Source organism: Melospiza georgiana, chromosome 2, assembly GCF_028018845.1.
Source record: "Melospiza georgiana isolate bMelGeo1 chromosome 2, bMelGeo1.pri, whole genome shotgun sequence".
In the NCBI taxonomy this organism is placed as follows: Eukaryota; Metazoa; Chordata; class Aves; order Passeriformes; family Passerellidae; genus Melospiza; species Melospiza georgiana.
This window is the reverse complement of record NC_080431.1, coordinates 60,376,321-60,445,768: the sequence shown is the minus strand read 5'-3', so window position 1 is coordinate 60,445,768 and position 69,448 is coordinate 60,376,321. Positions and strand designations below refer to the sequence as shown.

General features: G+C 39.8%; 1 protein-coding gene across 1 annotated transcript; it reads right to left on the bottom strand.

Moving 5' to 3' along the window:
- Positions 1–9,775: 9,775 nt before the first annotated feature.
- UBL3 (ubiquitin like 3) lies at positions 9,776–65,917 on the bottom strand. Its single transcript, XM_058044995.1, has 5 exons — positions 65,162–65,917; positions 19,842–19,950; positions 16,212–16,298; positions 11,943–12,020; positions 9,776–11,534 (listed from the first exon to the last, which is right to left on the bottom strand). The coding sequence occupies exons 1-5, from the start codon at positions 65,186–65,188 to the stop codon at positions 11,482–11,484; spliced, it is 354 nt and encodes a 117-aa protein (XP_057900978.1). The 5' UTR covers positions 65,189–65,917; the 3' UTR covers positions 9,776–11,481.
- Positions 65,918–69,448: the final 3,531 nt, after the last annotated feature.

Sequence of the window (69,448 nt, the reverse complement as noted above, 5' to 3'; positions counted from 1 at the left end):
GTGTAATCCAGGTTCAATGGGGTGTGAGCCCTTTGCATTGCTGTTGACACAAAGGCACCGAAGGCTCCATCCACATGCAAATTTCCCATCTGTTAATGCTGAAACCTCCCTCATGGCACATGCAGTCCTTCATGTAAATGAGCATCAGCCTTTCTGATTTCCAAAATGTTTTCAGCAGAACAGGTGCCTGCTGAGAGAACAACACACCATTGCCAAACCAAACGGCTCCCAAGAGCTGACCAAGGAGCCTTTGAAGGGAAGGAAAGGAAACTGTGCAGCAATTTTCAGTTTGCTGATAAATCCCAGGGTAGTCTGGGATTTATCAGAGGAAGACTGAACAAGATCTATCTGACAGCCATAGCTCTCCAACAGTCTGGTTAGGCTTGACAGTTTAACGGGCCAGTTTGCACAGCAGCATCATGTAGCACACAAGCTTCAAGCACTCAGATAAGGTGGAGCCTCAGGTTTTCAGACATGTGCAAAAAAGCGCTGAGGGACCAACACAGCAGTGAAGCTAAATAGGGCAAAGTCAGCGCAAGGTCCTTTATTGTCTGCCCTTTCCCTAACAGGGATATTATGTCAGCTTAGGGCTGCATTAACTTGCTCAGAGAAAAATCTCTCTTCCCTCCTTCTAAACACATGGTGAGTGCAATCCTGCAGCTTGGCATAAGACAAATGCAAAAAGCCCAAAAGAGAGGATGTGCTGGAAGGGGAATCTAAGAGCATGGCTGAGAAACAGCAGCTGGTGAGAGCAGACAGCCCTCTGGTTTGGTCCCCAGTGTTCCCATTTGTTCCTTTACACCAGCCCAAAGTCAGGCATCACGTGAGGCACCTGCACACCAGCCCCCCTTCCCATCCATAGACTAAAGCCTTTTCTATTTGGTCTTGGAGTACAGCAGCCTTGTTTCCTCCTTCCCTGTGTGATGTGTGGGATGCAGCTCTCAGCTGTTTTTGCTGAGCCTTCCCTGTGATTGCTTAGTAATGACTGCACTAGCAGAGCAGCTTTTGCTCTGCACAGGACTGCATCATAAAGATGCCTACCTCATAGGAGGAAAGGAGATTGATTCCTGCTGCTGCAGCAAATCCTGTAGTTGGCACATAAAAAAAAAATTCTATAAGTACACAGACCACTGGTACAGGATCTGTGCAAAGACACAAATTGGGGAATTATTATAGGGTTTTTCTAAAGAAGTTCAGAGGCTTGCCCATTCAGAGTTTCTTGAAAGCACCAGAAAACCTGGCAGCCTCATCCAAGGTGTGATTGAGAGCTGGAGGGGGGACCTCTGCCTCTGTCCATGCTCCTGCCAGCAGTCCCAAGAGGGAGCAGTGATGGAGTAGCCATAAGGAGGAAATACTTCTTCTCACTACAGCAGGACTGATGGTCCAGCATTGCCAAGATGTCACATCACCCAGAAAGGCAATTTTTCATGTTGATCAAGTGAATTCAGTGCTCAAAAGAGGTGTAAAGAAGGGACAGGAAAAGAAGACATTTTGTTGAATCAGATGCCAACATCCTGGCTGGATTTTCAGTCTAGAAATGAATAATAGCCCCTATTTTAGGCTTCTGCACATTTAGTCTTTTACAATCCTTTTTTTCAAGTTTTCAGTAGAAAAATACTGTTTTCATTACAAAACTAGGACCAAAAGTCAAGCTACTTTTACAGCACTGTAAAGGTGACCAAAAGGGCCTGCTCCGGAAATTATCCTTTGGTGAGACCTTATTTTCACCCTTAAGAGAACATCAGTAAGCACAAATACCCTGATGCAGGAATGGCAGCAGGTACAGGAGGGAAAGTCCTGACCTGCAGGTGCTGTGAGTGCCTTGTCAGGACCTGACACAAATGTCAGATGAAAAGCCACGGCCTCCGCTCCCCTCACCAGTCCCCTCACTTCTGTGCTTCCTGACAAAACCAGCTCATCTCCCTTGGAGCATTTCTTAACACAAAGCTCTTTTCAGCAGTAGAAACTGCACTTCTGTAAAGAAGCAAGCTGGAGAACTGCAGCTGTAATGAGCTATCAGATGTCGGAATTCAGCACCTGTATCCAGGGATCGATAACAGCCTCAGTATGACAGTCTGCAAAATCCCAAAGTGCTGGAAGCAGCGTTATTTACAAGTAGCCCATGGTTGCTGATGCCAGACACTGCAGTAGCCCGCTTGCTTCCCCAGCTGAATGGCACTCAGCCTTTTCCCTCCTCTTCCATTACCGCGCCGCCTTTCACCTTGGAAACAGGCGTCTCCGACAGCAACGCTGCTTCAGGGGAGTTGAACCTATGATCCCTTTCCCGTTCCACAAATACTTTGTTTCGGCTTTGGCTCGCAGCCCTTTTGCCCGATTCGGCCTGCCGGTGCAGTTAGGGATGCCCACATTGCCGATTTACGGCTCCTCACGCTGGTGAGCGGGGCTGGGGCAGCTCCGCCCGCAGCTGCCGGCCCTGCTCTCCTCCCGCAGCGGTGCCAGGGCGGCTGGGCTGCCCCAGACCCTCCGGCCCCACACCCGGCCGGCAGCTCCGGAGGGCTATCGAGTTCCCCCGGCTTCTCGCTCAGCAGATAATGAGCTTCAGCCTGGGACTCTGCAAATCCCACTGGCTGTCTTCAAAGAAACATCTGGCGAGTCAGGGAGTATTCATCCCAGGGCGTAGGAACTGAACCGCTCACATTTAAATTGCTCGCCGTGTCTGAAAAGGTGAGTTGTTGAACGCCAATTATGTCAGCTCTCAGAAGCTTCGTTATCTCCAGGCTCTCCTGTTTGCCCTAATCCACCAACACAGAAATGTCTCATTTCCATTTTTCATTTTTTCACCTGAGAAAGGAGAGGTGTCTCTCCAGGTTTTGGAATCAGCCTACCGGGACCAGAGGAACCAGTCGGGTTTTTCCTGGCAGCGGCAATATTTCACTCTAAGGAGCATGCAAGGAATCTCCGTGTTTGCTGCCTGTGGCCAACTCTTCCCTCTTGGAGCACCGGGGAATACCTACACCTGCCCTCCAGGCAGCTGTTTCCAGCAGAACTCTTACCAGAGCTGACTAACTTCTGCACACTGGTTCCCCTTTCCAGGAAACAGGACACAAGTTCTTTACTGAATCAAAGGGGAGCTGAGTTGGAGAATTAGATACCACAACACCAACCCAACATCTTTAAGGCCCACAGGCTCCCTCAAGCAGCCTGTGAACCTGTGCATGCAAGCCTTGCCACAGATGGATCCTCCCACCCATGTACAGCCCTGCATCACTGCTGGCCCAGCCCTCCTCAAAGGCAGGGTGGGCGTTTGGCACCTTCACAGGCAACAAGCCGCCACACCTTCAAGCTGCCTTAATTTCCAGAGGTAAGGGGAGGCTTCTAAGTGCCTGGCTGCAGTCTCCAGGGCTTAACTATTAACTGGCAGGTGAGAAAGGACAGCCAGGCACACATATGATCTAACAGGAGCAAAAGCCTCCTCAGGCTTTTACCAGCAGGCAGAAGAAACTGTGTCCTTGAAGATGAAACCCCCACAGCCCTGAAGCCCTGGGGAAGCTGCCAGGCCAATGGGGCAAAAGGAAAGCAACAGGCTTAGGCCTGGCACCCTGCAAGACCTTCTGGAAGCTCAGGTGCCCCCATGCCACTGGTGGCAGCACACCTCCAGGGAGCTCGTGGGAGCATTTGATTCCTGAGGGGTTACCAGCTCGGGTGTGGGTGCTGGATCTGGGAATGAGGGGGGCAGTGAGGCTGCTCCCTGCCAGTCAGGCTGAGCCATGCAAGGTCAATGTGGTAATCGAGGTCACTTCTCACAAGGGGCTGGGGCACAGATGAGCAGTTGTGCAGCCACGGGGAGCTGGCAGAAGTGATCTGCACTGACTGCACCTCTCCAGAGGCTCTCCAAGGACAGGGCTGCCTTGGGCTGTCCCTGCCCTGCAGTTACATCCCAGCCTCCCAACCGGGAGCTCAGGGTTATTCTGATCATGGCAGACCTTGAGATGGTAAAAGGCACTGGCAGCTGAGCAGCCCCCAGGCGAGCTCCTCCCAGGGCAGCTCAGGGTGCTGAAGCCAGGCTCTGTGATCCCAGCTCTGGTCCACTGTGACAGGGAGCTCCAGCAGCAGAGAAGAATGGGGCCAGGTCCCAAGCCATCCCCCCTGAGCACTCTTCCCCTGCCTGTTCCCCATGGTCCCCAGAGCAGCCAGCACAGCACTCACCTCTGCAGTAGGGTCAGAGCTTAGGCACATCTGCTCTCCTGCTCAGACCTGGAGAAGCAGCCCAGGAGTTACAGCCTCCCTGCTGCAGGAGGCCCACTAGCTCTCGCTGCTTTGGTCGCCAGTGAGGTTCTCTGCTGCAACACAGACTTACCCAAAGGAAAGAGGCAAATGCAGCTGGAGCTGGAGGCTGGCCAGTGTTGGGAATGGTGGGTCTGCACTTTGCTTGGAAGCTCAAAGCATGTTCCTCTCCTCTAGGCAGTTCAGACCACCCATCAACAACCAGAGCCACGGAGGAGTCCTGTCTGCAGGCAGGAGAATGATGTGGTGCTCAAAGACCTTGGTGAGGAAGCCAGAGACGCTCATTGCTCAGGGCAAAGAAAAATAGGTCCTGAGGTAGCCTTCATATCTGTTCCTTGGGATGCTGTCAGTCATGGTGACAGGAACCAAAAGGTTTGGCTGGCATCGCTTCATTAATGCAAGAGTGCAAGAGCAGACTCTTGCCTCTTTGCTTTGCAGAGCGCCCATCGCATTCACTGACAGACAGCTGAGCTGGACAGTCCCGTGGATTTGGTGGAGTGCCCCAGTCTGGACACCTGCTGAGTTGCCACACTGACATTTTATGCCACTCAAGAGCTTTGTGCTTCTCCTGTCACACAGTGGGCACAGTTGCAGTGACTTTTCACCTGGTGAGGCTGCAGGGCACCCCAGAGCTCCCTGCCAGCTCCACTGCCAGCTCCAGCAGAGCCATAACCTTGGGACCACTGGGGATTAATGAACCTTATTTAGGGACACAGGAGCTGCACAAGTTAAAGAACTGAAAACCAATCTTTCTTTAAATTAGCCAGCACAGGTAACAGACAGATCAAGGTAAGATATACACCAGAATGTATTGCCATCATTCTGGAAGTCCAATATCATCCATCCAACAGAGAATTGGCTTCCAGTATAATGGATTTTTTAAAACTTTAATTTTCCAACCTAACATCTACAGGCAGTTCCCCTCCGTTATTCTGCTCCCTAATGACTGGTGCAAGATCCTATTCCACTTTTTTGCCAGGCAACAGCTGAAAGTCCCAAAGTGACAACTTTCCAACCGCTTTTCCCTCTCATTCTCAGCCTGAGCCATTTTGCCCTTGCAATCACTTGCTGACTATGGACAGTGATCACCTCTTTCCTACAGTTGCTCTTTCTTGCATGGGTAGCTGCTGGCCATTATTTTTTCGCCAGACATTTAATGGTTGATCCTATGGTAGGTACCTAAAACTTCTCCCATTGTTTCTTCCTGATTTTTAGTTCAAGGAAAGTAAAAGGAAAATTGTTGTTTCATCCCACTGCTTTGCCTCTATCCAAACAAACAAAATAGTAGTTGAAGAGAATTTTCTGTTAGAAGTGTCAGAACACTTACTACCTATAAATTCAGCATCCTTGGAATTGATAAAAGCAGGGTGCTTACATGTGGCACCACTCAAGAGGCAGCAGCTTCTGCCCTAAGGAACTGTAGTTCACACTCTACCAGCTAAAACACAGTAAATTATTCCCTCAAGCCTGCTCCAGCACAAACATCTCCTTGACTCTGACCAAAATTTCTTCTCAGGAAGCAGAGGATTTGTAGAGATAAACTCCTGCTGGAGTAGGTGATGTGCTGGCCCTGGGGCTCACATTATGCACTTGCTTGTACATAATGAAGGTGGTAACACGCCAGAAATATTTTTCCCCTCAAAGGTGGGCTCTTCACTGAAAGGTAACACAATGTCTAGAGGATAAAAATACTACCTAGTTGGGAGTTTGGCATCCCTAATGTTGCTAATTCTGGAAATTCTATCAATTTTCATTGATAAAATAATCCATTTTACTTTTATATCTAGTTCAGCTGTTCTCCTCAAATTACTTCTTGTGGCAGTGAGTGCCATTCATTTAATGAAAAAATGTTTCTATTAAATCTGAATTTGTCACCTCTGCTTTACAAATGTAAAAACCAGGCCTATAAAGCTACAAGACAGAAATAGAAGTTCTCCATCCATTTTGTCTGTGTTAATCATCACTGTAGCTATTTTAACCTCCCATTCTCTTCAATCTCTCTGTAATATTTCTGCTGTCTCACTATTTTTGTTAGCATTTTCAAAATCCTAAGGAAATTGAAATACAAATCATCTGCCCATGATGGTCAGAATTCAGATTTGGACTGATCCAGGTAATTTCAAAAATAAGAGTTAGAATACTTTGCTCTCTCTGCCTATGCTGTCCTTCATATTGCAAACTGCAACTTCCTTTGTCACTGTGATCCACTCCCTGAGCTTGATAATGTATCATTACAGTCCCTTTTTATTTTTTTGTGAGCTTGACTTTCATAACCTTCATTATTTTCTATCTCACTAGTTCTTTTCCAGATTAATTTAAAAATCCCAAACCAAATCCTTATCAACAACAACAACAAAAAGCCAAGTAGGAGTCAATAATAAACCACTGGAAAAACCCAGAGCATGACAAGGGCTTTGTAATTATACAGTCTAGTGTAATAAATTGGTAAGCAAATTACCTCACACATTTTAAATCTCTTCACAGGTATGTACATGTGGCACAGAAGGACAAATATGCCTTTATTATCCTATTTTATGAGGATTCTTTCAGTTTATTATCAAGAACCATATATCACCATCAGCCTCTTGAGTAACAACAAATCTTTTCTTGTGCTCTGAAAATAAGCTTGAAACTCAAAGCTACGGCCAAGACAGGCTGTCTATGAAGAGCCTCAGTACTGCAGCAGAAATAAAGGGGGAAGGAACTCTCCTTAAGTCTTAACAGATCTTGGCATTTACTCTGATTTAGGCACAGAATTCCTCCCGGTTTCAATAGTGTAATGGCTGTTAATTGTCTAAATGCCAATTTACACAGGACATATATCTCAAAATCTGCTTAAGCTTAACCACCTGACATAAAGTTAGCAAGAGAGTTTTAGGTGAAGTATATCCATCCGTCTGTTTGCTTCTTGAAGCAAGATTTGTGTAAGAAATCTAATCAGAGCACACACAGAACTACAAAATACACAAGCTTTACTCTCCTGGAAAGCAGCAGCAGCCACCCCTGATTTCTAGCTAGCCCAGAAACACCTGCCTGCCTTCTTACCTGTGAGAGAGGAAGGAAGTTTTTACAAAGTGCTTATGTTTCTCTTCTCTGTAAGTTAAATCATTGTTCCTTCTGTTGCAAATGTGCTAAGGAATGGTATCCAGAAACTGCAGAGATCAGCATTAAATTAATCTTGATGCAGCACCTTAGCAAAGCCTCTAATATTACAGTGGCCACGCTTTCTTCCTCCAGCAGCTGAGCTAATCCCCAGAACTGTTTCCAGAGCCATAATTTTGCTATCCTTTAAGAAAAGTTAGAAGTAGAGCACTTTCATTGCTACCAGACACTAGAGAATCACAGAATGGGCCAGGTTGGAAGGCTCCCCAGTAGGTCATCTGGTCCAACCTCCCTGCTCAGGGAGGGCCATCCTAGAGCAAATGGCACAATATTGTGTCCAGACAGTTCTGGAATGTCTCCAGTGAGGGACACTCCACACCCCCTCTGGGCAATCTGCTCCAGTGTGCAATCACTGCACAGTAAGGAAGTCCTTCCTCATGTTCAGGTGGAACTTCCTGTGCATCACTTTCTGCCTGTTGCCTCTTGTCCTGTAGCTCAGCATTGCAGAGCAGAGCCTGGATCCATTTTCTTGGCACTCTTCTTTAGATACTTAAAGACACTGATGAGGTCCCACCTCAGTCATCTCTTCTCATGGCTGAACAGGCCCAGCTCCCTCAGCCTTTCCTTGTAAGAGGGATGCTCCAGTCCCTCGCTCATCCTTGCTCTTCTCCACTGCACCGGGAGCTCCATGTCTCTCTTGTCCTGAGGAGCCAGAACTGGTCACAGCACTCCAGATGTGCCTCACCAGGGCAGAGTAGAGGGACAGGATCAGCTCCCCTGACCTGCTGGCACTGCTCTTCCATCCTAATCCACCCCAGGACACCAACGCCCTTCTTGGCCACAAGGGCTCTGCTGGCTCAGGGGCACCTTGTTGTCCATTAGGACCCCCAGGTCCTTCTCCACAGAGCTCCTTCCCTCAGCCTGTGCTGGTGCAAGGGGAAGAGCCCTGCATTTGCCTTTGTTGAGTTTCAGACAGTTCCTCTCTGCCCATCTCTCCCCCCTGTCGGGGTCCTTCTGAAGGGCTGTCCAGCACTCTGGGCTATCAGCCACAATATCACTCCTCTCATGTGTGATGGTTCATAACACACACACAAAATGGTAGAGGAGACAGAGGCAGTCCCTTTGTGGTATTTCAGAATAAGAAGGGCTCCAGATCATCCCATCCTCTTCCTTCATGACATCTATTAACTAATGCATAGGGAAAAGATCATTTCCATCTAGCAGTGCAAATCAAATGTCAAACTCTTCAGTGTATTATCAGTCCATCCAAAAGCCTGACCCTGCAAAGACTTAGCTTTAATCTTTTTGGGCTGCTAGTATCCACTTTACTCCCATCAAAGAAGAAGAGAAGCATATGCATGAGCTTTCACAAGGCTGGGAAATGTGGGACTAAGAGCTACAGCTTTTGTTTCAGCAAATGCACAAACCACAACACAAAGCACACAAAGAAAAAAGCACACATCTTTTAGCAATCCCCCGGCCCCAATTTTCCACCCTCCTCACACCACAACAGAAATGCTCTTCCAAGAGCAGAACTCTGACAATTGGTGGGAAAATTCAGGCAAACTGTTCTATCCACTTTCTGCAGGAGTCATTTTGGCATGCTTTAAATTCCAGGCAGTATTTAAGGATTTGCTTGGACATGTGCATATATGCATCTTATTCACCTTAACAAAAGGGAACTCCACATACTTTGCTACAGAACCTCACCAAATACTTTAAATGGAAGCTTTTGGATTTTCATGTATTTATTCTGTATTAAGTACTTGGCAACTTTTTCAAACTAGGATTACATCTCATGCATTTATTTTTCAAAATCAATGCATTTGAAAGACTTGTTTAACTAACTGAACATGTCCTGTCTCAGACCATTTCTTTTTCTTGTGCTATCATAGCCATTTCCCATCTAATTCTGTGTTACTTGGGTGGTCAGCATTTTGGACAATGGAAGTCTATCACACTTTTGTCTTTTTAAAGAAGGATTGTGTCCCTACAGTTTCTTATTTAGCAACCACACTGCAGAGCAGAAGGAAAAGCCCCCTCCCAAGGTTCATTTTGGTAATGAGCACCTCAGTTCCCAGCACCTCAGGGGAATGTCCGTGCTTTCTACGATCAGTAAGTGAAAAATGCAAAACCCACAGTCCGAGCACACGGCTCCTGGGAGGCACACAAGGGTCTGACACAGCTGCACTTGTGCAACTGCTCAGGCTCACATTCCTCTTCTACAGAAGAAAGACTTCCAGGCCACTTATGGAGTGAAAGGAAAACAAATATGGAAGTGATAAATCCCATTAGCATTTCCAGCAAGCTTTGTGCCCCTCCTTTTTAAAAAATAAATAAAACGGAGTCCTTACTTAATTTCTAGATTAAGAAGTACTATTAAAAGCAGTTCAGGCCCAATTACAATCCTTGAAACACCACTGAAATGCACTACAATATTCTTTTATTTAGTTTACAGAAGAGTCTATCAGTACAGGTTGCAGAAAGAAAATGTTTAGTGCTATTTACAATTTGTTTTAAAACTCTGCTCTATACAAATTTAATTCTGATCAGTATGAACAATATTTTTGTAAATCTACTGCATATAAAGCATTTCATCAAAGCAGTAACAATGAATAAAATAACCTGTTTACATTTGAATGATGCCAATCATTCGGAAAAACGATTACACAGAACATCTGTAAGAGTTGTGGACACTTAAGTACAGAACACAATGTCAACCTGTGACTCAGTTTTTTAAAGGCTAAAGCTATTTATATGGAATATTGTTCTATTATACTACACGCCAATCTATATTTAACTTCTATAGTTATGTATTTTATAAGATTTTTATTAAATATATTCTACACATATTTGTAATTTCACCCAGGAAGAATTCCTCCCCAGTGAAAAAATATAAAATCTTTTATATTTTTTAATTTTTATTTATTTTTATTTTTACAGGTTTAGATGAAACTAGCTCATGCTTTAGTGCTGTGCAAATTTCTTTAGCATATCAACATTTAAATTATTGATATGAAATAAAAGAATGGCATCCTTTTCAATTATGTATGCCTTCAAAAATCAGCTTCTGATTTTAATACCATTGCAAGCACTAATTCCAAATGCAGATTATGTAAAGAAACAAAACTAGTACTATGGCAGAAGTTTTTCTTTTTGCTTTTTAAATTTTAATAATTCTTTTGAAATCTCTAATGAGTAAGCATGACACTGAAGTCTAAGGTACAGATGAGAAAAATGACTGAAAAACACCAATTGCCAATATTCAAATACATAAAACTGATTAGTAAATGATGTTTTCTAACATTTATGCACAATAATAAAAGCCTATGAACTACAGGAAACTACCCCTCCCATATTAAGGCTAGGAAATGCACTCTCTGCACTTGTTTGTGCTGTCTGAATAAGCACTCAACTAATACACGATCGGAGTGCACACAGTAACAAAAAATCAGTTTCATCAGCCCTCTACAGAGTGCTTTTAAATTACAGGCACATAGTATTTTTTCTTTGTTGCAGTGAAAAGATATATAGTTAGACTTGGTTTAGTTAGTATCTGTGCCAGTTTGGCCACCAAGGTTGACTTAGGTAGAATTGACTTAACAGTTTTTCCTTTGATTTGGCCATAAGTGAGATTTGTTTTACTTATAAATATACTATTTTCCAGTGTTGCATTATACATTGTGGGTTATTACTAGATGTCTCAAATATTGTTAGAGATTGTTGAGGAGAAATATACTGTCAACCATATTTAGTGCAAATTGCATCTAGAAAGCTTGACTGGTTAGATCCGGTTAATGCAGATTTTTGTGGTAGCAAAAAGATTCCTGCTATGGAAAAAAACCACAAACTTTTCTGGAGACTGAATTTTTTCAAAAAGCGATGTACTGTAAGATTATTCAACAAACAAAAAGGAGGAATTGAAAAAAATAAACAACTAAAGTGTTCATAGATTTTTCACTTTTTTTTTTTAAAAGACTAATGAGACAGTGTTCGTGTATTATTTCAGTTCCATGGATTTACAGACAGGCTCTTCCTACAGGTGGTTGAAGCAAGGTAGGGCCTCTTCTATTCCAGCAGCATGAAAGACAAAGACTATATTACATCACACTTAGCAGGTAAAGCTAACAGGGTTTACAGGATTACACAGCAATTGCTTTCTCCAGTTTTTTCACGGTTCCTTTGACCTGCAAAGAAGAGGGAAGTTTTACTTACATTACATTTCTAAAGCAATGAGGCTGTTCTGTGTGAGAGTATGCTTAATACAAGTCTGTTCTCAATTATTTCCAGTAAAAAAAATTATTTATTGCTGTACACATGCATACATAACTGAAAAATAAATCAGGACTAGTTTTTCACAATAAAAACAAGAACTTTTAAGGTCTGAGTAAGTTTCTGCACTATATAAAAATGCTAAACCAAAAAGTTAATTTCTTAGTTTTCTATAAACATGTAGAAAATCATTCCATTAACTTCTTCACAAAAGAGCACAAGGACTTGACTTTTCTCTACTATGAAATACTCAAAGAGCCCATAAGAGACCTGACCACTCTGCCATGTACTCAAATAAGAAACTTTTCTAGTGCCCAGCCTACCTTGAGAGTTTGGTTCTGGCAGTGTCTCTCTAGCCACCAAATGCATCACTGTTGTTTTGCCAAAAGGAAGTTTTAATGCTGCAAAAGGAAGAAGGGAGAGTTATTAACACATTATATCAGCCTTTTTCCCTCCAAAATACCCAGTTGAAACTAACTGTAATTGGATTAGCACCTACTCAAAAGTTCATACTGTTAGGTTTGAACTGCTTACTGGCTGAAGTTTGGTAAATCAGGGACTCAGGGCATGACAATAGTCACTTAGAACACTGCATTCTTAAAGACATGATACTCCTGTTAGGAACCTTAGCCTTCCTCTTTTGAGGAAAAAAATGAAGTGGGCGTTAATGCCAAGACTCAGGTGGTTAAGCACTCTTTAATGATAAGGATGCAAAAAAATTGCTAATGCAGCCACCAAATTGTTATTCCTGAGATATCAAAACATTGAGCCTCTACAGTAAAACAGATTTTCCTAACACATATTTTGATCCATGACACAGATTTCTTGAAATACAAAATCTCTGCATCTTGCCTTTTAATACTAATCTGTAACATCAGCTGCATGTGAAAAATATCAAATTTAAAGTAGTAGGTCTCAAAATGCTGCCTTTGTGAGCTTTAGCAACAAAAAAAATTTAAAAATTATGCTTTCCACAATTCATTCTGCTTGTGTCTGAAACTAAAATAATATTTTCTATATTCCAATTTAAGTATACAAATACACTGCATACTTATTTTCCTTGATTGTTTTTATAAGAAATAAAAGGTCTTCTGGCAAAGTTCTGCCCTTCCTACTTTATAGTGGAAAAAAAAGTCAGTGATAAATTTAACAAGAATTTAATCCTTAATACACAAATAATTCTGACTTGAATAGACTTTATCCTATCAAACTCAAGTTACCGCTTTTATTTTCACACACAGTGAAATGGCATTTTAAGTGAATAAATGAATAAAGAATGGGCAATAAACCTGAAGGCAAATGAAGCAAAAAATGCCCCTCTGTTTTAATCCCTACAGCATAGATTAAAGATTCGCCAATAAAAAGCCTCACTACAACACAACTATTAAATCATTTTCATTGCCTACATATTTATTTAAATAAATGCAAATTATGATTTAAACACAGGTTCAAACACAGGTGTAAGCTCACAAAGTGATACAGAATTCCACAAGATTCTTTGAAGCAGCTGTACTTTGGGAAAAGCCATCTCTATGGAAAGGCAAATCTGAAAGTTGCTTGGTTTACCTGAAGCACTGCCTGTGCCCTGCAACTAGAAGCTGTTGAAAACTTGAAATCTGACAAAGATGATGCATTTTGGGTACTTGACACCACCATACAACTGAAAACTGTAACTGACTGTTAATATGCTCTTTGCAAACTCCATGGAAAAGGATTGTCTTCATAACATAAGCTCTTGAATTACAAAATAATCACATTAGGAACATCTTTCATAATATCAACACAATCCAGGAGACATCACTAGTGAGTTGTGGAGATTAACTATTTACAGTAATCAAGTAGTACTATGCTAATATTTATATTAACTAATTTCAGCTAGTAGTTTGCACAGTTTACACAAGTTCTTGCTAGAAATTTCCAGCTTCTTGCTTGGAGCACCACGACAGCAACTGAGCAGTCTAACCTATGCTCAGTAATCCTTTCTTGCTCTTCTCTTCGTGTTCTCACCCCTTTCTCTCAGTTTAGCCAACTTGCATTTAATTCCTTTCCCAACTCTTCAATTCCACTGTTGCTTTGTATTTTCTATTGTCAAAACTTACTTTTCACCCCCTTTTGGAATGTGCATGGCACATGGTGGGTTAAACTTCCCTTCACCAGTAAATAAGGAAGCAAATGCTGCTGATTACCATTATCTACCAAGAAATGGAGAACTGTTGATTATGTATTACTTCCCTAATTAATATTATTTTGAAATGCAAACTGCAGAACAAATATTTAGCTAAAGGATTAAATTTCCTGTTGGAAGCTGAACAACGGACTCTGCCTTGCTAGCCAACTCCCCAGCCCTCTGCACAGGCAGGGCACAGCAAACAGTGTGGCTCAAGCACTGCAGGCAGGAGCAGTGCAGCTTTACAGAGGGGTCTGTTCCACACCGCTCCCAGTGCCATTAGCTCTGCTGTTCCTGCAGTGACAGGCCATTCAGAGGGGGTATCACAAGGCATGATTTATCAAAAATAAAGTTTTTCACTCAAAAGCACTTTTTCCTACCAATTTCTCTTTTCTGAGGCATCTTAGTTTATAGGAGTCTTAAATTCATAACACTACACAGACATGTAAGGTACGAGTGAACAAAAATGGACTCCAATTAAAAAGAAAAACATCAAACTGTTTCCTGGGAAACTTTTGTTTCACTGGATGATAAAATGATTTTCAGGAGGTCCAAATTCCAGTCAATATTTCCTAATCACCTAAAGCAAATATAACACTAAGTGCTATAACTCAAAGAGAACTGCAGCTAGAAAAGCTTAATGCAAGTTAAGCTAAGTTAAGAAACATAATATAAATATTGTTTAATGAACTCCCCCCTTCACCTCCCTTTTAGAGGTAACTAGTTCACTTAAGGTTACCTCTAATGAACAACACAAACTGAAGTAAGAGTCTTTTCAGGCTGTTTCATGAATTCCTGTTCCACTTTCAGCTGTGTAATCTTACTCCTGATAACTTCATTAGTGCTGAAGTTAAGCCAAGGTTTTAGGGATTCTTTTTCTTAAAACAATGCAGCAGCAAGAATATTTTTGAAAAACACTAATATACATGTAAGATCCTTGGGGTAAAAACATGATGATTAAATCTCAACGCATGAGTGATTAAGAATGAACTAAAATGCCCTGAACCCAAGTAAGTGTTCAAAATTCATAGACCTGAGTTAATGCAATAGTCAGCAGCATGCAGCTATTATTTTTCAGCTTAATTCATTAAATAATATATTAAATATATTGAACAGATATTCAACATTTTCTCATATTGAGACAAATGTCACTAAGGGAAAAATACTGGTGGTGAAGAGCAGCACTCAGTAAAGTGTAAAGTAAATAAATGGCAAAGTAAATCCCAGTTAGCTATCCTTGCCTGGAAATGTAGGGTAAGACTAGCATCTTTAATTGCAGAGATGATCCAAGACTTAACATTTGACTTTCAACTCTACTCCAACTGCTACTAGCTGCACTCACTGTCACCTGGTAAAAATACAAATTAAAGAGTGAATAAAAATTTCAGAGTTCTTCCAGCTGAGCTGACAATGATCTTGTTTGTATATATAGAAGCATTAAAAATTTATATATGTGGAGAGTAAATCTATGAGTACATCACTAGGCAACACTGGGAATGGTAGAAAGTGAATCAATAGCTATATCATCCCAGTCAATTCTTCATGGAACATCACCATAAGCAGTCCAGAAATATTATTTTCAGATTCCTCTAAACTTCAAAATAATTAATTGGTGATTTTGTACTATATTATATTCTCCTTTCTGTACAGCATTCAGGTACCAAACCATATATAATTTGAACATACAAAGTAGAAGCATTAATTAGTTTTTAAACTGGCACAGAATGGAGAGTCTCATATTGTTTAGTCATTGATACAGCTGATATTCCCACTGGCAAATGCTACCTACAAAAGGAGGGATGACTTAACAAATGTGTGTCACACCTCTATGAAGGGTTCCCACCAAAATGCGTAATCGTGGGGAAACACTTGCCACGAGGGGGCACAGTTGAATTGCATTTCCTTAGCAATCGAAGTGAAGCCATTTACTGTTGTTTTCACATAACTATGCAATTGTATCCCTGGGAGAGCACTGGACAGCAAGAATGCTTCCCCTCATTCTCATTCACAGGGTGTCTCCCTGCGTTGCACGAAGATTTAAAGTATTGTTTGACCAATTATCATAAAGTTTATCAAGCATTTTAAAATACTTCAGATATTTATTAAGTAGCTTGTACTGCAAATGCAGTGTAAGAGAGGTGGAACAAAATATTCCATTTAGAAAGACAACAAATAAAAGCAGCACTACAGTTGCTTTGTGTGAGAGGAGACTTGACTTGGCAGGTGGGACCTCGCAAAGTTTAACAGCTCGTGGTAACAAGATGGAAAAATATGCAATAAAGTACAATGTCACTGTATGCACAAGAACAGCAGTATAAAGCAGGCCATCCTGTGATCTTGAACAATAAAGTAGTATTCATTGAACTGTAAATAAATATCCCCTTTTGCCAAACTGTAACACGTATAATAAAAATTATTTTCCTACCTCCTAATGTCACGTTGCCATGAAGAAACCTCCCTTGATAAATAAGCCGCAAGATATTTGGACTGCTGACTTGTTCTTCTTCCCAGTCTGAAGAGAGAGAATTTTCACAGTTACATTGTAATAAAAACATCTTTTGTGACTTCTCTCACCTTTACCCAGGAAGAAAATCAGGAAAGGACTCTTGTATAAAACACTGAAGAGAGAACACAGGCTGAAGGTACAGGAAGACAATTCAAGGCCAGCACTCCTGAAGTCTATTCTTGAATCTATTATTTGATCCTGGGCATTGAAACACGTAATTTTATGTCTGCAAGTATAAATATTACTGATGTCACAGACTGCAGGATATATTTAGCAGATACACAAGTCCTAAAGAAAATATTTCATACATGCAAATTGCTTCCTGAATCTTGATATCCAGGCCATTCTGAGGCTTCCCAAGCCATACTTCTCATCGCCAGCTAATTGACTAGCTGGAGCCGTTCTCCAGCAGCGGGAAGCTGCCGCACACAGAGCGAGCGCTCATGTGATGGGTCACTTGAAACAGGACTCTGAGATCACAGCCCTGAAAAAAAGCTCCGCAGGCAGCTCAGCGCAGTTCGATGACGGCCAGATCCAACCAGTTCCATGTCTGGAGGGGGCAGTGACCTGAGCAGCCCCCGACCGCCACCACAGAGCGCTCTCAGAGCACCCACCAATACATTTTAAGGAGCTTCTCCAAGGCCCATCCATTTTTATGTGTTTCAGTGTTTTTATGTAGCAAACACTGGTTCAAAAAAAAGCAAGCTTGCATTTTCCTACAATGCTTAAGCTATTATAAATAAATTATAAGCTTAAATGGTCTTTCCTACTCTTTTCCCATTCCCTGTCACAATGTGAAGAACAAATAAATATGCACTTTGCTTTCAGAACAAGTATCATAAAGCCTTGAAATGTTGAATTTAAATGGTCTCTCTGGGAATACAGTGTCTTCTGTTTCTTAGATGACCAGATATCTGGCTACAGTTGTTCACAAACATTCTCTCTTTCTGTTTTTGTAGTGTTTATATAGCAAAATCAATATTCAGCAAGAGATCAGGACAAGCCACAGAAACCAACCTGTTCACTGGGAACACACAATTAACATACAGGCAATAGCAACTGGCACCACAAAAGGAGAAGAACTGAAAAGGGTAGAAGGGGAAGCATGTGAAACAAAAGCCACAGCTGCAGAATGTACAGAGAGGCATCTGGTGCAAAAAGCAAGCAGGCAGAGACTGGGCAGCAGGAGCCATCTCAGCCCCAGACCGCGGTGGGAGCAAGGCTGGTGCCAACAGCAGAATGTGCTACACTCCCAGGTGCTCCCATGTCTGGTTTATAAGATTAGATCAAATTAGGCAACCAAAGCTATTTGAATTTCAAGTATTTCCACTTAGGGGCTGATTCAATTGTCTTGCAATTCAAGCACATGCCCGTTCTGCTGTGCTGTGAAGTGGGCTACATCAAGGCTGAATTATGGCACTGCTACCATAATAGTTTTGTTTTGGATTTTTTTTAATCCATACAGTCTGACCTCCACTATACTGTGGCTGTAAAGAGAAATTTAGCCAGTTGACAGTGCCATACTGATGTAAAAGCACAACCAAAAGAAGACAGACTAGATTTTGGCACAGGTATTTTCTCAATGTTAAGCTGTCAAGTTACCCATCCTTTTAATTTCTGCTTCTTGGCTGGAAGTCTGAAACATTTCTTTATGACATGAATTCAAATTTTAATTTCCATCGATGACTAAATGAGCCAAGGACTCACTGAATCTACCTTTTTTTTTTTAAAGTTCAGATAATTGCTGTACAAGAAAGAAGTTAATATTATTTAGCAGAAAATGGGGAGGAGAAGAAGAGAACAGGTAGCCTATCTAGATGATATACATTAAAATAAATTTGGCATTTTCTACTGCAAGTCGAGACATCCTTAATTAACAACTGTATTGCCAAAAGAGGTGGGGCAAGGTTTGCCTTAATCCTGCCAGCATGTGACAGAGGTTATTTCATTCCTTTTTTCCCCACAAGATCATGACAAGTCCAAATGGTGGTAAAAACAATTGTAACATCTCTGTTTCAAGGCAACTTTAGTCCTTATCAAGATTTCTGAGTCCTGTGGCAAAAAGGAGCACTCTCAGTCTGAAAACATCTAATGGGCAAATGTTTGTGAAAATCTATATGCTACTCTGAAGTGAGATGTCTTTTTTCCATTTAAATTGAGACTATTCTTCTTTGCAAAAGGAATTAAATATTCATCAAAATTTAGAGTACTCCCCCAGGACAGCAGGTATTTGAACTGAGATTTCCATGTCTGGTTCTACTTTTTTAAAGAAGAGACTTTAAGGTCTGGGTCTCTTCCCAACTCTAAACTCAGAATCTGCAACTTTCAAGCTCTTCACAAGACTGTGAACATGATATCACATGTTCACAGGCACAGACTTGAGTAAGGAAAAAAAATCCAGTTCTGCCTCTACCAATTCAGATAAATGTACACAAGGAACATTTGGTTATGACAACTATGTTGTACATTATGTACATATGTACATTCAAATATGTACAGCACAGAAGCTATGTTAACCTATTTTTTAAAAAGTTTTACTTCTGCAACTAATACTTCAGAGGACTTAAAACCTCCTCCTTCATTACATATTTTACTAAATACATAATACTGCGTCCCAGCAAATCAAACAGCAAACTGAACTTTTTTCCTGACCTCAAAGACCAGTTTAAGGCCTAAAATACTGATTATCACCATTAACTTTTTGGCATAAACTATTATCCACCATATGTCTTTGACAAAGGCACCACAGAAACAGATAGTGTAATGTTTTAGTTTGTCTAAATAGTAGTCTTTTTAACATCAAAACAGTAACCCAAATGAAGTCCTGTACCAAAAGAAGCATTTTCTTTCATCCTATGTAATGCTGTGTCTGGGTTTTGGCTATTTTCCCATGAAATCATAGTCGGGGAGAACAGAAGCACTTTGTTTTGGGGAGCTATTCACATATGTGAATACACATCTTAAGTTCTCAAGTCCATTTTCCAAAGCCAGTATTCCTGCATGACACCAAGTATATTTACACAAACAACATCCAGTCTTCTAATGTCTCTTAAAATGAGCTTTTATATTTGTTTTCTTCGTAAAGAAATATCAGTATTCCAGATCCTTTTGAAGATAAGGCAGTAAGGAAAAAGTACTTCAGACTCAATTTCACTGATGCATTCCTGTGACTTCCAATGTTTTATTTTGGCTGTTTTCACATAAGAGGTTTTATATCTCCAACATTTCCTCACACTGACTAGATCCTCTAAATGGATCGATAAAGAAAAGTGTCTAAAGATAGGGGGAAAGAAGTACTTCAATTTGGGGAAGCAGATTTCAGAAATAAAGTAGGAAACAGTTCTGACATCTAAAAATCTGCCCAACTGAAGGAACTGTGAAAAAGAAGGCAAGACACCTGTATTTCTGCATAAATCTTTGTCCAGATAGTGAATACACATACTTAATTTGAATGTTGAGCAAGAGATCAGTTTATTGACACTTCAGGCTGAATACACAGGGAATCTCCTTGCTCACCAGTTAAAAAGCCAAAGCCACGCTGCTACTCACCCATTGGCCAGTTGTCATACACATGTTTTGCAATATCTGCAGCAGAGTCATTCGGTGAAAACAGGAACTCTTTTGTTTTCCCGCTCACCAAGATGAGGCGCAAATTTATCTGGTAAAAAACCCCAAAACATCAGTATTAGGAAAGTTTACAGAGACAACTTAAATTATTTATTTGTTACAGTTACTAAAAACTGTTGTTGGTTTTGCAAGATTGATCCAAATGATTTGAGAAAACAGTTTAACATGTTAACATATGTTAAAAAGAGGGTCAAAGAGGTCAACAGAATGTTGTTCACATATCCATAATCTAAGAAGATTAAATTCTAACAGCTGGTATTTTTGATTATAAACACCAGAAGATTCTGTTAGCGATTGAATCAACTGTGCCAGTAAAAAATAGCTTTCAACAAGGTAGAAACATACTCTAGCAATGACACATAAGGAACATAGTTCCTGAATGAAGAGGAAAAGTATAAACCTGAAAAATTAACCTAGAGAGAATTAAAATATCAAAATCTGCACCTGAATACTCTATGAGTCTAAATAAAAGCCCTAGAATTCTCCCTCCTGATCTCAGCCAGTGCATCTCCTACAAAATGCCAGAGTTAGACACCATTCTTCCTTGCTCCCAGCTGCCACAAAGCTGCCTTCCTGAATCCCCCTGCCAGTCTTCTGAATCCAAAATTTTGTCCCACAAATGTCTTTTACCACAAGCAAAGTGAGGTCCACATGCAACAAAGTAATAACATCCCACTGTAATTTTTCTTTCATTAATTTCCTCCATACAACTACCAGCACCTTCAGCCATAATTGTCCTCTCCTCTATTTGCAAACTACTGAATATAATTTCTTTTCCATATAGCATTAAAATAACACATATAAAGAGCTCACTATGACATTATTTACAATGCAAAAGAGATTAAATTTTGGCTCCTCAAGCGACTGTTTGCAAGGTCACAAAATACGGCTGCTGTTGTACTTTGACCTATGGGCCCACATTTCATCAAGTTTCAGTGAGACTTTAGCAGACTAACTGCTTGGATACTTTTTTCCAAGTCACATTCTCAAGCTGTGGCTCTCACTTTAGGTAAGTTGCAACAAAGCTTTCTTTGTTGGAATTCAGCAAACTGTTTTCTACATCAAATATCAAGTGCAGAATTTACAGCAAAGTCCAAGTTTTCTAGACTTCTTGAAAAAGATCTCAGTGCATCACATCTTCTGAACATAAGAGCCCTGCCTCAGCTGCCTGCTCTCCACTTATTTCAGAAGCTCTTTAGACAGATCATCTATTCCCTCCTGAATGCTTTGGCTTGGATTCATCCCACCTATCTTTAAGCACCTAATGGAGGTATCCAAATTACAATCTCTACCATCCAGCACACTGCAAGGTCAATGAAGGAAATGACCCCTCCTAAAAGCAATTCAGTGTCTATTTCAAAGTGTAGCAAGTACAAAAAGAGTGAGCATAAAAGGCTAAGTTCTCCTCCCTGTCCTCCCACTAACACCCTTTGGAAAAATACAAGTTCTCCCATTAGGCCAGGAAAGCAAATGGCAGCTGTCTCTGAGAAAGCACCACAGCCACTCCAAGAGCATCACTGCATACCATGAAATGACAAAAAAAAACTTGAAAGAGAGAAACTGAGGGAATGCTGTTTAGTTGAAGAGAATTCTTCATAAAATTCAGAATACATTTGGCTATACACAATAAAGTTTGTTTTCTCTGGGATTTCCACAATGATTAAGGAATTATTTTCAGATTTCACCAATATTTAGCAGGAAAAGCAGCTCAAGTTCTACTGTTCTTCTTTACTCCAAAAACCTAACTACTGTGATGAAACTACAGCTTCAAAAAGTTGGACTATATTCAGGTGTTGTTTTGCTTATATTGGCTTCCAGTTTCAGTATTTCGCCCCTCTTTACTGTCTCCACCTGTGTATGTATAGACAACACTCACATACACAGTTTCTTTAGCTGGACTACCCCAGATAAGCTCTTCAAGCTTTCTCCAGTGAGATAACTATTTCTCCTTTCATCCTAGGAGCCTGTCTCTGCACAATTTTTTCTATCTCCTCCCCAACAAATGACAATTTCTGAAGCATATTACATGATGTCTAACCAGATGCTTGTAGAACACCACCAGTAATGTCCTCTGTCTACTGGAACCACCTGTGACTGTGTCCCAAGAGCACATATGCCTTCTTCATAACTGCACCACGCTGTTTGCTTGGTTACTCTGCACTCTTTTCTACTTTGATCCTTTCAATTATTCAGCCTCCAAGCTTGTATTTTGGCTGTATCACCCTAAAGCACATGGCTACAAATTTCATCCCAGTCCTATTACTCCATCCCTCAGAGAGAAAGGAGACTAGGTGTAAAGAAGTATTCTGCATCACAAAGATGTTTCAGATTTATCCCACGTCTGGGCACTGGACCTAAGAAATCTCCCAAAGCTGTTCTTCCTCTCTTCATTACAAGCACTTTTCAAACTTCATGTCACCAATGAATTCTAGCAGCAGGACATCTTTACACTTACCTTTGTCATTAAATGAATTAGGAAACATCAAAATTGATCTGACACTTGTTTCATAATGAATTTAACAACAAGCGCTCTCTGAGCTGCCTCCCCCCCTCTCAGCCAGGTCCTCTATGTGAGGCTCACAGACACACAGTTTCTCTAATACTTTTTAATTTCTCCTGTTGAACCAACAGTTTGCAAAACAGCACCACATCAGTTACTAAGTACATATTCAGATGACACTATAAAACTATGCATGTAGAAAGTAAGTTCTTTTCATCAGTTTGCCACACTGCAGCTTTTGGAAGTGGGGTGTACCGCATTTGATTCCACTCTCTCTCTACCTCATTATTTTTAAAGCATTAATGCACCTTTTTAAAATACTGCCAAAAATTTAGGCAGTTCAGACCACATCACGAACCGTTACTTGTGCTTGGAATGGACTACCTGTTTAAAAGAACAAACAAACCAACCCCAAATTTTCAGCACCAGTGCCTACCTTAGCTTCTTCACCAGCAGCCCTTTTGCCTCTCACTCCAATTCCCCATATCCATTTCCTATACTCTAACTGGCTCATGAGACACCCCCTTAGCTTGCTCCCCCTGGCCAAGCAGTTCCCAAACTCTGAATTTATATCATTTAAGGATTTATTTTGCTTCATCTCTGTGTAATTTAGCTGTGGTGGGGGTTACCTGGTTTTAAGACCACAGCACTTTCCTAGGTAGCAGACATAACACCAAACCATCCACTCCCTAGAACTACTTTGTTTGGATCCTACAAGGAGATGACTGAAAACAACCCCAAAAGATTAGCCCTGCTCAGCTCTTAAAAGTATGATTATGGCACTGCATTAACATAGACGTAATGTTAACACAGAAGTGAAGTTATTCTTCTTCTGCCACAACATTAGGAAGACACATTTCTTTTTATTCTCACTACTGAGTTTTGAGATCACTAGGCACACTACGGTGAATACAGAAAGGAGATTAACATCACTAAAAAATAATCAAAACTAACTTGGCTTCCTGGAAAATTCCATTAAGTCATACCTATGCATTTAATATACACCATAAAATCAATAAAAGCAATATGGGGAGGGAGGGGGGAGGCAGGGGGAAGAGTGAAAAATGTGAGATCCTTCTTTCCCTCTACCTCCCCAAGATGGATAAGGTTCTTGATGCTGAAGAGCATTTCTTAGTCTTACTATGAAATATAAAAGGCACATTGAGATAAGATAATCATTTTACAGAGTATATTAAAAAGTATGTCTAAAACACAGTATAAATATTTTCATTAAAAAAAAATAAATCATTCCATGTCAGCAGAAGCCCAAAATGAATTTTGAAGTCAGTCAAGCAGATGTTATATGAAGTGCAAAGATATAGCTGTTCTAATGAAAGCTTTGAGCATTTTCTTATTTATAGTACAGCATGCCAATGACACATTTAGTTTGCATGTTTATCTCTCTCTCTCTCTCTCTCTCTCTCTCTCTCTATATATATATATATATTTGTGTTTCTTAATCTTGGCTTGAAGGAATCTTAGTCTTGAGTTGCTTATCACACTACCCCAAAGGGTTTGAAGCAAATAATCCTAAAACTTGCCTCTAAATTTAGAATCCAACCTCATTTCCCTCAAGAATATTGGTAAATGTAAAACTTGCAACTGCTGTACTACTTAATCTTGCAAATAAACTATAGGGGATCTGAAAAAATTCCAGAAATTCCAGAAACCTCAGAACTAAAAGAAGAAAGATAAAAGATAACCCATATGTGTATACACAATAATTCAAAGTGAAGAAAAAAGTCTTGGTTAGGTAGAGAAATTTTGACACAAAAGTATCAAGTTTTTATTTTTCAAGTTAAGGAAGAATTCTTAGCAACCTGAGCTATCCTATTTCCTACATTAAAAGCTGCCAAGGAGGTTGTATCTGTATTCCTTGTATGCTTAAAGCCCCTCCACCTATTCTTGTCGAGTGTCTTGGTCACAAAAAACTTTTGCAATTCTCATAGCCCTGACAAGTTTGCTTTTCAACAGGGAATGTTAGAACAACTGTCCTGATTATGGTTTTTTTCTTTTTTTCAGGGTACCAAAGAGAGTTCCAGCCTTTTGCTACAACAACATGATAGAGATACTATCCTCACACTTCTGTGTTGTAGCATCCACTGCAACCTCACTGCTGACAGCAGTCAAGGGCAGCCAGAGTATCAGAAGAAGGATTAAATACAATTTGCAGTCTACATCCCCTCTGCACTCTTATGTAACAGCACATTCTGTTTGTGATCTCGAGCATGCAAATCTCACCCTCTCCCCCCCACCCCAATCTCATAATCACAGCTCCAGTAACTCCCCCATCAGTTGCACTGAGTACACAATAAAAATTTTCAGCATAGATTATATTATCCAAACAACAACAAACCCCCCCACCAAACAGAAAACCACCCGAAAATAAAATTGTATTTATGAAAAGATTATGGTAACAACTGTGACCACAATTTTTGGAAGAGAAATTTGGGTCACATCTATGCTGACATAGAGTAAGTTGTGTTTTCTTTGTTCTAGGCATCTGCAAAGTCTGTTCATTCTTTAGGGCATACCTACAAAATATCTTAGCGTCACAGTGCTTCTAATTTCACAGCTAATGTTAAATAAATGGGAAGTCACTTTAACATCAATAAACATTGTGTAGGTTGGAAATCTCATTTCTTAATGTTTGACTTCTCATCTATTCAATTAAACAAGCTAATTGGTTATCAATTTTATGCTCCAGTAGCAGCTTAAGATTGCTCCCCAACTTACAATTCAAATGCAGAGAAGTGTCATATCACTACATCATATGCAGCCCCAAGTTTAAACCAACGGCTTTTCTTTAGCTGTGTGAAGATTGAAATACATGCACAAAACCATTTTTTCCTCAACATCCAATACACTTACCTTCTTGTTCAAGTTCATTAATGTAAAAAGTAAGTTGGCTCTCTAAAGACACATTAAGGTTTCCTAATGGCTCTAGGCCAAAGAGGAACCTCTCAGCCCCCACTTTAGTGACTGAATTCCACCAGATTTACATACAAGGTTGAACAAAGCCCAAATAACAGTCCAAGCATCACACAAGCCAAGTCAGCAGGGACCTGCAGGTTCTGAACACCAGGTCACTCCTGGAATGCATCCACCTGAATATAATGAAGAACTTCAGTTTTTACATGTCCTGCAAGTCCGTTGTAGAACCTGAGCTGTTTCACTGAGTGCTCTCTTCTCATTCCCAGCTTAAATTTATTCTTGAATAAGTTACACTCACTGATGTCACATGCACATCACGCTTTAGCCCAAAAAACCCTGGGGTTTTGATGGCTTTCTTCTGCATCTGCAGACAAGGACACACTTAGCCAAAATTAAAAAGCAAAGGTTCTCCTCATTAAAAGCCTGGCCCTTGGTGGGAACACTGTCTTCAGAATGCTGAAGCACATCAATAGAGATTAAGGTAACTGGGCTTGGTAGGCCTGGAGGGGACCTATTAGCAGCCTTCCCATGCCTAAATTACCAAAGGACCCCTTTCTGTCCAAGACAGAAGATCAACAGATCAATGGTCATAAATCAACAGATCAATGGTCTTAAATGGAAACAAGAGACTGAATTGTGATCAGATAGAAAGGTTTTCACCCTGAGGATCTCAAAACAGTGGTCACTCAGAGATGCTCTGGAAGCTCTGGCCTTGTGAATTTTCAAGGTCCAACCAACAAAGCCTCAAGCAATCTGGTCTGAATTCAGTGGTGAGTCTGCTTCCAGCAGAAGCTTGGGCTAGAAAATTGCTCAACGTCCTTTCCAAAGTGAACAATTCCACAGTCCACTTTAATCCCTATCTATATTTTTAGTTTTGTTTAAACTTTCTTAAGTATGCATAATTAGAATGATATACAGTATTTCAGGAATTCATAAAATGATACTAGAACCTCCTTAAACTGACTGCAAAAGCTTCTCCATTTTCAATTACAAACATCACAACTGTCTTACATTTGTAATGCAGTAATCTCACAATGCTCCTCTCCAGCCCAGTTGTTTCTATGACATAAACTTTCAAGCTTGCATTTCAAAATACAGCTTTTAACCACCCGTAATGTACAGGATATTCTTATTGTAATTCGACTAATTCTGTTCCTCTTAATTCAGTCTTTGAGATAATCCCATCTCCATACAACACTACAATCATCTTCTATACTATTCATCATCAACAAATTTCATCAGCATACTGATTTTCCTTGTCTTAGAGGCATAAACGAAGACAATACAAAGACAGCTGGTCCCAAAACTATCTTTAAGGATTTCCACTAAGCATAACTGACAGCCTGACACTTACATCCTGAACACTGTACTTTGCCATCTTCTCCACCTAAGTCACACACTCAATCAAACCCTTCCCCAGCCTTACCCAGCTGATCCCTTGCTATGCAACATCAGCTACTCACCGAAAGCCAGGCAGATTACACCTCTGTCACAGACATCTTTTGTGAAAAATCCTTTCTTGGGATTTTTCTCCCTTCTGAGAAGCTGTGGCCTCAGCAACAAGTTTAAACCATGGCTATCTGCTGCTGTGGAATGCAACAGGTGGATCCATGATTGGTCCCCTGTGAATGTTTGGATTTACTGACCACTCAAGGCAGAGCTGCTCTCACTCTCTGCCGGGACACAGATCTTTGTTATTCATTCTTTTCTATTCTTAGCTTAGCTAGCTTCTGAGAACTCTTCCTTCCCTTTATTTCTAGTATAGTTATAATGTAGTATATATATCATAAAATAATAAATCAAGCCTTCTGAACATGGAATCAACATTCTCGTCTCTCTCTCACCCTCAAAACCCTTGTGACCACCGTCACACACCTCTTCTGCATTTGCCCTATGTGGAAAACACTCTCCTTCCAGAGAAAACTAGCTGGTGAATCTGTCATGATCTGATTTGGATCAATAGAAATAATGAATTTTATTCCATTATTTCTTCTCTGTTCCTCCTCAGCATCCTTCCCGAGATGGTTACTCATCTGTCAAGTTCAAAAGTCTCTCTTCACATCTTTTCACTCAACTAGCACGTAGATATTTTATAACTTAATTTCTTCAACCTGAAGAAATTAAGTTATTAAATATCTGATGAAACACCAAGCATGCAAATCCCTCAGGCACACTCCTTAATACTAACCCACTACATTTAGTTTAATCAGCATCTGCCTCCTTGAAATCCAAAGCCTTTACATATACTTCTGCTTTGTTTATTCTTCCATTTGATTTTAACTGTATCAGCTTGTGGTCATTGAAACTAATGGTCATCTCCCCAAGCAGCCTTTTGAAGATTTCCAGAACTTTCTGGGAATTTGAGACACATCTAGAATAATAGTATTAGCTCCTTCTCAGCCAAGAAACTAGCTGGGAGAGGGACTGAGGTGCCCAAGGTAAGAAAGTAAGAGAGCAAAATTATAATGCAAGCAATGAGAATGCAAGCATTCTCAATGAGAGACAAGAGATCCTTCATTCTGAACTCTTCTTAAAGAGTCACTTGGTAAAATAAATTAAACTACAGTTCTCATGAATCACACTTCTAGCCACCTATTTTCACCAGATACTTTATAGGAAATACAGGTAACTTAACCACACTTCCTCAATTGAACACCTAAAATTTACACTTGGCAACCCTCAGAACCTCTGTATTTAGCTTTGCTCAACCTCTACAGCACTTGCAGTACCTGTAATAAATTTCCTTTGTATTATGAAAAAAAGATTGACATGGAAAACGAAAAGAAACATACATTGTCCATGTGAATGAACAAAGCTCTGAAGGTCCATTGCCAGCTGTGTCACTTGTTCAAAGGCACAGCACTTGTGAAAGTAGGGCAATCCCAACACGACACCGGGTAAATGTGACAGCACCCTGCGTCACTGTGCAGGGCTAAGGTGAACTTCAGACCAGTTCCAATGACACACTCACCTTTAGACTACTCCAAAGTGAAACAAATATGGTTTTATGTGCAACTGCTTTCTCAAACAAGGAATGGATAAGGAAGCTTTGAACTGCTAAAAATTTAGTTAGCAAATTTGAGAAACTTGAAGTGAAACGAAAGAGAAAACCAAAAGACAGCATAAGCAAATTTTACTTCAAGGAGGGGAAAAAAGCAAAATCCTATAGGCATTTAACTCAGTAGCTATGATAGAACTAGCTGTTTCTATGGAAACCATGACACTCTTGAACTTAAAATCCTAGTGCCTGGTTACACTTCATCCATTTCCTCACTTCAGTTCAAGTAACTAGGAACAATGGCAATATCCTCCAATGAGTTCCAGGGTTATGTTTTCAGAAGAAATATCTAGGAAACACTGTTCTTCAAAAGAAAAGAATACAGCCACTGTAATAAATAAGCAGCAAAATACAGTGGATTTCAGTCAAGTTTACATACCATTTCTTGTACTATCCTGACTATTTGCATCCCTGAAACAATTCTGGGTTACTTCGGTTTTTTGGGGTTTTGGGGAGAGGGATGAGGTAAACACAACACACTAATGTGCCTGCTGGAGCTAATTAAGAATTTTCACTGAAAATCAACTTTGACAAGACTTTAAAACCAGAAGAATAACTTTTTCTTACAACATACTGGTTGTATTAGCAAAAGATTTTTTCATGATTTAATGAAGTAAGACTCTAACATAGAATAATTTGTCTCACAGCAGTAAAATAAAACTGAGGCACTACTTTACCTGGATCAAGTATCTGGTCTTCTCAGGTCAAGTGGAATTTTGGCCACTGTATCCCACGTACATACCTTAGTCATAAACTGTCTCCTGCTGCCTCCCAGGAGAATTCACTCTGACAGAGAAGACTCAAAGACCTACTCTGATTACTCATTAGCCATAGTCAGGGCAGTTTCACCCTGCACATGTTGTAATTGTCTTAGTCCATCATGATCCTAATGTGCAAATTACAAGACAGAAGACATCGAAGACCTTTAACTTGTCTTTACCGTATGCCAGAAGATCAGGATACTTAATATAAATAGGTAGTAAAAAATGCAGAAAGTGGCATTCAAGTTTGCTATTTTTGGAGCTCATCCTTTCAACTCAGTGTTGGAATAAGTGTACTTTCACTGAGGAATAAAGTGATTAAAACATGAAACAGTGAAACTGATATACTCAAATTAACATGAAAGTTGGGTAGAGGCCATTTTAGCCATCGGTATGCCACACTGAGCCAGTCAATTCCAAACACAAGAGTGGAAACAGTAAAACTGCAATGCCCACAAGGGAAGCTCTTGTTTGCAGGCTGAACCAGTTAGCTCTGGTCAGCAGGGACACAGGGAGGTGGTTTGGTATCTAGGGTGGTTTACAGCTCCTGCTCTCGGGAGGGACCTGTAGAACAGGAACCAGCCCATCCTGGGGTGACATACCCTGGGGTCCCTGGCCTGTAGTGCATGCAGTTGCAGCTCCAACACCGGCATTTGTGTGCCTTCTTCAGAACTTACATATAATAACAACAGAGGAGAGCATTCCAGGGTTTCTTTCTGAAGTGGGAAAGAGAGTAGGAGAGAGAGAGAGAAAAAGGTGTCTGTTTCTATATTTTCAATCTCTGTCTCCCTAAAAATATCTTTTAATGACACACATCCCAGTGTTTGACTCCAGAATTTAAAAATGCAATCAGCATGTACCATTCTGCCATCTCTTCTCAAGAGCTGCCCCTGGATGAGCCCAACACCTTGTTTTCATTCTCTCCTATTAAGCTGATATTTGAAGCTTAGGAGTCCACCCCACAAATATTATTAATGATAATTCTAGTCACTTAAATTTGGATTTAATTCTGTTATAACTCAATAATCGTTCTATTGTGTTCTGTAGGGAGAATATTTAAGTATTATGTTAAAATATTATTTAGGGCAGTTCAGTGGCACCTTGTAAAAGACTGATGCAAGACCATCAAGTCTGCGAACACTGATGTTGTGCAATTCCTAACACCTGCAATTTGAAAGTCAACACTACCACTGCTGCTAACAAAGGAGAACATACAATTCCACAGAACCAGTTCCATATGCAGCTACTTTTTCCAAGTACAAGCAGCAGAGACATACTCTCTATCCCTTCATAATCCCCAATCAATTATTTTTTCTTACTTTTAACCAACTTTGTAGGGTTCAATTTGATTTAACCATGTACCTAGAAGACTACCTAGACTGGGAGGTACTACAGTTTTATAACCCACAGAGGTCATACCATAGACAAAAATCAAAGTAGTCTTCCACTTATAGCCTGGATGAAAATAAACATCAGCTCAATTTGACCAAAACTAAAGCTCTTTGGAGGAAAAAAAGAAAAAAAGTGAACACAACGAAAACATTAAAAATACATGAAAAAAAATGGACATTTCAAGGGAGCTGCTATTTACTGGAGAAATCAAAATAATTATAATTGCAAGCAGCACTGATTCGTGGATATCCTCTAGTTCCACATGCTAATTTTCAGGAGAAAAGTTTCAGTTTTTTAAAATGTTCTTTGTTTGTTTTTAAATGAAGTTTTAAAACATGATTTTTCATATTTAGTTACCTAAACATAATAAGGATGGACTGGGTTCTCTGCATTCTTGAGCTAGACTTTATTGCAGAAGTCCAACTGCTCCTCTCTTTGCTTCCCCTTTCTACCATGTGAGGCAGGAGCATCAACTAAGGATCACTTCAGTGTGGATATTCAGGTACATGAACATATACATAAGAAGACACAAGTAAGTAGCCAATTCAGAAAATCTCTTGGGAAATATTTAAATAAGGAAAAAAAGGATTTCTTTAAAAAGAAAAGACCCCCAAACATAAAACACACACACACAAAACCACATACAAATCCACAGAAAAATCACCCCATTGTCTTGGAAATGAATGGTCTACTCCTTACATATGAGAGCATAAAGATTCATGAGATCTTACTCATGAAGATTACAGCATGAGATTATACTTTTCCTCAGAAACAAATTGATCTCCAACACAAAGCCTGTGTTTAAAATGTGCTACACTTCAGGCCCCCAAAACCAGACAAAAATAGTCTGATTTGGAGCAGAAGAGAAATAATACAAGAGTAAGTAAACAACCCAACCTTCTGAATCCAATTTCATCTTCTCTTTTCTCTTGCAATAAGTGTTGCATTATATGTTATTTAATACAGTTTACTGTGCAATACAGAAAACATCACACTGTGACTAAGTAGGAGATTATAGCTAAAAAAATACTATTTTCCATTTCAACTAAACACAGCTTGAAAAACTTAGAAAAAAAAGTCACTCCATAAGGATAAATAAAGAGTGACACAGTTCTATGGAAGTCTCCTCATATAAACTCTGTTGCGTAAATAAAAAAAAAAAACAACAAAACTTCCTTAGGATTTTTCAGGACCTAGATCCCAATGGAAATATCAGCAACAGGAGGTCAAATTTGTGGCTTCTCACTTCACAGTGATATTGGGACTCTGCTGACAGGTCCTTTAACTTGGTCAGCAACAAAGTATGAAATTTTTCAGGCCTTGAGATTGTATGTCAAAAACAAAATAGAAAAAAATCTTTAAAATCTTTGAAAACATGAAAGAGGCAAAGAGTTGCACCTTGACTTACAGATATATTTCAGATCACTTGGGTGGGCATACCATAAAATTAAATTTTTATTAATAACTACCAATTCCTAGCTTCTCTGGGCCTACTGTGTATCATGGCAGTCAGCCAAAGTTTTGCCATTCCAAAGCACTACATAAATCGCTGAGCTGTGATAATTAAAGGCAAGAGACAGGACATTATATATTTTTGTCTCTGATGCAAAATATAGTTCCTATTTTAATCAAAATGGATGTTTCAATGACCAGAGAGCTCTTTTATTCTAGCAAAACCAAGCAACTCAGATATGAATGAGAACAGAACCTTTTCTAACTGTTTTCCTTTTAAAATAGCCCAGAGAAAACACTGAATTACGTGATAAAAATCAAGGATTTTGATGCTGATGCCAATTTATTCAGAATACAACTCTTCAAGAGCAAACAGCTTGACTTTGACCTCTGCCTGTACTTCTCAGAATAGAATAATGAACACACTTTCTTTTCCTTTTTTCCCTTCCTCAATGAGTTACCCTCCTTAATGTTCAACAAAAATTTAAACCATGTTTATAGAAACCTTACATGTTTTTCTTCTATTTAAACATTATGGCACTAATGCATCCCCAAGCTAAGTTTGCTGAAGTCAACTGTCTGAACTAATGGAATGACATCACAAATAAGGTCTGATGCAGTTATTTACTGTGCTCTGCATTCACTGTTGCACACTAAAAGGCACAGCTTATTCCCCTCTGAAGCCAGTCAAGTGCATTTGTTGTTCCAACCAGCTCTCAGTCTAAGAGTAATTCTTATCCTGCTTCCATCATGAAGAGCACCAGCACATCCAGACTGCCTATTAATGACTAAAAGAGTTAAAGCTGGCCTTTTATTTTAGTCTCCTCCTTTTCCAGAATTGTAAAGACTTCTGTAGAGTCAGAAACATACAATTTACCAGCTGTTAACTTACCACTCAACTTCCTTGGATGATTTAGTTTCTGATGCAGTATCCCCTTATGACTACCCTGTGGTTTTGTGAAGTACTTGCTACCACAGTGTGTCTGCATGGGAAGGCACCTTAACTTTTTTCCTCCACACAAGAGTTTTCTTCAAAGAAAAACAGATTTTAGTGAAGATGAAAAAAAAAAAAGATTTATAAGAAAAGCTTTTTCAGAGCTTTCTTCTATCTTCATTTGTCTTACATGCCCAGAGTCTACACAAAAAGCATTAAATTACATAAAAATGCTTCATTTCAGCCCTTCAGAAAAAATCTATCTTCAGACAAATAGCACAAATTTAAGACCCAATTGATATTCAGGCATCTTCTAAGCATAAATATCCTCTTGGTCTAGGATCTCACTAAATCCTTACCACAAGGAGAGAACAGTGATGCCTTCTTGAAGGCAATACAATCTTTTAATCAGTAGTGATTATAAGCAACACCAGTCACGGCTCTCAGTTCTTACTGCATCAACAACTACATTATAACAAGCCATCTGCTCTTTGTCAAAGCAGTGAGTAAGGTTGGCTTCTGTGAATCTGGGGCAACATGTGTTCTAGCTTGCATCTTAATTATGATTTACAAAACACTAGGTATGGACAACCACAGAGGTATGTCACTGACAGCTCCCCAAGTAGCTATGATTCTTGCCTTTAAAGTAAAAAGGAATTAGTATTACCTCCCTGAACTAATTTGTTTGAATCTATATACATAGGCAACAGCAGAATACATAATTTAACATGCTTTTCTTCTCATGCGTTGTGACTTTTGCTAAAATAAAATCATTTTAGACCTAAGTCATATTGCAAAACTCTAAATTTGCCTGTCCTCATGTTTTTGCACGTGGTCAATACAGCTAGCACACAGTACTTGCCACCTCTGCATGTCCAAGTCCTCTGAGACCTGGAGATGACCCAATCAGAGATGACCTGACTCTCTCTCCTCATTTTTGTTTCTTGTGTACTCAGACTGTTAAGTTTTTTAGGATAGCTATTTGTTATGTCTGATATACAATATTACTTCCAGGCTACAGGACAAATGCTTATTTAAAATTAAGAGTGTTTTATTAATAGTTCCACAAATGCTATAGGTATCAAAGACCCTCTAAACCTCTATTTTCACTAAGGAAAAGGCCTGACAGTGATAGCATCAACTGACCACATTATGAAAAATTTCACTGGCACCACTGGCTATAACCAGCTATAGCTAGAGAAGAATAATTCCCTGACAACTACTAAACTTTTGTATTTATCTCAATTGAAGCATTACATTGATGTTACAAGAAACAGAATAACCTCTCACAAAAACTAACAAGTCAGAAGATTGTCTTCCTTATTGGGGTTCAACATGTTCAGCTCAAGAGTTGTGGACAGACGTCATGTCAGCAACAATGACCAATCTTTAACAAAAAGAATTTTATTCATATATATGTATGTATGTATGTATGTATAAAAATATATAAAGGCATCTTTTCATTAGAGGGAAGAAAGACGCTATAGTTTTGCACTTCCTGCCATGACACAATAAAGTTAATGGAACCATGCTTTTGAAGAGAAGAGGATAAGAATAGAATTTAGCAAGCCCTCTCAGTCAGGAGACACAACACCCATTATTATAAAATTGTTTTTAGGGAAATACGTATGTATATTGGCCGAAGGTCAGTTCTGTACATATAATCTGATGCTAACAGCATTACGGTTCAAAAGTTTCCAGTTATCAGGCAAATGATTTTCTAGCTAATTACCAAGTCAAAATTACAGCACAGTAGTAGAATTGTAGATGTAACTACTTCTTACAAAGGGTCTAGCACATAGACACAAGACAGCCTAGAAGAATACAGCTGCTCTATAGGAAGAAATGAAGGTCCACATAGTCAGATTTATTCCATTCTTCCCTATCAGTTTGGGAAACAAATAATTATACAAAGCTGAAAGGAAGATCTGGCATTTAGAAAGAGAAGTGTGTTTGTCATACAAAACAGCTATCAAGAAAACTATTGTCTTAAGTCATGCAAGGCTTGGGTGACTATTCAGCAGAGAGTCAATCAGCATCAACCTGCGACAAGTAACACTGTCCCTCACTGTGCCAGACACAGCCATGGCATCATCTGCTTTCCACACTCCCATCCTCATTCAGAAATTCCTTTTCAGCAAATATAATGAATTCTCCTGTGCATATAACTATTCCATTGATTACTTCAACAAGCAAGGCTTGCAAGAAACAGCCCATCAGATCATACCAAATAAGTGTTATATGAACATTATGCAGAATTTACACAACAAATCAAGGACCTGAGAAGCAGAATAAGCATACACTGCTGGATACTGCCTAGGATCTAAACATTACCACATTACAGAAACATTCAATCTTGTCATCTTGGGAACACATTTGTTAGTGAGTCAGCTATCTGACAGGTGAGTACCAAGTGGGACAGTTCAGTTCTGTTTTAATCTGTACTGTAAGTGAGGTTAAAGGAACCTTTTTTTTTAATCCAAGATTTTTTCATAAAGCTTGAAACCACTATAAAGCAACTAGACAAGGCAGCACAGAGAGGAACAACAAATGTAGAAGTGGAACAAGATGACAGCTACAAAAACTTGTAGAACCTGGAAACTGTCTCCTTGGGAAAAAACCAAACAAACAAATCCAAAGCAAAACACAAACAGAAAATAACTACAAACAAAAAACCCACAAAAACCCAAACCCAACTCAATTCCAGACTGCAAATAACACAGGAGTAGCATCAGCAAGGGAAACAGAACAGCAGCAAAAGGACAAAAACCAAGAATAGTGGTGATGAACACAGCATGGAACAAGACTGAGGCTGCCAGCTATAAACTTTGTAAAGCTACCTGAAGCCTATGAGGTTCTAAGCCATGAAAAGTAACTGGCCACAAATATTCATGGTCAAGCAATTAAAAATAAGTAAAACCAAGGCAAGAATCAATTGAGTCTCCTGAGCAGCAAACCTCTCCAAGAAAGAGCAGATGAATACACCTAACGTGATATGCCCCACATAAAAGCTTAGCCAAAGTGCCTCTGAGGAAAATGTTTAGAAACTCCTAATAAAGTATCAAAGTTTATATTCTATCCTGGCAAAAACACATTTCACATTCTAATAACTGCAGCACAGAGAATTGTAACCAACCATAAGCAAAACTCCTCTGTTCAAAACCCGTGGTATTTTGGACATTTCCAACACATGCCTCAAAGGTAGGATTCAGAAGTTTAATTAGCTTTTTATGCACGTACTGAACCAGCTGATCATATTCACCTTCCTCCCCAAGTGCGTCAGTGAAGTCATCAGGGTGCTATTTGCTCTCTGAAGAAGAGACCATTATCATGATTACCTGCTAACAGCCAAGTCTCAAAAGCCTTGGTGTCATCTCAAAACAACACAGGAAAGGTCTCATGATTGCTGTGTTATACAGCACAGACCTCGCACTCTTGTACCCATCCACACTCTGGAACTGAGAACACACCTGCGCCCCATAATCCATCCTCCTTTCTTTACATGTGAAGAAAACTGACTTCCTCCATAATAAAATAAAATCCTTACATTAATAAATGTCATATTAATTACATTACACATTTATATACATGACATAAATGTAATATAATAGATACAATATATTAACAAAAATATAATAGCAATGTAATCGATTAATTATAGGTTGTTATAATAGAAATATAATAGATTAGCCAAACAGAACCAATCTTCAACACACTAAGTATGGAAACAAGAGTAAGTCTTTACACAAGATGTCTCCAACAGGATATAATCTGAAGCTTCAAAACATTGAACAGGAATGCACATAAGAGAATTGATTAAGTAATAAAAATGTGACTAGTGTTGCTAAAACCCACCAGTTTGCTAAGCATTACACATACCCTGAGTCAATCTGGTTTTGTTACAAGAACAATAACTCACGTGCAATGTCACTGTGAAAAATTAACATAAACTATCCATAGAATTTAGTCTCACTAATAGTGAGAATATTAATAATAATAATACATACAATATGAATAATTTGTGCTTTCACAAAGAAAATTGAGGCAGTATTTCGATCCTACATTCTAGAATGCTTGTCAGGTCCCAAGTTTAAACTTCTCTTAAACTTCTGAGATATTTTTTTGCAACTCAAATATTATTAGTGTTTTTCCAAAAGGCACCTCTATCTTTTCCCATTAAAAACTCTGCTAAATAAACAACAGTAAATTCCATATACTAGCAAGCAGTTCCATAATTATTAATTATAGTATTACTTCTCAGTACTAATTCTACCTATGGAGAATATTAACTTGCAAATGGAGCTTTATTTTATCACAAACCTATTCTGGATATCTCAGAGAAAAGAGTAAAATTTTTATGGAGAGTCTCATTTCCACTGTGCCATAACTGAAGCATGTTTTCCTGCCTTCAACAACTGGTTTTGGGTCTTGAAAATTAACAGCCCTGTTTGATGTAAATCAAGACAATCATTTTCACAATGACTCTTACTAAATTACATCTTCTGTCTCATTAAAACAAACTAGTAAATTCTACTCAATATTTACCTTGCAAATCCTCTCTTTTCTTGGAATCTGACCATTAATCTCCCTCGCTGTCCAAAGACAATTTATATGGTTATTAACTGTTACAGCATTTTTCCATTCTTTTCTTACCTCAGAAGGGGGATTCAGCATGTTTTTCATGTCCAAAAAGGAAGTAATTCAGCAGGTAGCATACCAAATTTTGGTTTATTTTGAAGCTTTGTATTTAATCAAGAAAAAGTAATCTGTCACTACCAAAAGAGCATTTTTATCCTTTAATATACATGAACTTCTCACTTCTCTTCAAATTTAAGGGTTAATAACAATTCACAGCTACTCAGACTGCATTATTTTCTCAGTTAATGTTTAATAGTTAACATAATTCATAATATGATATTTCCACATCACATATAGATAAAGTTCAAGTCAAATACAAGTGCACTAAAGTGCACACTGGGAAGTTTGAAAAAACATTAACTTTGATCCTTCTTTAAATAGTGATAATCATTACCAAAAAACCACATGCACATACATACAGAAAAAAACATTTCCTAAGAAGTCTGCAAATTGCAGCATAAACTCAAATGTTTCTTGCCTACTAATAAATTCTTTTGTGGTTTGGTAACAGAGGGAACTTGCAGAGAGGGAAGGTACTTGCAATAAGCTAAATTACTACAGGGACATAAATCAAAGTAGTATTTCACCCTCCTCTGCTTCACAAGCTACATTCACAGACACTCATCGGTTAAGTACTTCCAAACTTTCCAAAGGAAAATACAACGGTAAATAATACTTCCTTGTTGTTATATTGTTTGTTTCATCAAGGAAGGAAGCGTAACTGACATAAAAACCACAAGAGCCAAAGTCATTAGGACTCTTAATTATTATTTTTTCCCCTCTCTCAACAAACTAAGCTCTGAATGGATGCTGAGTGTCCAACTGACACTGATTCAAGAGGAGAAGTTACAAGTGAGGCCTCTACAGCATTTCCATGTGCTTGTAGGTGGGGATGACCTGAAGTCTGACTTGCAGCTCCCCAGGCTGCTGCTGCCTCCTAACAACAGGCTGAAGCCAAACAGATTCTCCTACAGAGCTGTTACGGCTCTGTAGAAAAGCATTAAGAAGAAAACCAAAGAGAAATATTAAAGATGACAAGCTGCTAAATGGACCCCTTCCATTCCCTTCTGTCTCTCCAAAACCACACACAGCCTGTCATATGATTTGTCTCCTGCACATAAACGAGTGCAGACAGAAACACTAGGAAATACATATGGGGAAAAATTATCCTATAGGCAAACCAGCAAGATTAACAGTTGGAAGCCCAAGTTCATGACAACAGGCCAAAGGCACAAGCCTCAAATTGAGAAAGGTTTCCATTTCCATTTTGAAAACTGTGCCATACCTGTGCACACTTGAAATAGTTTTAGTCAGACATAATGTCCCTGGAAAGGACTGTAAAAGTACCACCCTCAGTACATGCTCTTAGTTGGAGATTAAGAGAAAGAACAACATATTTTTTTTTTACCAGTCTTCCACAGGCAGCAGTTCAATGTGCAGAGAAGGGAACAGAACCATTGGCTTCCAAAATTAACAGATTTTAAAGACCTTGTGACTTCTGATCCAGAGTGCTCAGTAAGGACAACAATTAATATTTTTTCCAACAGTACTTCAAGAACTTCAGTATATTTTTGTGGTAGCTTCTTTTTCTTTTTTTTTTTCTTTTTTTTTTTGATAACACTTAAAAAGTGTGCCCTAGCATAGAAACTCTATTACTAACCAAAATGTTTTCCCCTTTGCACATGGTTCAAGTATGAAAGCAGTACAAAACACAGAACAAATATTTAATTTCTTGAAATAACACTGATTGCTTCCCTTTCCAGAAAAGCATTAAGTGCTAGTAAATACATATCTCTTAAGAGATTAGATACTTCTATGTAAAATAAAGGATTAGAGTTGCTAGGGCTTTTAAATGGCCACAATTATTTTAATTGCTTCAGAAACAGCACAATTACATTTTTGTTGTATAAAACTGCAGATTGTACGTATGACTCCAGTCTTTCCAGAAAAACATTTTTAGAGACAAACAGGCCCACATTCATTGCATTACTAACACATACAATGTTAGCAGCAAAGGCATAGTTAACACTTACTGAGTTTTTCCATTGAAACCTTCTGCACTGATCACACTCAATATTCTCAGACCTACATCTGTGACACTGAGATTTTCTACACTAGTTCTCACTTAAGATAGGGCTTGCTCTGTATGTTCAAAAGGAGGGCTGGAATGAAGTAATTTCTTCTGAAAAAAGTGAAGAAATAAGGAAAAATGAGAAACGCTTCCACTTACTTTTTAAAAATCAACTTTTAATATTTAAATTAAAGTTTGAAACAACTGTCTTAATACAAATGGAAAGGAACCTAAATGCCCAGTGGTAATGTTTGAGTGATGTGTACCGTGTGCTCTACTGTGCTCTGTGAGACCCCATATGGAGAACTGCCCACAGTTTTGCTGTCCCCAACAGAAGGACATGGAGCTGTTGGAGCACGTCCAGAGGAAAGTCACAAAAGTTGGTAACAGGCCTGCAGCACCTCCTTTATGAAGACAGGCTGGGAGAGTTGGGGCTGTTCTCCCTGGAGAAGAGGAGGTTGTGTAGAGAGACCTCATAGCAAACTTCCAGTACCTGAAGGGGGCCTACAGGGAAGCTGGAGAGGGACTCTTCATCAGGAACTGATAGGACAAGGAGTTATGGATGAAAATTGAAAGAAGGGAAACTTAAGTTAGATATTAGGGAGAAATTTTTCACTGTGGGGGTGGTGAGACACTGGGACAGGTTGCCCAGGGAAGCTGTGAATGTCCCAACCCTGGCACTGTTCAAGGCCAGGTTGGATAAGGCCTTGAGTGACCTGGTCTGGTGGGAGGTGTCCCTGCCCATGGCAAGGGCTTGGGACGGGATCATCTTTAACGCCCATTCCAACCCCTTAATGTTTATTATCTACAGCTACCTTCTAACTCAAGCAAAGAAAATTAAGCTGTTTACTGTTATCTTGAAAACTGTATCAGAGCATAACAACATTTAGTCTTTCCTGGAAGAGTTACATTTTAAAGGGAAGCTTTGCAACAAGTCATCCTTTGCAGATGTCATTTTAGCTGACAGCTTTCTGGTAATTAATTCATTGGCCCACATTGCTGTCTGTAGCTTAAGTTTCTTTCCTAGCTCACAGTGAACTAGATGCACCTAGATGAAGAAGTAAATACTATCCAAGAGACCAAGCATCCACAACAATACAGGTAGGTATGTAACACTGAGGAAATCCTTCTATAAGCATTCCATATCATATTCAGCTTCCCTCAGGAATCATCCTATACAACTAACTTTACTTTTTCTAGGTGGGTGAGTTCTTGTTCCTTGGGAAAAACAGTGCAAATCACTAGAAAACATGGATTACATCACCTTTCCTGTTTGACTGGAAATTGTCAAGAAGCCAAAAACCAATTTACTCCCAGAAGATGAACAAAACTAGCAAGAAATCACTCTGATGACTGTTTAATCCCCAGTCATCTGCTGTGATCCTGGATGCTCTTTGCTCTCTCCACCTCTTACAATACCTCAGATTACTATCAATTTCCTTATTTATTTTCCTAACTTTTCCCCCCTTCAGCACTGTTTTCTCATTATCTGCACTCAGTACAAGGCAACTCATTTATGTTCACACATTTATTTGACACTATACATTGAAGCACTTGCCCTTAATTTAGTCACATATAAGACAGTCCATTTTATCTGCAGGTAGCTCAGGCTCAGCACAATCCAAAGTAAGCTTGTGTTTTGCCTTCAAACTCTTTCCTACTTGTATCTATTCCTGCTTGTACTTACTACTATTGTCCCATTTTTCTGGCTGCTGTGAGTAGTTGCTGGCCAGCGCTCACTCAGGGCACCTTACAATTTTAATTTGCTCCTTACAAACATAGACAGACACTGTCCACCTTTTCCTTACTTATCTGTAATCACAATACTGCCTAGAAATCTAAGTCTAGCACACTTAACTGTTACCAGAAATCCAAGTCTAGCACACTTAACTGTTACCAGAACAAACAAGTTGTCCCTTATAACTCAAGGTTGACAAAAAAAATACAAAATCCCTTCAGACAAACCACAAAGACAGCACTGCTCATTATTATTATGCTCAGTGGTCTTAGAATAACCCCTATGAGTTGTCAAAATCCTTGTCAAAATTTGCAAAAGATATTCAAGGGGTAAAAAACCCCGAAAATATTAGTTTTGCAACAGACATACACCATACTCTTTCTGAACAGAAAGAGCACTATGGGATAAAGGTCAAGATGTACTCACTGGATCATTAAGTGCACGTGCAGCTGCCAGTGAGAGACAAACAATCCTGCTGCAAACAGAAGTGTATAATACAAAGATAAGCAATCTACTTTTTCATGAACTAGGGGAGAAAGAGACAGTGAATAGACATACTAAGGATGCAAACATTACATCTATTATCTTTGCAGATCATTCTGAAAGCTTATAAAATGAGCTTTTTCAGAGAAAAGAATACCGAAGCAACTAAAAAAAAAAAAAAGAGAGAACCTGGACAGTACGAGCTGTAGGAACAAGAAAATGTAAATTATTTAGAGCTGCTATGAAAGAAGAATATGAAAGCTTTAGATGAAGATCTTATTAAGGCCTTTCAATCACACCCATTCAAAAATGTTACCCAGATTACAGGCCCAAGTGATGATCAGAAAGCTGATGCTGCTCATGTAACCAGAAGGGAGGTAAAGCGAACAGCTTTAGGCCCAGTTCTGTTCAAGCTAATAGAAGATTATCAGAGGGGCAGAGATGTTAGCTGGACCAAAAGACAAGCCTGGACTAGAGGCTTGCACACAAACCTGGCAGCAGATGGTTCTCTGTGAACAAGGAAGTGCTTGGCAAAGTCGTAGCAAGGAGAGATAGAGCAAAGATGGGTACACAAACACAACTGAGCAAAGTACCAAGGACAGTGTGTTTTGAAACCTCTGCTAGAAAGCCTGGAGTGAAAGAGTTTGAGCCATCTAAAGCAATAAAGATACTGCAGGAAAAAAAAGAGAAAATAATGTTACAGTATCCCTGAGGGACGGACTTCCTCAAATCCATTATAACCCCAAGGCTGTAATTTATTGCCAATAGTGAGATATATGCACACATCTCATTTAGAGATTAGTAACAAGTGTATTATTTAATGAACATTGGACATAGACATAAGATGTAGCTGAAGATGACATTTCTCTCAAGGATTTACAGGCACTAGAGTTGGAACAAAAGTTCCAATTTTTGTTGGGCACAGAAGTTGAAACAAGAAGTTTTGAGTCGTTTTGAGTTATTCCTAGCAGGACAAAAACAATTGCAAATTATACCAGATAAAATTGCAATTCCATCTTCAGGAAAGTAATACAGTACTTGTATTAACACAACAGAAGACATTACCTGAAGTATATATTAAGATGCTTCAAGGAAGTGTTTAAATATGTTCACAGCCTTTCAGGACTTAAAAGCCAGGATTAAAAAAAAAACAATTACAAAAAAAATTTAAAGAGGCTCCAGGACAAGCAACTACATATGGAACACAACACAAAAAGACAGCATCCCTGTCAAGGTGGGTTTCAAGAAATAAAATATGGCAAACCATCTGAATACAAGAGGGAGGTATTCCAGATTCAATCTTAATGTACATCAGTTAACTGTAACCCTCTCTTCCATTTCTGTAGTTGTGTTCTTTACACCATTTATGTTTTCTCTTTGAAATATTATAAATATAGTTGGGGGGTTAAATTTTATCTAAACCTAGATTTAAGCAAAAATAATTTCAAAGTAAACCTGAACACTAAGGACATGAAGCAAGCTTATGAATGAGTAAAAAAAATTTCATATCGATGAATGCAAAAGTAAAAAAAAAAAATTAAATAAAAAATTTACGCCACCAGTATTCCCCCATCCCATCCCCTAACTCAAAACCTTTCTTGTTCCCATTTATGGTCACTGTCATTCACCCTCTCACCCTTTTAATTTAGTAAAAAGATTGGTTTCAGCTTTTAGACAAGCTCCTTGTAGATACAGGGAGGCTGCTCTAAGGTCTCCCCAAAGCCAGCTTTTCTCCAGGCTGAAGAAGTCCTGTTCCCCCAGCCTCCCTCACAGAAGTGCTCCACCTCACTCCTCTCTGCTGAACATGCTGCAGCTGATGGACACATTTCCTCTTTTAGTGCAGTACAGGAAACAATGTTCAAAGCTGCCACTGTATTCCTGATGCAGCCTACTGAGTGCCAAGTAAAGGTGCACATTCACCTCCCCTAATTCCCTAGTTTCTGCTCCTGCTGGAATCTCCTGGGTGCTGTGAGCCTTCACTCCTGCCAAGACACCCTGGCAGCTCATGTCTGGCTCCCAGACAATCAGTCCCCAGCATGCATCACTTCTAGAGTTTAGTCCACCCCGGGTACAAGACATCTGTTGTTGCTGAATTGCCTCAAGTTCCTGCTGGTCCCCTCTCTGGGCTGGCTGGGTCCCTCTGCATGGCAGCCCTGCAACTCCAGCAGGCCAACTGCACCAAACTGCAGTCTGGTGTTCACAACAGCTCACAAGGCAGGAGTGTCTCCTCCTCCAGGTCACTGATAAAAGATATCAAATAATCTGCTCCAACAATAAGAGCCCTGCAGGTCTGCTCGTACCCAACATGCAGGATGGAAACCAACCATTAGGCACAACCTTTATCTAAAGTTTAAAGATCCAACCAAGAGTTCCCTGTTTAACCAACCAACCTACAGGCTCCTCTCTTCATTTTCCCCATTCCTGGGATAGACTATCTCTGTGCTTAGAGCAGGTGGAATCTGCAAAAAGCCCTGATAAAGCAAGCTCAGACAAGGGAAGCTTCAGCAGTTTGGCAAGGGGCATGGCACAGTTTCCAGCTGGCACTGTAGGATGCTGCAGTCTACAGGATCTCCACCATTATCTAATTAAAAAAGAAAAAAACCTTCTGTTTCTTCTCCAACCATATGTCTGTCTACAGAATACCTGAATTAACATAGTTTTTCCACACAACCATACCACGGATGTTAGGACTTTCAGGCCAGGCAAAAGTCCAGGGAAGAAAGGCATGTCATTTCAGAATACTTTCAATTGTTGGTATATAAACCTACTTATAAATTATTCTCATTTTATTCATAATCCTCCCTTGGCACTGAGAAATAAAAGTACATTTAATATACCAATCCTTGGATCTCTTTAGAAAGACAAACATGTTGAAGAGAATAAATATCTGTTCAGAAAGTAATTTAGTATTTGAAGTATTTTTTGTGCTTTTTTATGATTTCTTTCTCTAACTACTATGACTATGAAAAGATCATTTTTTAATTCATTAAAACAGCATGAACTTTTCCTTTCATGGCCCATATTTGAAGGGAGGAAAGAAAAATACTATAGTGTCATTTTCATTAAAATTAAGATATTCAGAAGCATGACTTTCTTAGAATATTTCCCAAACTCTTTACAGAGCTTTAAGGGTGGTTCAGGCATTTTCTTAGGTCATAATTTTATTTCCAGTATTGCAATTCTTAGAGTGACAGGCACATTTTATTTTTCCTATATCTGAAAGGATCAAAAGAGTCACCAGGTATAAGCAGTCACCCACACTCCCTCGATATACAAATGCTACAAACATGCTTTTCTTCACTGAGTCACTGCCTGTTCACACCTGGAAATGGAATGGGAGAGCAACACACCAGCAGTGACAGAGTGAAAAACACTACTCAGTGTACGGTCACAGCACCTGAAACACTACACAACCTGCTGCAAGGATGACACTGCCTGATAGCACTCGGATGAAGGTACTGTACATCTAATGTGACATTATCCTGAGGGGCACAGCTCCCAGTGGCCCTGCAGGATTAAACTGCTGTGTTTTACCACTTCAGAAAATGGAGGGGCTTTTCAGAAATAAAGCCAGGGGAACAGACACTCAAATGAAAAAGTTTGTTATGTACAAATAGCAAGGTACAGTGACAGCGTGGACATTCAAGTGAAGCACAGGACAGTGAAACACACATCACATGTTTGGCCAGACAGGGACAACATTGCTGACTGAGGCCCCTTTCTTAGCTGATAACAAAAGCTAAGAGCAATATTCTGCTCCAGATCTCCCTCTTTTCCAGTACTTAGCACCAAATTCCACCAGGATACATATTTCAGAGATGACAACTCTTATCTGTTTTCAAAAACTGATGAGACACATGCAATAAAGCATTTCAGAGAACAACTTAAAACGCAATTTCCACATCTTCCAGTATCAACGACACCACTTAGATTAAATAAGGTATTTGCTGGTTTCTTGTCCCCCTTTTCCTGTTTGTTCCTTTCAGTAGCCTGAATGCTTAAAAAAAAGTTTAAAACAAAACCAAAGCAAGCAAGCAACCAAAAAACCCCTGCAACACATTAAATGAAGTATATAAGTGAACAAAATACAGGTTACTATACATGCAAGGAACAAAAGGTTAACTTCTGACCCAGAAGATGGGATGGGAGAACATAACTCTTTGCATACACTTTTAAAGCACTTTTCCCTGTTACCAAACAGCAAAAAGAGAAGAAATTTTCCTTGTTTATTGTTTTTTGTCTTACAAAAATCTGATCAACTGCTCCTCTCCAAAGCTTCACACACACAATAGCCTGTTTAACATTTGGGAAGAATTCTTTTCTTTGTTCCTATTTAGCTATCTAGTTTCAATTGAAGTATCTTGCTATTTTTAAGTTCCTCTTAACCCAAAAAATAAATTTACTTTCTCTTTCCTACTTCCACCCAAAGTAACTGAGATGGCCTTTTTAGTTGGTATTTTAGGTAGGCTTGATTTTCAATATAAATCTACACAATCACAACCATTCCATCTTTAGATGGGGGCAAACATTTAAATGAAGTGAGGAATGCAAAATGACAGGCTATTTTGGTAAAAATTGAGATATATCTTCAAACTCCGATGTACAGGCAAAATCCTTATCTGCTACAGATGCCAAATCAATCACATGTGGACTTTGAATTAAAAGGAATTCTGATGTAGCTTGGTTTCCAAGAGCAAAGTATCTAAGAGCATTTTTACCATCTCGATGGTGGCAAGCTGCAGCAAGGGAAATTCCCACCACCCATGCAGACAAAACCTTCCCAGTAAAGGCAGGTTAATCTCAGGCCCTACGAGGCAGCAGAATGAGCATATTTGGACACAGCCAGAACTCAAATGCAAAAGGCTCAAGCAGCATGATCTAAGTCTGAGGTTAGCCCTGCTCTGAACCACCATCACAGCTAGCATGCTTTGGGCTACAAACTGGAGACGTCTCTTCTAATCTTAAGACTCAATGATCTATAAATACAGATTTTCTTACTTTTATTTAGCATTTGTATTAAACACATTGCATATATCAAAGCACTGGTAAACTGAATAGAGCTTCAAAGTTCATGTCTGGCAGCCTCAGCTGCCAAGCTGTAAGCCCACTAAGCCCAGCTAGTAAGTTCTGGAAAAATTGTTTATTATGAGTCTAGAACTATATATCTGCATAACAAACTCTGACTTAAAACTTTTCTCTGAGATCCAAGAGCTAATAAGAAAAAAAAATCTTTTATTCTGCCTTAACATTTCATGCTATTGCTTCACTACAACTGAGAGTTGAAGGGCTACACAAACAAACAAAAAAATTACAGGAATAGGTGAAGATCCCCAACGCCTCTCCCATACATGAACCTGATAGTTTTATTAAAACTGTAATGTATTAAAAGTCCTCTCTCAGATCAATAGACTTTTATTGCTACAGACTCCTCACTGTTCCTCTGACTTACTTCCTCCCCCCTCTCCCAAAACAGAACCTGTTGGGAGATTAATGCCGGATGAATATGGCACCAGGAATATGAGAAGAGAGTGAGCAAATATTCTATCAAAAAGGAATTAAAATGAAAGAAGTTTATGTCCTAAATTCTCTTCTTGGGTTATTCAAATCCATCAGAAGTCTGGAATAGCAATAACTACCTAAATAGCAATAACTACCTAAAATAAAGACTATTTAGGTATTCATCTGCCTTTCACTATTAATATATTCTGTTCATGAGATAAAAAAAAAAAAAATCAGAAGAGGGCTTCTGTTTTGCCTGACAAGCAACTAATCCTTTAAGCTATGTTCACTGCTATGATCCGACTTGGAGACTGGCATTGTCTCAGAGCAGTGGTGGTTACATAAATGTAAGCAGGCTTGGATCTCTAATGTTCAGCTCGCTGGTCTTTTCATTACGAGCGTGCATTTCCTGCTACCTCCCATGAGGTAACTCAGGCTATCAATAAAAGGGATGCTCCCACTCTCTCCCCCCCTTTGCTGGGGTCACATCTGATGACCTACTAGCACCAGATGAGTGGGTTTAAGCTGGACCTATGGAAAAGCTCTGGGGGAATTTCTGGTAGATTACTGCTCCCTCAAATCACTCACTGGCTAATTCCTCTCGGACCAGTCCTACTATAAGGATGTGGAGACCAGCGGAAGGCAAGTATTAAGTGGTTAATTGTGTACAGACATAATGACTAGATGGGAAGGTAGAGGGAGAACCAGAGCTTACAGCACAGTTTTGTCTGCTGGTTCACGCCGAGACGTTCAAAACCCACCCAAATGCGTTCCTGCATAACCTGCACTAGGTGACCCTGCTTTGGCAGGGGGGCTGGACTAGATGATCTCCAGAGGTGCTTGGTTTGGCTGTCCACTTGCCAGGAACACAGATAAATGGACCATCTTGCAATCATCTTACATACTCTGGTTTTAGCTACAAAGCTTCCAGTGAGATTTTGAAGACAAGGGCTGGGGCAAAGGAGATTTTAAAAGCATAGATTTGAGGTCCTTGATCTTCCTAGAATAAGCCTCTGATGAGCTGGGCCAATAAAGTTAAGCCAAAGCAAACCATGTACAAACAGCAGAGACTGGATACAATTAATTCTCAAGTTCAGTTTATCCAATTCACATATGCATAAAAAAGCCCCAAGCATTTCAAGTATTTTGATACCACAGCTTGATTAGCAATCCAGATGTACTCCATACAACAGCAACAAATTCTTGTTTTCATTTCACTTGCATATCTACACTTTGGAGAAACAGCAAAATGCTACTCCATCCAGCTGAACATAAACAGTGCTGCTGTTCTGAGATCAAAAATGAAGCCGGACAAGACAAGAATACATTGGGGTACTCATATACAACACTGACTTGAGAGGTTCCAAGCTTTTAAGGGGTACAAACATGTCTAGCTAACACCGTGATGAAGAATAAACAAATGGGGACCTCCATCTTTCCCAGCACAGCAGTCTCATCCTGGCTGAACAGCGGGAGCCAATGAAAGGAGCTTTGCCACTCCGAGTGATCAGACACAGCACACAATTTATTTCAGGGAAATACAAATCAGAAAGTACAGTGCATTGCCTCAGGTGGCTTCTTCAACTGACTTCTGCTCAATTTTACTAAGGCGTTATTCTGCAATTTTAAAAAGGCAAAAGTCCTGTGGAAGTCAGAAAATTAACTTCTAAAACTAAGTTTTAAAGCCAGCTCTAAATTGCAGTCAGCAAAAAGTTTTTAATTCTAAACCAATCTCTACAATTCATTATTTTTTCCCTGAATAGAGGTTGTTTTGCTTCAAATTGAGCAGCAGAATAGAATGATTACCTGACCTGCAATAACCTTCTTCCCAGGCTTTTGTAAATACTGACTTCTTCCCTTGTCTGATCATCCCTTATATAAATTATAATCAAGTACACAAACAACATAACACTAAAATCTGCCAGGTCACCCTGACACCGTTACAGAATAGGTCTTTTTTATTCTGAAGACAACAGTCAATGTGAGAATTATTTCAGAGAATGATTTCAGCAAACTCTAGTGGTCTGAGTGACCATCCCAAGTCACTCATGTAAAGGAAAATAAAGTTACAAAAAGCTGTATCATCTCGCAGGGTCAGATAAAGCAGATTAAGTGACCGCCACGTGGGCTGCATGTCAATAGGATTAGAGCGGACTTTGGTGGCCGCGAGCAAAGGCGCACACATGGCTGGCACAGGGGTCGCTGCGAAGGCGTCTCCTCCTGTGGGGCAGCTCCAGACAGCACCGGGACAAGATGAAAGCACAAACCAGAGGAGTGCAGCAGGGGAAAGGTTTCAAATACATTCCTCAGCCAGAGACTAAATATAAGGAAGTGTCAGACAAGCTAGGGGAGTTTCAGATGAAAATAAAAAAGCTTTTTGTCAACTCACAGAAAGCCTACTGTGTTATTCTTAAATGCACGCCTCCATCCAGGCAACATTATAAAATGGACAGCTGGCTAAACCCATCCAGAAAAAAAAAAAAGCTTCTGGTGTATTTAACAGATGGTGACACAGGTTATGAAATTGGTCTTTGCTTCAGTCTACAAATATTATTTTTAACATAATTGAGATATATTTAAACACCCTTAGAATAATTCTCAGATGAAACAAAGCTAAGCAATTACTGAAGTGTATGTGTGTATATAGATTATATCCTATTCCACATTTCTGTTTCCTGAGAAAAAAAATCTGTGCTCACAAAAGTGAGGAGTTTAGGGTGATTTTCTTGTATCTAAATATTATATTGCTTAAAAAAATTACAAACAATTAAAAAATTTCCCCTCATTCATACAGCTACCAAGTTGTCTTCTAAATAGGTGTTCTGGAATGCACTGCCAAGCAACAACATGCAATTTTCACAGAGAAAGGAGTAGAGCTGTTATCTTTGTTTTATATTACAGGATTTCAGGGAAAAAAGAGATTTGTTTTTTATAAATAACAAAGCTCATTCCCTTCTATTCCTTCATAAATCAAAGTCTTGACCTTTTCCCATGGTATAGGAAAAAATGAAGGTATCCTCTCAAAAAACATTGGTTTAAATAAGGGGTTTTTCTTAAAGTCACAAATAAACATCTTCAATCCTGTTTAACTTAATCACCAAATTTAATGCCACAAAAAACAAGCTCGGTCTGGGCTCAAGCTAAAGTAGCACAGCCCCACATTTCATCAATTTGAAAGGAAAGCAAAACACAGAACATAACTACATAACTGCAATTCTTTATTCTAATGTTTAAAACCTCTATTTTTACATGCCTAAGTAACAAATTTGCTCATTTACAGTGACTTGACCATCCTTGAAAAAGAAAAGTGAATATATACTAGGGGAGGTTTAGATTGGATTTCAGGAAAGCATTCTTCACTGAAATGGCTGTGAAGCCCCGGAGCGGGCTGCCCAGGGAATGGTGCAGCCACCATCCCTGGTGGTATTTAAAAGCCACGTGGATGTGGCATCAGAGACAAGGTTTAGTGGAGGCTTTGGCAGGTCTTTCTCAACCTAATGTACTCCATGATTCTGTAATTATCAGACTTCCAAAATTCAAATACCTATCACTACAGGTTGGGCAGTCAATTCTCCCTAAATATGTACCATGCTGATGCCACAAATGTGCAAGCTACCTACTCCAGAGCCCACATCAATTATGTGGGCTGACCTCTCCAATATGTTATATTGGGTGAAACATTCTCCTCACATTAAAATTAAACCCTAAAATTTAACATTTAATAAAATACTGCGCACATTCTATTAACAGACATGTTACTCCTAAACATAAAATAATTTATTCATCATCAATCTTCAAAGAGAAGGAAGTAAAATTAAACATAGACATACATGTGCACAGATTTGGCAGTTTAACTCTTTCTAAAGCGTGGAAGTCCAGAACTGTGTCACAGCTTTACCTTACAGATCATTTTCAGCTTTGTTTGAACAATAAGAAAGTCATTTAAACAAATCGGCCTGCATTCAACAATTATAATACACTTATCCTCAAACAGAAGCTGTATGTGTAACAGTCCAGGTATCCACAAGAGAAAAGGGATGGAGTTGAACAAACATATTTGTGGGCTGATAGTTCTTTGCTCCTTTGTAATTTAAAATTATTAAAAAAAAATCTGACTCTTCAGGTCAAGTATTATTTCCAGGGTCCTCGAACTACAAGTTCTTTGTCAATTTTTCATTGACCTCTTAGTAATGGAATCTGACCATGCAAAAGAAGTCTGCTAGGAACAAAACCACAAAGTTTACTTTTGTCAAAGGAATGAAGACTATATTAGGATATATATCTATTTACACAGTTACCATGAAAGATTCCTCTACATGAAGTTCCTCACAACATGAAGAAGTATGTAAGCAAAATAACTTTCATGACAATTTATACTGAAAAGGTCTCATTTATGACCATTAGATTTCTACCTCAAGTTAAAAAAGCAAAGCATAACCAGAAACAACAAAAACAAGAACAACACATATACAAAACTAATGTTTCAAAACTTCAATTCAGACAGAAGCACTAACATGAAACACACCAGAAAGGCTTCACTCAATCTGTAATTAATCTTTAGCAGTACACACATACCAAAAGCTGCTCTCCAAAATATAAATGGAAAATATATTCATCAAAATGTAAGTGTGAAATTACTCCAGTATCCAAGTGGAGAAATTACATTGAATTCCTAGGGCAATGATAACAAATCTCCCTGCATTTATAACTTACATAATGCCAAAGAATCCTCATTATTTAATTATGTAAGCATAATTTTTCAACCCACTCATATTCATTTCTGCTCTAAGGATATGAAATATCTTGCAAACATTTCAGGCCAAATGTCAAGAGAGACCTGTCAAGCTTCAAGCAGCAAACCTCTTTCTTTTAATGTAATACAAAAACCCCCAAACCAATCCATATCTTTCTTTGCAAGATTCCATTATAAAAAGTTCAGTAAAACAACCTAGCAATGGTATAGGCAGTGATGTTTCTCTCCTGCTCCACAGGTGTGATTACACACCTAAGCAAAAGCAGACCACATTTCTGCTGTGATTTTTAGAACAGACCGTTCAAGTCCAACTTTATACAACAGATAATGATGACAATGGATAATGCTCTTTAAAATTTTTCAGAATTACCCCAAATTAAATTAACCCAATTTTCATGTGTTTGATAACTTAGATTACTTTTAAATTTACTGTGATAACATGTATAAAATTCCTTTTTCTCCTTTTTAACAGGCTGTATGCAACAGCTTAGATGGGATCGTGCTTAGCAAAGATCTGCAGCCACACTGTACCTACTTCACCACCACAAGCAGCTGTACAATATTTCCATATTGTTGTAGTTAGGAGAAGATCTGCTACACTCAAATGGCAGCAATGTATTTTGAAACCCAGACAAGTTTTTTTTCTTTTGGAGTGTTTGTGTCTGTAGATGTGAGAGTTTTCTGTAGGAAATAACAAAGCTGGTAGAACTGTGATTACCTGAAAATTGAATTATTTAATGATTTTGAAACATTACTTAATGAATTTAGCTAGGAAAAGCCAATCTACCAAAAACCAGTCTAAAAGGATGGGAAATGAGGTTTTACAAAGCCCCAACAGCTCAAAAGAATTACCTAAAAATATACATCTAGTGCTATTTCCAGGTGTCATGAAATATGCTCTTTGTCCAGAGCAGCTGCATCTCCTGCAGGGCATGGGTCTCCTGCAGCTCATGTGTCATTGCTGCCTGCCCTTTTTGGCCATGCTGAGAATGCTGGCATGTGCACACTGGCACGGGATGCCATGTTTAGGTAACTGAATCATGTGCTTGAAGCTTTATTGCTGCAAAGCCTGTATTTAATAAGGTAAGATCTACTTTTGCCAAAAGGTGAGATAATGTTTACACGGACACTTCTCAACAGTTTTTCCACCCAGCAAAGTAACACACACTGCTTTTCTATCTCCACTCAGCAGCAATACTGAAAATACAAGTATTAAGTGATGGATTTAGATATGTTTGTGTCTGGAAGGCAGAGGAACAGCAAGGGTGTTCTTCATCAGAAACCTGTTATCATTTGATACACTAATAGCCTAATTAAATGGAATTTAATTGCTCCAAATACAACCTATGCATGGTAAGAGAATATCATTATAATTTCTTGACTGTTTCTTGCAGCCCATTGTGCTTGTACAGCAAATTACTGTCCCTAAATAAGCCTGATGGCTTTGACACTGATATGTTCAGTGTCTGTACCTTTATCACTACATGATTGTGTAATCACAATTTGTCTTTCCCTTTAAGTCCTTTCAGCAGCTACCACCACCCATCCTACAAACTGCTACACTACTCCAAAATGCCTACACTGACAAGTGAATGCCACCCAGCAAGAAGTACTTGAAGCAATTCAAAAGACTTCTCTTCCCTATCCCAATGGCTCCACAGACACGCTGGGGGGTTAGCCAATACAGCTTCCAACAGAGCCCCACAAAATAACTGCTGGCTTTATCCAAAAGTTAAACACAGGACAAAAGGACAAGACTACTCTATTTTTGGATTTGAGTAAGTGATTTCTGCATAGAAAATTTTAAACTGCTACAACAAAGAGCTATGGGTCTTCCTAAAATCTGGATCCCATTTTTTGGAACATGCTACGATCCAATTTTACAAGAAAAACTATGATGTGATATAAAACACAGCAGAAAATGTTGTGCTCATTCAGGTATAATTCTCTATGTTCCACTTCCTGCAAAACAACACCTAGTCAAAGAAAAGAAAAAGCAACTTCAAAACTGTACTTCAAATGGTCTTCATTTCTATAAGTTAAAAATTACAAAGAAAAAACAAAAAGTTTCTTTTTTTTTTTTTCCTTTCTTGAAGAGAACAATAAAGGGGAACAAAATCACCTCCAAACCACAAGTTCATTATAAATAAAATTCATAACCTAGGACACTTATTTAAGCATCAAAGCCAGGACAGACGTGCAGGAGCAGAATCAAGTATGAAAGGCAGCAAACTATTTACCTACACTCTGCCTTATCTGGCACTACTCAGCACACTGAATTATTCACTTTGGTGCTTGTCTGTTGGTTGTGGGCTTTTTTAAAGCTGACTTTGAAACTTACCAAGCAGCACATTCAGAGATAAACTGATAATCACATAATAATTCTGTGCTCTATGCTTAGGGCAAGCTGTCTTTCCTACATTTCATTTCCTGAAAAAAAAATTAATACAGAATTTAAAGAAGATAATTTAAGAATAAATCCCCATGTCCTTCAACACTGGGAACTACTCTGGATTTTTCTTCTTCTCTTGAGATTGTTCCAGATTTAAACTGAGGGAATGGTATTTAAAACGTAGGAACATGAAAATAAGTCAATATTTGACAATCAAGAGCTCAGAATTACTACTTTATTGAAAAATCAACAAAAACACATCAACAAAATGACATGATTCTCAAATAGCAAGAGTGGAAAGAAATATTAACATAGCCCTAAAAACAAGCTTCCCCATATGCATTAGCCTCAAAACTTGCATTTACAACTCATTAACAAATACAGTTACAACCTTTCTCCAAATGTTCTTAGCAGCATTTCTCAATGTACAAATATTTCATTGTCTTTTGCTTGATTTTAATTAACTTGCTCTCCACAAGTCTTTTGAAATAAACCCTTCACATCAGCACAGAGCATGCTGGCTTAGCTGAAATGCTGGTAAAGTCATGCTCTGCTCAATCAAGACTGACAGGCACAGAAGATGCACCAGAGCAAAGCTGGCTTGAGAAATTTCAACTATTTGAATTTCTATAAACTGACTAAATTTGACTAAATTTGACTAAAATAAGAAACATCATTTAAAAAAATAAACCACAAAAAAACACAAGAAAGTCTTGATCTTGTTTGAATTTTGACTCACTGCAATTCAAATCGTAAGATTTTATTCCCTGCAGCTCTGCTGCATTTATCTAGCATAAGAGTATATTTGAATGAAACTACATTTCCTCAACATCCACTATTTTTTATAAATAATAACCTTTTTCCCAAAAAATAGATAGATTTTTATTAAGTACTTGTTAAGAAGACTAGTATCACAGGAAGGCTGAAGATTAGGATTTATTTTCCAAGAAAAGTTTGAAGAGTGCAGGAAGATAAGACACTGATCCAGTCTCTGAACAATGAGGAGGTGCTGAATAAGGGGAGGGGCAAAAGCATGATTCTGGAAGAAGAGAGACAATTAAACATTCACACCACAGGATGGATAAATATCATTGAACAGTCAGATATTTAGGACCAGTTGTACTTCATTTCACAAGTCAAGGGAGTCCCCCAACATGAGGTTTCCATGTATGACACAGCACTGTGGTGCATACACCACACTCACAGCAGCCGAACACACAAGATAAAATTGTGTGTGCCACAAAATCTGAACTGAAAGACAATCTAAGCTTAAAAATTCCAGGCTCTTTGCAGAGAGATATTTCAGTCCTCACAGTTAATTCAGGGACAGTTACAGCTGCACTTCTGGAGTCCACTCCCACCAAAAGCTCACCCTTAAAAACTCTCCACTCCTTACTCCTGCAGTTAAGTGCAAGGAGCACATATGCTGGGATCATCAAGTGCCTGCATGAGAATGCTGGAACAAGAAGTATTGAGCACTGCAGCCCTCTGTAGGGACTTCCCTGGCTATCCCTTGAACCACCTTCTCCCTTCCTAGTGAGAAGAAGCAAGTCAAAAATTACCCTCTCCAAATTAAAACAATTTGGCAAATACCTGCTGCCACTTTCATCAGAGCTCTCACCACAACCTCGCTCACAGTTTACCAACCATTCCACCCACTACGATGGCTACTTTGAACCTCCAAATAACTTCAAACATTTGTAATGTGAAAAAAAAGAGAAATTATCCATTTGCAGACTTACACGAAATCCTGATTTATCCAGAAATATACTGGCCAGACGCAGTAAGCAGACAGAAATCAAACCCAGTTGCAGTTTCTCTTTATTAAGAGCTCCTAGCTATCTTGTCATTAGTTATGAAAATGAGATCCTCAAAACAGAGTCAAATATCTCAGTAACAAACTGTTGTCTTGGTGCCAGACCTAACCTATTGCACTCAAAAACCTCAGTCATATGTCTAGAGCACTAGAAATACTCACTAGCTTCCCCTCCTACTTTCTTGGAATTGAAAGAACTTGCATAGAGCTGACCTTACAAAAAAATACTTGACATGACTTTAAGTTATACAGGTGGTCTCTAAAACACCTTTTCTTGGAAATCCACAGCATGAAGCACACACATTACACCCTTTTTGGTAAAAAATCTTCGAATATTCATGTCAAACATTACTCCACTTAGGTGCTGTAATATGGGTAGTGGAAGTTACTAATTTTTTGTTGGGACTTCATGTTAACATCATTACCACTGAATCATATGGACTTAGCAAATGTGGATTTATTCCCCACATGTAAAATATTTTAATAAAGTTTTTTGCAAGTTTGGGATTGATTGCCAAAAAATACCTATATAAGTATGCAGAGAGTATAAATCACTAAAACTTGCAAGTCCAATAGAGTTTGCTTGCATCACAGATCAATAACCTGGATTCAGAAGTGAGAGCTAAGCTTTCACTGTCGCACCACACAACTGTTATGATGCACAGATTAAAAATAAATGCACAGGCAAAATGACATAAATATTCACATATGACCTAAGTAATGTGTTGTGCATCAAATAAACCACCAAGCACTAGTTCAAAAATTAAGTTTATTTTGACATTATTGCCCATAAAAATAAGAATCCTATAAATAGAAGAAAGTACTGCAACCAGGTATTCCAGATTTTAAAAGCACACAAAGGCTTCTAATTACTTTCTTATAGCATATAAAAGGTAAGCATGCCTTGCACAATACTTAATCTTCAAAGAACTGAAAAGAAATGTTATTTTAGAAGAACTACTTTATAGTAGTGTAATTTATACTAAGTTTTCTGAGACTTACTAATATACGTCACAAATATTTGCATATAGATTGGCACTAATCTACTTTCAACAAGAGAATCCTGAATTTACAACCTCAGCTACGAAAGATTTTTGAATAGCACCGCACTTCGCTATTTTATCACTATTCCATTATTTCTCTATATTAAAAACACATGTCAAATTCTGGGGACAGATTAGGTAGTACCATCTAGAGCATGAATTAAGTATCAGAAACAGATTATGGTGATGTGGATTTGTGCCAAACCACAGAGCATTACAACATCACAATTTTGCTGAGGAGACACCAAACAACTCTACAGTGTAAGGCTGTGAAGTACTGTTCTTTTTGAGATAAAATACACTGTTCTTTTCAGTCTCAAAGAAGAACACACATAGCTTCCTTCTGTTTATTTTGAAATTGGTATCCCATTTTTATCAAGTGCTGGAGATAATTTCTTATGCAGCATAAAACAGTTAATATTGCATAATGAAGACCACAGAAGAGCTTAGAGAAAAACTCAGGACTACTTAAAAAAAAAAAAAAAGGAAAGAAGAAAAGGAGCTTAGCCTTCACTTCCAACCAAACTGTCCATAGAGTCACAGACTCAAATCCAGACCCTCAGCTGCAGCTAAAGAGCACCCCAGGATAAGACCACCTTTCTTCCTCAGCAGTGGTCCAAGCCCTTGACATAAATCATACCAGCCCTGAGAGAGACTGAAACCATCACAGAGGTAGACACCAACACAAACAATTCCAGTTTGTATTCCTTGTGTGAACACCAAGTATCGTTTTGGCACCTCCATCCCACTAAGGCAGAGATTTCTTGTTAGGTAGTAGTAAAACAAACCTACCAAACTCCCAGACAGAATCTCTGCTTTTACTTGGCCAATTTCTATGGGATACATAAAACTCAAGGAGTTTCTTGCTTGCTTCTGTCTCCATAACAACAGTGTCATGGAATAAAGTCTCAGCTAAACTCCGCCAGAAGCCTTCCATTTAACTCTAAACTGAATCTCTCAAATAATTTTAAGAAAGCAGCCAAACCAAAACAAACCCACAAATGTAATCCTGTCACTGGCAAGCTATTTTCAAATTTCTTTACAGAAAGTAAGGAAAAAACTTCAAGATGCTGATGGCAGTGTCAGAGTTGTGCAATCTGCCAAATCTTCATTTTACACAAAGTTTCTATCTGTGGAAAATGTGCATTATTTTTTTAAATCACATTTTACAATATGTGTGGAGTCTTACTACAAATTGAGAGCAGGCCTTCACTGTGGATAGTATACAAGCAGCTATAAATTTATCCTCTGTCAAGGAGCTAAACACAATCCCCGTTAGTGACCACAAAATACACCAAATTTCCACCAATATATAAGAGCTGTCAGCTGCAACATTTAAGTATTTCTCCAGAACTATACTTCTCAGGCTCAGCAGACCTACAAATAAGGTCTTAACTTTTTCTTTAAGTATTGCTCTCAAAACCAAACAGACCTACTAAATAATTAACCCACATTGTTAGAAAGCTTTTAGATCAACTTTTCTCCCACTTCAAATTTCTTTTCAGATATTGAAGTGCATTGACATTCTGCTCATTTTCCAGTGTTTTTAAAATGAAAACAACACAGTCATATTCCTTTAATAATTACAATGAGCTAAAGTTTATCCATGCAAAATTGTGTCAGGAAAGGCTCGCTACTTTAGTAGGCTCAATTAATTGCTGCAAAAACAAACTAATATAAAAAAGAATACTGATCAACAGTAATGCCTTTCACCATAATCAGAATAAGAAATAACCAACCTAGTGAATCCAATACTGTACTCGGAAGAGACTGAAAATAAGCTGAATTATCTCTTTTACATAAAACCACAAGAATGATTAGTCACATTCCAGTTATTTCTGGATTCCTGCAAGCCAGTGTAGCACTCGCAGGCTGAGTCAGAACCGAGGTCTCCATTCTGCTCACTATTGCATAAGCAGATAGAGAGATCTCCAAAAGTTTACATTCTGAGTTTTACTGAGTAACAAAGCTGACTGACCAGAAGTATAGAACAAGTAAATCCCACTGATTGCAAATCAGTGGGATGGCCATGGCTTTCAACATTCACAAAAGTTATACCTAGGAGGAACTCTCAACTGAAAAAAGTAGTAAAGCATGCCTTTAGTCATTTTGTTCAAAGTATCATGAAAGTACTTCTTCCCAAGACTGCTGCAAGGACCACGTTCAGACAGCCTAAGCTCCCACTGCAGCCTTAAGCCAAACCAAGGAAGTGAGAGATGGGCATTGAATGATTGAAAGTTTAGATTAAGATATGCACAAAGCAGTCACAAGCCCCGCGGTGAAACACTGGCTACAGATACCTGACATTACCCCTAATTCCACATCTGAGAGGTGTAACTTGTTCCCATTCAGGCCCTGACTGACCTGTCCAGTTACCAGATGATTCTGATACCTGAGCATGCCTGCTGTAGATATGACTGTTTTCCTACACTCACATATACTCAGCATTTGTCTTTTGCCTCTCAGTCCTGCTGGAACCTGCCAGCAGCTACTTTCCAGCACTCCCAACATGGGAGGAGTTACATCTCCTTCAGTATACCTTCCCTCCAGTATTTCATTAAATTAGACAACAAAAGCAGAAAGAAACCAGTTCAGGTAATGACAACAACAAGGGTGGGTGGCAGGAAGGAAGGAACAGTTTATATCATCAGCCTACACTTCTATCTGTAGTATGGAGCTGCACCACAGCCCAGAGTAAGGATCAATCCAACCACAGCTTACAGCTGCTCATCCCCAAAGAAAATGAGACGATGGTCATTTAAACATTGTTTCAGAATATGTCAGATGTCCTAATATTAATATGTTACAAAGTTTCTCCTACAGCGTCAAGCCTAATAATGTCAGTGCTTGCTAAGATGTTTCTTTTTGGTTGTTAGATACATTTTTAATGTGTGAAACAAAAAAAAAAAAAGGTGGGTGGGAGAAATGATAAATACAAATAATTTTGGAGTATACCCAAATATATACACACTGAGGATGCGCTTTAGTAACTTTATCCCTGATCAGTGCTTCAAATAACAGAGAAAGATTCTCCATTTCATTACAAGAAGCACTGCAATATGCTACAAAGGCTCAACTGGCTTATATATTGGCTCAGTACATAAGGAGTCAAAGACACTTCTCCAAGCTCTTCTTTCTGACACAGATCCCACCTCCAGTTCCTCTCCAAGAGGAAAAAAACAAACCCAAAACAAACATTGAGAATGGCAAAAGATAGGCTACTAATTTCTGTTATAATCAGCAAACAATTGGGGAAAAAAATCAAAAAAGGGAAGGAAAAAAGACCCATACAGAAAAACTCAATTAGCAATTTTAATACAGAATGTAATGAATTAGAACTTTCAACATGTGGGGGATATAAAAATACAGAGAAATAATCATACTTCTATTGCTACAAAAACATAAGGGACTGACTTAAGCCTGTTATGTACAAAGGCTACTAGGGCTACAATAATTTTCAAAACCATAAAAAGGATCCACTGAAGGCAAAAGGAAAAGCAGTTAAAACAGAAGACAGAGATGCAGGACTTCTCACATGTTGTTCTGATACATTAAAGTGCTATAGTGAACAAATTACTTTCTATGTTCCAAGTGTATTATAATCCTATTGCACCTATTATTCTTAAATGAAATAATTTTTCAAACTGAATGATGGCAACTAAACTCAGCTGCCATACAACCAACTACTCCTTTAAGTCTCTCATACCTGAACCTTATTCTTGGATCCCAAAATTCCCTTACCGATGTAGAATCAGTTTCTGTCCATCCTTTTCCACTGTTAGCCACCATTAGTATGTATCAGAAACAAAGTCCTTACACATGTTCAACTATTCATCAGCACTCTATACTAAATCTCCTAAAGAAGATGCACATACAGATTTCCACTAAAGATGTTAACTCTAACAAGGAGTGAACTGAGCAGGGTTTCTATTTGTTATTCTTCTTCCACCTACTACCCCATTTTAACACTGACCACATATAACCATTTTAGACCATACACTCTTCTATGTCTGCAAATGTCTCACACCAAACATTCAGTTTTCTTAAAAATGATCTCTCCCATACCATCTACATCTCTTATGTACAGCATATGGATTGAAGAGCCATGCACATTAAAATTAAATCCTTTAATTGTTTGGTAGATTCCAACATTTTGCTGTTTACCAAATGCAGAAAAACCCAACAAACCAACAAGAAAACAAACCAACAATAAAAACCCCACCAGGAGCCAAAAGCACCATCCTCTGTTACTGCTCAGACAGAAAAGGAATTGGATCTCCTAGAGGGCATGCAAAGAACTGCCCAGAAAGAAAGTGCTGGCAGAGGTTTTCATACTGACATAAAACACACGGACTACAGGAAACGGTGGACACTGTTAAAACTTTTTAGTCATTTAGGCAGGCAGCTTTCTGTGGACTCCTAAAATCCCTGAAGAATTCTAACTGTCAGAAGAAGTATCACAGGCACACAGAATACAGAGAGGAAGCTTCCCAGATTCTGATAACTCCACTAAAATAAAGGGGACTATTCAATTGAGTAAGAACTTCTTGACTGAGTATAAGTTTTTCATAGCTTCCTTTAAAATTGTCAGCTAGAGTGTTTAAATATATATCAAACTGTTTTCATTTCATCCACTCAAAAATCCTGTGTGATTAATTTCACAAGTCCATAAACCACCACATGTCTACTTATCATTACAAAAGAAACACAACTTGCAAATAGCCCTGCTGTTATTCACAGTCAAACTCTAACTGCTACCAAATGGTAAAACTGATAAATTACCTGATTAAATTACTGAACATAATCAGAGATGCCCTGCTGCCACTACAGTCATCAGTGCATATGTGAAAAATTGAGCAAAACTGGGCTCTAGATAAGCAGTTTAGTATTCAAGAACTATCCCAGACACATCTAGTCCTAATAAAGTTGATGAAACTACTCAGGTAGAGAGGTCAGTATTAGCAGGTTTCATTCCAGGAGTGGAGTTTTAAGCCGTCTCTTAAGGAATAATGCTAAGCAATAAGGAAACATTGCTAAGGAATAATGCAGCACAAACTTACAACACTGGGAATGTGGTGTGTCACTATCCAATTTATTAGTGGAATGCAAATGATAAAGTACTGTGTTAATTATTTAGGAAGTGATGTTGAAATGGTTAGCTGGTAAAAACTGCAGTAGTTCTGGAAACAAGTCAACTCAATGCCAGAGAACAGGAGACTGGGTCAAATTATGCTTACTCAGAAATCCAAAGCTTACTGGAAATCAGATAGTTTACTATTAATTTATGTATAGCAGATCATTCTCAAAGGTGGGACAGGAAGACAAATGAACACATTTTTAAGAAGCAGCAATTATAATATTATTATTATTATGAGCAGGTTAGTTTGTGAATCTGACATAAACAGTTTTGAACATTATTATTATTATAATGCTTATGTAATTCATAGCAGATTTACTAAGTATAATGGAGTCTTCATAACATGACACTCCATCACACTGCTGCCAGCTCCTACAGAAATGGGAAATCAATTTTTTGCAAATGCAAATTACACAGTGGGTGGGTAAGAGAAATGCAAACTGCAAAATCCTACACTAAATAAAAACATATATAAATATGGTGACAGCCTGGTAAGGGCTCCTCTTCAAATAGCTAAGGAATGGCAATCCCATTTTCCCTCTTGAACAAACTCCTTTCAAATATGGAGGATGTCAACAAAAATGAGTTTTCAAGTAATCTTTTCATAAAGTAATATTTATTATTTGCAATTAATAATTGGAATTTCTACAGCACACTTCAAACCTTCAGAGAGAAACTGCATCTAATAACGCAGACACTAAGAGAAAAATGATCCCATGACAGGCCAGAAAATATCTATTTATTTAGTTAAATTCTACCGACATTGGAAACATCTTTATTCAAATGTTTTTGTAATGACTCAATATTTAAACATCACTATGTATAACAAGCTTCTTCCTGATTTGAATAAACAGAGCAGCATTAGGCCCAGCTACCCCCAGCAGCGGCATTCTCATTACACTGTAACAACACAAGGAAATAGTTTTCGTAGCAAAAATTGTATTTTGTCTATCTTAAAATCCGTGTACTTTGTAGCAAACGCCGAGCATTACAAGCCGAGCGGCAGCAGCGGGACTCCCGGGCAGGCAGGCAGGCCCTAGGAGGAGCACGGAGGTGGCAGCTCAGCCCAGGGTGACAGGGAGGAGGAGGAGGAGTGTGTTTCAAGTCACAGCCAAGGGACTCCTCCAGGCAACTTAAAAAGCTCCCCTGAGAGATTTGCACCTAATCCTCCACGGCCCAGGCGAGGATTGCTGTGATATAACGCCAGACAGCCACGTGCAGGAGGGAAGGGGGTTCAAAAGGCTCTCACAGTCAGAGACAGACAGAGACACTAAAAAGAAATACGTGAAAACTGATAGCCGGGGAGCTTATTGCCTCCGAGTCTAAATCCTTTCATCACTCTTTTCATCCAGGGGAGGCAAAATTTATTTATAGTATTTGAGAAAGGCAGAGGGAAGAAAAGAAAAAACCTATAAGCTTATAACTTGCTGTATGATCATCCTCTGTACCTTACTGTTTCTGCTTTTTTTTGGTCAAAATTCACTCATTGTGACTGCTGTACAAAATCTGTGAAGGAAATACAGAAAGCAAGCAACTAAACAGATACCATTATTTCAACAGCCCAGTTGCCATACATATTCAAATTAACTGTACCTCAATGAATTAAGCAAGGGCTACTCGATTTTATTGTTCTCACTACCGGGGCAGGTTGCACCCACAAAACAACTTCATGCTGAGATTTAAAAAAACCCCAAAAGCACAGACAAGTCCTCTGCTTCTGGGGAGGTAAAAAAAGTACATTTAAATGTGAACATCCATGTGGAGATGCGTGAAAATATTCTGCTGTAAGAATAAAGAATTAACATACCAAACTGCAGCTACAAGTTCGTGGGTGTTTTTTCCAATTAAGTGACTTATGAAAATATATCTTGATTTATGGAAATACATACAAATAGAGAAAGTCGTGCTGAACGGAAGATTACCTAGCAGACCTGATTCACCCTACCTCCTCATGATCTGCTATACCTTCCTGATTTAAATGTACCGAGCCGAGTATCCAATACAAGCTGAAGTACAGTCCGCCATAAGAAGTACTAGGAGTGCCCTTGAAAAATGTCCAGATTGCAGCTAGTGCACAAAGGACCTCGCCATGAAAATAAAGCGCATGAAAATTTCTCTCTCGCTCTTGAGCCGGCAGCAAGTGAAGAGATTAACTTCCCATCAACATCGGAAGACAAAGCGTTGTCAAGAGACACGCGAAGTTTAAGAGGTTTAGAAAGAAACAAATGGAAAAAAAAAAAAAAGAAAGAAATTGGTCGAGCAATTAATCCCGAATACTCTGCTTCGTATTTATCTCGCCCCCAAAAATGCTCGACTGAGCTGAAGAGCAGTACTGCACGATCCAAGCGGGATCACCCAGGTACTGACTGCCAAAGGTAAGGGAGCCTGGCATCCCCCTTCCCTCGCTACACGGGAGGCGACGCTGCAGATCTCCCACTACATCACCGAAAAGCGAAGCAGAACCAGCATCTGGAGCGGGAGGGGGGAGGTAATTAACTGGGAACTTTATGTTCCTTAAATATGTAACCACGACCTTTTTTTCTTCCCACGCCCCTCTTTATTTCCATGTTCTCTGTCAAAACCAGGCTGAAATAAACGTTATTCTATAATATAACTATTAAATAAGCAGTACAACACTCACCATATCAGCTGGAACGCTGCTGGACATTTTGATGTTACCCTAAATGGCTTAAAATCAACTTTAAAAAAAAAAAAAAGGGAAAAAAAAAAAAAAGCAGCAGCACCAAGAGCAGCCCGCTGGAGATCTTCAAGATGCAAAACCGGTGTCAGTATCGGAGGCAGCAGCTTCCAGGTCCCCTACGCGAAAGAGGTGCCCGATAAGCAGCGGGGAAGGCGGCCGGCTGCGGAGCAGGAATATCCAGGGGCAGCGGTGCCGGGCTGGACCGGAGGAGCCAGCGGGAGACCAGAGATGGCAGCAGATCCCTGTCAGCGGCAGCGGCACCAGCGGTGCCAGGTAGACCAGGCAGCAGGACTACACCGCCACATGAGCTGCGTGCGGGCTTTTTCCCCCCTTCTCGCCCTCTGCCTTCTCTCCCAGCCTCGACAAATGACGACGGGATGATTCACACGGGATAATAGTGCGTCCAAGTCACCTCCTCAGTCGGCGCAGGCGACCCGGGCGCGCAGGCAGGACCTGGCTCCTGCCCTGGGCGGCGGGCAGGGAGGCGGGAGGGCCGGGGTGGGCCCGGGGCCGCTGGGGAGGACGCCGGGCTGCCGTCCCCCCTAGGCGGTGTGCGGCATCCAAGAGCGCCCGGCGGGGACGCGGGCCGGGGAGGGAAGGGAGGGAGGGCGCTCGGAGGGGAGAGCCCTCCCCCGCGGCGCTCGGAGGGGGCCGGGGGGCGTTCGACGGCGGCCGCCTCCCGCAGCCTCAGCTCTCCGCTCGCATCGCCGCCGCCGCCTCCTCAGCCCGCCCTCCCTCCCTCCCCCGCCTCGTCCGCCGGCGGCTCCGGCCGCCCCCCGAGAGCCGCGCTGCGAGCCGGAGGTGCCGCTCCTTCAGCGCGATCCTCGCCCGCAGCCGCCCCCTGTCATCTTCGGCTCAAGCCAACATGGCGCCCGCCGAGCCGAGCGAGGGGACGCGGCAGGGGAGACACGGACCCTCCGCCGCCGCCTCCGCCGCCCCCGCTCCCGCCGCGTCACACGCCGCCGCCCCGCGCGGCACCATGGGGCTTGTAGGCGGCTGGGGCTCTCCGCCGCCGGGGCGGGGCCACCCGCCCTCCGCGGGCCCGGCCCGCCCCGTCGCGGCGGCCCCTGGGCCATACCGGGTTCCCGCAGCGTCGGCCGGGGCGGCTCCGAGGGGGCTCGGCGGCTCCGGCGGCGCCGCTTCCCCCTCGGCAGCAGAGACGCCCCGAGCTCCGCGTGAATCGGCGCTTTCCCCGCACGGGCGCTGCCGCTCCCTCAGGGCGTTCTGGCGCTCCCCTCGCAGCCCCTGCCGCCCGTAGCGGGTGGGTGGGCCCGCGCTGTTCTCTTGGACGGCTTCCAACGAAAAAAAAACCAAAAACCCAACCCAACTAATTAGCACACAATGATACGGGTTTGGAATGGAGCTTAAAGATCATCTAGTCCTAACCCACCCTGCCCCTAGACCAGGTTGCTCCAGGCCTTATCCAGGCTGGCCTTGAACGCTGCCAGGATTGGGGTATCCACAACCTGCCGAGCAGCCTTTTCCAGGGCTTCGCTGCCCTCTGAGTAAAAAATTTCTTCCTAATATCTGTATTTTCCCTCATTATGTAAATACTCATTACTCCTTGTCATATTACACATTGTCCTATCATTACACTTCCTGACAAGAGTCCCTCTACAGATTGCCTGTAGATATGCTACATTTTCATGTTATTGTTTTGTTTTGCACCCCAGATCTTCAAGTCTGGGCCTGTACGTCACATTTTTTTAAATTTATTTCTCATTCTCACATTATTCTTTTGGTTTTTCTTGAGTTTGGCTTGGTTTTTTTTCAATTACTTTAATTATTTGAAATTTTGGGGGTTTTTTCCCCCGAACTTTGTAGTTTTAATAATGAAAAAAAGCTCCTGTAAGATTCACAGTGCAAACAATGACTGCTGCCTTGGAAGCACTCTGAGAAAGGGAACTCCCTCATCATGTCAAATTCCCCTTCAGAAGCCACCTTGCTTCCTGAAGAGCTCTGCATTTTGTTATGGACCCAAGTTATCAGAAACTGTCTGCAACTGGTGTTTTATCCATCATTCCAGGCAGCTCCTGGAGACCAGCATTCAACAAAGAAAGGGAGTGCCTGATGAAAAGTGCACTGCAGCTCAAATGCACACAAAAAAAAAAAAATCCACACAAGGCACATGTCTACTGAAGAAATGAGTTGGCCTTTTGAGAGGGGTGTGGATAGGCACATTCACATACCAAGACTGTGAAACTGTCCAAGAAAAAAAAATAAATCAAGAAAATGAAGCAGATGGTGACAGATGGTTCCTTTGTGGACAAATCTCATGTAAAACCACAGGAAATTAAGACAGAGTTGTTCCCTTTAATTCTAAAAGTTCGAGTCTGCCTTTGCTCTGTAGGACTTCATGCTGCAAAGGCAGCCCACTGTCCCTTGCAGGGGTTATAATTCTTTACTTTGTACTCTGCCTCAAAATAGTTCAAAACTTCTGACTTCAGAAGGTAGATCTGATAGCAAGCAGCCCTGTTTGATGCCTGGGAAAAGAGTTGGGGGCCAACAGAAGTGGCCCTATGTGTGTGATCTCTGTGAGCATTCTGTACTGCCACATTGTGTGACTTTAGGCATGTCACTCCCTCTCTTCTCAGCCGAATTTGCTTAGATAGTACATTTTTGGGAGTCAGTGACAGCCCCAATCTCAGTCAAGCCTTCTAGACATCAACAGGATAAAAGATCTTGTGTTTGTGGGAATAGCAAGCTGTGGAAGCACCACTTTCTCTCTAACTGGGTATCCTTGAGGGACAGAGAAAGTAAAAGAGGGGAGTCAAAGAGATGAGATTTGAACAATGATTCTCTACTTCAAACATTATGCATTCCTGGTATCTGTGACTTTCTGATTGAATCAGTGACAAACTAAGGAATTATAAAAGATCTTGCTTAGTAGAGTTTATCCGTAGAACCTTACTAATGTGGGCTTTTCCCTGAAAAACAATCAAACAAACAAAAAAACCCCCAAGAAACATACATCCAACAGCTTAAATTTATTCAGGATTGTAAGATCTGCTCCAAGGCCATCCTGCAGACCAGCCCTTCGCGCCTCTCAGACAGCAGCCCTGTCCAGGTGCCTTGAGGTGATCCAGGTAATTTAGGAAGTGCCCTGCCCATACTTTTCCTGCTAGCACTCTTAGAGTAGGGGCAAGAGAGCAAGCACCACCACTGCTTGACAGGCACTGCACATCACAGCTGTCTCCTGGTGTAAACTGAAATTGGTGGCAGTGCAATTATGTCCTTGGCCACTTTATGACTGCTGAGGTGCATGGCCCTTCCCACCTCCCCTGCTACAAGCAGGACACACAGACAGTGGGCCTTTGTAATCCTTTGCAGCTCAAAGGGTGGATTGCCAAAGACTATGGAAATACCCTTCCACTCCACACCAAGAAGTCCATGTGCCCAAGCAAGTCAGGCAAGTAAGGACAGCGGCAAGCACAGGCAAAGTGGATGCAGGGTCAGCAAGGCAAGCAGGCAGCAGCAGGGCGCATCTGCTGCACTGGAGATGACTCTTTCTAATGTTCAGATGGAGGAACTCTTCGGTGGTGCATAATGATAAACACATCCAAAGCACATAACCACAGGAAAGAAACCAGCGTGATTCTATGGGTTTTGCTTTTTTGCCTCTATTTTAGCAATCCAATAAGAGGAAGGATCATGTGTTGGTGAAGCAGTGGGGTACAGGAGGAGTCAGAAGTCCTGACCACTTTGAGTCTCTTCTGCTTTGTGTATGCAGTCGACTTGGCCAACTTTTCTGCCAGGTGTTGTATAAATGAGGATCAGCTCCTCTCTTTGATACACAGCTGTACTGGCCAAGAGATGTCAATTACCTTTTAATGATTATTTTGATTACCATCTATTTGAATCTACAGTTATGACTGCTGGCCAGAATGCTCTAGTATTAGACACAGCACAATAAAAATACATATTGTGTCCTGTTCTGAAAGGTTCATAAGTCTGGGTTTGCCTAACAGCTGATATTTATGTCACATTCAAATGATTGGTTTTCCCCTCGTTCTTATTTGTGATGACCAAACACGAATGGAGGGTCTAGTACAACTGGTACATGCTGGAAGTCATTTCAAGGTGATTGTGTGATGGGCAAATAAGTCAGAAGAGCTGCTGAATGATGATCCTGGTAGAAGTTGCGCTACATATGATGACAGGGGTAAAACTTACCAGTTTTGTAGAGGTGAGGTCACATATGCTTGAAATGCAGGATGGTCAAATATA

Excerpts from the sequence above, each read along its gene's own strand:
- UBL3 (XM_058044995.1), bottom strand. The coding sequence starts at position 65,188 with ATGTCCAGCAGCGTTCCAGCTGATATG. Across the intron at positions 12,021-16,211 it reads TGGCAACGTGACATTAGGAG|CATTAAAACTTCCTTTTGGC; the intron begins GTAGGAAAATAA and ends TTCCTTTTGCAG. Across the intron at positions 11,535-11,942 it reads GCCAGAACCAAACTCTCAAG|GTCAAAGGAACCGTGAAAAA; the intron begins GTAGGCTGGGCA and ends TCTTCTTTGCAG.